This window comes from Phoca vitulina, unplaced genomic scaffold (assembly GCF_004348235.1).
Source record: "Phoca vitulina isolate PV1807 unplaced genomic scaffold, GSC_HSeal_1.0 scaffold31, whole genome shotgun sequence".
Lineage (NCBI taxonomy): Eukaryota > Metazoa > Chordata > Mammalia > Carnivora > Phocidae > Phoca > Phoca vitulina.
In genome coordinates this window covers 181,325-248,935 of record NW_022589734.1, presented here as the reverse complement: position 1 = coordinate 248,935, position 67,611 = coordinate 181,325, and the positions used below count along the sequence as shown (strand labels likewise).

The window sequence follows — 67,611 nt, the reverse complement described above, 5'->3', positions numbered from 1 at the left end:
AGAAAGATATAAATAACCAATTGGCAGCATTGCTGCTGGGGAAGGGAACAGGATGGCCTGGGACTTGGGTTGGAGGGAAGCTTCACTTGTAGGTACTTTCAGATCTTTTAAATTTTGAACTGTAGGAATGTATTAACTATTCAACATTAAGATGATCTAAATATAAAACTTAAAACTTAAGGGGCACCTGGGTTGCTCAGTCAGTGAAGCATCTGACTCTTGATCTCAGCTCAGGTCTTGATCTTGGGGTAGTGAGTTCAAGCCCTGCATTGGGCTCCAAACCCCCACCCCCCAAACTTAATACTAAAAAGGCTCAGCCAAGGGATTGGGAGTGATCTGTTGCAGGGCTCACATCGTACTGTTGGCCGTGACCTCCTTACACACTCCTTCCATTGGCCTCTCGGACACCTTGTTCCCTCGGCTCCTTCCTGTTAGCTCAGTTCCTATGCTGGCAACTCTTCCCCTGCTCATCTTACACATGGATGCTCCTCAGGGCTCAGCCGGGGCGCCTTCTCTTAGTCATTCTACACCAGTGGTTCTCTCTCATTCCTCCCCATGGAAACTCATGGTGCCTCGTTCTCATATGTTTGTGCAAAGCCCCTCTTTTGTTTATTTATTTATTCCATTTTCTTCCACTCCTAATTCTATTTCTCTCTCCCTTGGACAGTCATTCTAATGTGCTCTTCGTCTCTCCTCTTGCTTGAATGTGTTTTTGTAAACTGTATTGCTATTTTGTGTGCATGTACTCTTAAATAAACAGTATTAAAATAATATCATGTTATAAGTTTTTTTAACTTCTTATTTTTTCATTCAATGCTATGTTTTTAAGACCCATCAGTATTTCTATCTTAGAGAACTGAACCCTACTCTTGCATGGTTTATAAGTCGGTTAAGCATCTGCCTTCAGCTCAGGTCATGATCCCAGGGTCCTGGGATGGAGCCCCACTTTATTCAATCAATAAACATTTATCACGCACTTTCTATGTGCCAGGCCCCATACTAGGTGCTGGGGATATAGTAGGTGAGCAGAAGTGGTCAGAGTTGATGGGGCAGAGAGGAAAATAGTGGGGGGATCCCAATAGCAGACTTGACTGCTGGGGCTGGCAGGGACTCTAGATCATGGTGGGGAATTTTAACTTCATCCTAGGAGAACAAAGGGAATCACTGAAGAGTTTTAGTCAGGGGATAACATGATCAGAGGTTCATTTTGATCTTCTGTCTGCAATGTAGGGGATTGATTGTCGTGGCCTAAGGTGAAGGCCAGGGGGGGGCTGGATCATTCTCAGCAAGACATGTGAATTAGGAGGGCTGATGGAGGAGATGGGAAGACACTGTCAGATTTGAGAAATATTTAGTAAGTAAAATCCATAGGACCTGGTGCTGGGTTGAATATGGGTATAAAAGAGAGGAAGAGGCACCAAGGTGGACTCTAAGAAACTGGGCTTGTCCGGGTGGACAGTGACAGGCAACTTTCTGAGAGAAGGAACACCAGAAGAGGTCTAGTTTGGGTGGCAAGGCAAGGAGGGAGGTTTTTGATGTGCAAATTATTTTTTAAAACTTCAGTAATAACAAATTATTATGTGTATATGTGTGTGTGTGAATTGTTTATTGTTGTTTGAAGCTATTAACTTTTGGGGTGGTTTGTTACACAGCGATAGAAGACTAACACAATGGATTTTCACCAAATTTGAAGATTTTGTTTGATAAAGTATGACTTAAAATATATGCTATGTGGCATACACTGTATCTAATTTAACAGACCTGTGGTCACCTCAAAGAAATGGCAGTCACCCACCAGAGCAGATTAAGTTTATGTACAAGGAGAGGCCTGGAAAGACATTCCAAGCTTACTAAGATGCTATGGATGAAGAAAACAAACAGTAATCGCAGGTAAGAACCTTATATAGGAAGCTATAACTGTGAGTGTTCCAAATTGTAGTGACTAATTTGCTATCTAGCTGCTTCTCACACAGGCATCTCCATGGAACCAGGCTTCAGGTGGCGTAGGAATTTATTTAATATCAATTGATAATGGGGACAACACGAGGGTCCAGCTAGTCTCTGATATAGAAGTATCATCAACTGGCCACCATAAGTCATAGGGCTTTGTGAATATCAAAGGAAATAATGCGGAAAAGATGTGGGGAGCACAAAAGAACTATGCAGATGTATCAAGGATTATATATCAGTCAGTTTTGTTATGGTGACAAAAACCCCACACTCTTAAGGGCCCATAGCATCCAAGGTTTACCCTTTGCTCATGCTGTATATTACAGGTTGGCTGTGGCTCTTCCCATGTCACACCAGGACCCAGATGGAGTCATGGAGAAACACACACTGGCTTTCAAAGCTACTTACTGGAAGTAACATATCACTTCTGCTCACATTTCATTGAGTAGAGCAGGTGATGGACAAACTTGGCATTAAGAGTTGAGAAAGTGTAATCCTCCCATATTTTTGCTTGTTCTATTGTCCTTTCTTCCTTCCTAATGTTCCAAGAGTCCTCTTTTATCATCTCCTTTCTACTGTAGTTTAGGGTCAGAATGATGATGACAAATTCTCTTAGTTCTTCTAAGAATGTCTTGATTTCCCCTTCATTCCTGAAGGGTATTTTTCATGGATGTAGGATTCTGAGCTGACAGTTCTTTTCCTTCAGCATTCGAAAAATGTTGTGCCACTTTCTTCTGGTTGCCATGGTTTCTGTCATTTGAATTGTTTTTCTCCTATAGGGAATGTGTCATCTCTTGCCGCTTTCAAAATTTTTTGTCTTTGGTTTTCAGGTGTTTCATTATAATGTGTCTTGATGTAGATTTCTTTCAGTTTATTCTGTTCATGGTTCACTCAGGCTCTTAAACCTGCAAGTTTATGTATTTTGCCAAATATAGGAAATTTTCAGCCATTATCTCTTCAAATTCTTCTTTATTTTTATTTTTTTTGTTTTTTGTTTTAAAAATTTTTATTTATTTGACAGAGAGAGAGAGAACTATGAATTTTTATGCTTCAATACTTGAGCAGTTATAAAGCTGTAGAAAGACAACAAAGTAGAAATAAAAAAACATGAGAGAACTGGAGGGAGAAGCAGCCTCCCCACTGAGCAGGGAGCCCAATGTGGGGCTCCATCCCAGGACCCTGGGATCATGACCTGAGCTGAAGGCAGATGCTTAACCGACTGAGCCACCCAGGTGCCCCTCAAATTCTTTTTTAGTTCCACTCTGATTTTCTACTCCTGCTGAGACCCCAATGACACAAAATTAGATCTTTTGTTATAATCACAGAGGTTCTTTCTGTTCTGCTATTGAGCCCATCCAATGAAATTTTAATTTTGATTATGGTATTTTTCGGTTCTAAAAAAAGAACCCTGTAGTGGGGGCTCTTTACTATTGGGCAGGGATGAAAGTCTGGGATCTTCACTGAGTCTTCTCCAATGCCACTCCAGAAAAGGAGAGGAGGCACTCAGGGTATCAGAGCGCCAGGTCTCAGAGGAAGTCTAGGCTCCTCACTCAGCCTTTGCTGATTGAAGTGGAGAGGGAGCTGCATTTTTCCCCTGGTGTTTGGCTGGGATAGGCCATTATTTTTTTATTTTTTAGTTTCAGAGGTAGAATTTAGTGATTCATCAGTTGCATATAACACCCAGTGCTCATTACATCACCTGCCCTCCTTAATGCCCATCACCCAGTTACCCCATCCTCCCACCCACCTCCCTCTAGCAACCCTCAGTTTGTTTCTTAGAGTTAAGAGTCTCTTATGGTTTGTCTTCCTCTCTATTTTTATCTTATTTTATTTTCCCTTTCCTTGCCCTATGTTCATCTGTTTTGTTTCCTAAATTCTGCATATGAGTGAAGTCATATGGTATTTGTCTTTTTCTGACTGACTTATTTTGCTTAGCATAATACCCTCTAATTCCATCCACGTCGTTGCAAATGGCAAGATTTCGTGGTTTTTTTGATGGCTGCATACTATTCCATTGTATATATATACCATATCTTCTTTATCCATTCATCTGTTGATGGACATCTTGGCTCTTTTCATACTTTGGCTATTGTGGACATTGCTGCTATAAACATTGGGGTGCATGTACCCCTTCGGATCACTACATTTGTATCTTTGGGGTAAATACCTGTAGCCTTGCACTGGATCTTGAAGGTGAGGAAATTTCTGGTCCTTAACAGGAATTTGATCACTACAGGTTGCCTTTGGAGGTTCCGAAAGGCCCAGGTTTAGTTCAGCCCTGCTTTAAAACTTGAGTAATGTATGAACCCTTTTGGAAGAACTACAATTCTCATGGACTTGATTTAAATTATTTTTATAATTTAAATGTGTGCAAACCCAGCTAACCATGAATTTTTATGCTTCAATACTTGAGCAGTTATAAAGCTGTAGAAACAAAACAAAGTAGAAATAAAAACACATAAGAGTAAAAAGGCAATTTAAGCTAACTAACCTGATGTGACAAATAGCTGTTTTTCTGAAATGAAGTTGCTGCTGGCAAGATGAACACATACTGCCTAATACAGGTACTCGTGAAATTGACACAGTATCCCACTGTGTGCCCGGTGATGACTCAGTTCTCCCCATACTTGTGTCTATTCAAATTGCTAAGAAATCGTTGTCAGTACATGTTCCCTGGGCTTTACTTGGTACAAATGCAACCCAGACAATTACAGAAGTGCTAACTTGACCATAAGAAGGAAAACACAAACATGAACAAACACAGGTACTCACATACAGGGCTGGGATCAGTTATTTATGATCCAGAAAATGCTTATGATACTTTTTAAAAATTACCAATGAAACAAAAACATGGAATTTAATCATTTTCATGGGGCATCATGGGTTCTCAGGAGTCCAGGGACCTCGGTTTGAGAAATGCTATCTCAGTACTGACCTTGACTTCTGGTGTGACCTTGAGCAAATCTTTTGCCATTGTTGGATCTCTGTATATTCTTCGTACACAAACAAGAATGATTTGGGCCACCAGTATTCTTGGGAGATGAAGGCAGTTAAGAGTATTTTCAAGGACTAAAAGGAAGGGATAAGGCTTTTTACAGACTCTAGATTTGGGAAAATAATGATGGCTAAGACCCTCCAGTGTAGCTTTGGCTATAGAGTCAAAAGGATTCGGGTTTGAATTCCAGATCTGCCAGTTGTTACGTCTGTGTGTGGGCATTATTTGACTTCTCTTATTCTGTTTCTGCCCCAGTAAAAGTGGGCATATATCAAAATGCCACATCACAGAGCTGTGGCGGGGGCCAAATGAGATGACTCAGGAAAGTGCTGAGGGCAGAGCCTGGCCCTAGCAAGGCTCATTAATCAGCAGCACGATCAGGAAGAGGCCAGGGGCTGCTGACAACAGCAGAGAGAAAGGGAAGATTCTGAGATTCTGTCTATAAATGACAATATTCCTGAAAAATGACTATCAGGATATTTCACCCCAATGACACCTGCTGCGACCCTAAGCTTCCATTCAGCCTTTCTCCTGCCTCCTTCCCTATCTGCCCTCCCAGGCCCAGGCTGGAATCTCTTGCCCTCCAGGCTTTCACTGCTTTCTCTGGTAAGCAGTGTTGGTCACTCGGGAAGCGAGCGCCCCCCTGTGGCAGTTCTGTTCATTACAGGGACCACGAGCCTCGCAAAAGAGTCTGAGGAAAGGGAGTTTCCAGGGGAAGCAGCGCTCAAGACGCTCAGGCGTCTAGTGTAGCCTCACAGACGCTGTTCTGGATCCCCTCCTAGTTCCCTCCCACTTCTGGAAGACAGAGGCAGAGGAATTTAGGAGAGGTCCTGGGTGGGAAGCAGCAACTTGCCTCAGATGAGGCAAGTTACAACCTCTCCAGGCCCAGTTCCCCTTTCATGAAGAGCCCCACGCCACCCACCTCAAACGCTCCAGAGGAGACAACCAAATGATAGGTGAAAATACCAGAAAAATATCTAGCATGTGCACTGCTTTCCTGTAGAATCTCAGCATTTTCTCATGGCATTCCTGGCTGGGGACGGGGGGTGAAACACTGGCTAGGTGTGGACAGGATGCCATGGGATCAACCCGTCCCTCCCCCTCAGCTGTTGCTCTGCCAGATGCTGCCAACACACCGCTTCCAGAAACCACCTTTAAAATCTAATCATGCCATCGCCCAGCTCAATATCCCAAGGCCCTTCCTCCTCACCTTCGGAGTAAGCCAAACTACTAATGTGATTACCTCACCTCACTCTGCCTCTCTGGGTTTACTCACCTGGGCAGACCCTGTCTTCCGGTCACAGCTGCATTCTCACATAACCATGTTCATGCCTCCCTTCTTCGGCCAGGACTGGCCCTGCCTCATCCCTGCAAATCTCTGTCTGACTTAAGGCCCAGTTCAAGCTCCAACTCTTCCATGAAGTCTTCCTTGACCTTGACTCAGGAGGACCTGGGCTGCTCCTCCCCTGGGTTTCCTCAGCCCCTTCCACCTCCAGGTAGAGCACGGGTGATGCTATCTTCTGTGATTATAGACACACACACACACACACACACACACACGCATATACATGTCTGGCTCCCCCTCTAGACTGTAAATGCCTGGAGGGCATGGAGTGGGTTGTGTTCCTCACTGTATGTCTCATAGTGCTTACTTTCAGGGCCCTGCCCCGCACAAACCCTTAGTAACTATGGAATCAGCTGGGACGTGGAACTCAGAGACACAGGTGACACGATGAGGGAGCCACACCGGTAGATCATGTTAGTGGAGTTCGGCTGGTTGCTGCCGTGAAAAGGGCCTGTGCTTTTCAGATGCCATCTCATAATATCACAGCAGACTCCAGGGGCAGGTATTATCATGTCTGTCTTACTGGTGAGAGAACTGGGATGTAGTAGGATGCAGCACGAGAAGCTAGATGGTGAGTGGCAAGGTCAATCCTCGCCTCTGAGAGGCCGAGCCTCGCTTTCTCCCCTCCCCATTTGGTACTCTGCTTCCTCCCAGCGCTGTGAGAGGCCTGGTGACTACCTCCCTCCCTGCCCCACCCCCTCCCAGCCTAATCAGTTACCTTCAGCTTTGAGGATCATATTTTCCAAACTAAGGATTGGCGTACACTGTCTGACAAGGACATCTGATTTCAGAGCTGACAGGTCAGCATATGTTTGAAGTTGGGGCCGTTCTTGAAAACTGAGGGTGTTTTTCAGAAAATCCTGAGAGAAGGAAGTGGATTGTTAGGGACCCAGAAGGAGGCCTCCAAAGGACTGCAGCCAGTCAATGCTAATCTCTCCTCCCTTGCCTGGATTTTCCCCCCTTGGCAGGACCAGACGCCCCCTGCCTAAGTAAGCCCTGGGCCACAGCTAGCCAATGCTGCTTCCCCCCCTGCTGCCTCCCTCATCCCCCTTTGTCTGGGGTCTCTTTGTCTGGGGTCTCCCTTTGGTTCACTTTTGAAGTCCTCTGCCCCCTCCCCTCCTTTCTTTTGGCCCGGCGGCTCCCTCCCTCTCCGCGGGGCCGTGAGGCTCGGGGGAGGGGCGCGGGGCTGGGTTGCCATGGTCACGTCGAAGGCGGCCGCAGCTGGCCGGGGCAGCTGCTCCCAGCTCGGGATAGGCGGACAAAGCCAGGCGCCTTGGCAGCCCCGGACCTGGAACCCCGAAGGCCTGAGACGGGGGGGACTGGGACCCAGGAGAACCCTGAGCTGGAGGTGAGAGCGCAGACTGGGAGGGCAGCAGTGGGGACTGGAGCTGGGCCCACCCCTCTCGGGGAGGGACCAGGTGCTCTGGGCCTGTGGTGCGGGGGGGGGGGGAGAAGGCAGCCTGGCCACAGCAGGAGGCCAAGGATGCCAAGTGGAGTTGGGGGCCATGGTGCCGCAAATGGGCTGAGGGGCTAGGATGTCCCCAAAGGGAGGTATGGGGCCTCCGTGTCCTGTCACCCAGAAACAGGTTCGGCTCAGCCATTAGGCCTGTGTCTCCTCTGGTCCGTCCCTCAGTAGCCCCTTCCTTTCCTAGCCTCTTACACTTGTCATCTCCCTCTGTGTCTTCCTTTCAACCCCTGTGCCTCAGTCTCCCTCCTCTTCCCCCATCTCTTGGTTTCACTCCAACCCCTTCTTTTCTCCTTTGCCCTTGTTTATTGTCCCCTCGGTCTCTCTGCCGCCTTTTAGGCCTCCTCACTTTCCTGCCCTACTTTCTGAGTGCCCCCCTCCCCTGTCTCCACTCCAGTTAGCTTCTCTGTCCAGCTCTCTTCTCCCCAAGTCTCTGTCTCCCTCCTTCCACTGTGTGTGCCCTCATCCCCATCCTGCCCCCATTCCTTTCTGTGACCCCTAGTCCCCCCCCACCCATCCTCTGAGTTCCATCCCCACTGTGCCGTCATTCCCCACCCCCAGGCTGCCCACCGCTGAGCTGTCTCATTTTCCTCCCCATACTATGTCATCTCTCCCTCCTCCTTCCACTTCTGGGCCTCAGTTTCCCATTTGTACTTGGTGGTATCAAGGCCTGACTCCTGGTTGTGGCCTTGCCACCGCCCTCCCCCCCAGTCAGTTCTCATTCTCCCCAGCTGCTGACCCGGCCTGCTTGCTCCAGAGGCAGCTGCATCTCTTGGGAAGGGAACTGCAGCTAGTGTGTGTGGGCCCTTCTGGTCCATCCCCCCTCTCACTGGTCCTGTGGGCTTCCTTGCAGTGACCGGGTGGTCTGCAGGCCTGAAGCTGCTGCTCTCTCCTACGTGCCTCTTCTCACGTTTTTTGAGCTCTTTCCCCTCCTCTCCTTCCTGGGGAGCAGGAGACCATTGGCTTGAAGGGGAGGGGAGAAGCTGGAAGGGCAGGCATGGATGTGGGAGGGGTGGACTGTCCTTTGGGGGCTCAGGAAGACACAGGGGTCCCTGGAGTTGGGAGTGATGCAGCTGATATGGGATGGGCTCTAGGGCCAAGAAAAACTGTGTGGACACTCTCAGCCTTTGGCACTGCTCTAGGGGCCCCTGGATAACTGGGATTTCCCTCTCTGGCCCCTGGGAATCTCGGCTCCGAGCCCCGCATTCCAGGCGGCTCCAGCCTCCTTTCCACTGTCACTTGATTCCGCTGGGCCCCAACCCTGCATCCCTCCCACTCCTCCAGCTTTGGGCTGGGGCGAGGTGGGCATCACCGACTAGGAATTTCTCCTGGGGGAGACCAGGGGACAAGAGTTTCAGGATTCTATGGTTTCCTCTACTCTCCCCACTGGACCCCTCTGTCTGGCCCCGCCATGCCACCTGGCCCGGGAGCGTGGGCCTGGGGTGTGGAATGTCCCAGTGGGATGTGAGGGGCTGCCGCTCCTTCCCCGAGGCTTCTGGAAGCAGCCCAGCCCGGTCTGCCAGCCCAGGGTTCCTCCGAGCACAGTCCCTGGAAGGAGGGGTCGAGAGTCTGCCCAGGTGAGGTTACTGGGGAAACTTTGGCCCCACCCCCGGCCTGGCTCCACCCCCGGCCCAGCCTCTCCAGGGCCCAGATTCCCCAGCGGCTGTCTCCAGAGGGGTACGTGCTCTTGGGAACCCCTGGGGTTTTGTCGGCGGGGACGGTGGGAAGTGGCAATTCTCCGAGTGACCATGGGGCTGTTTATTAATGAGTCCCTTAGCAGTTGGGCGTGCTGGGATTGGTGTGTCCTTGGTGGTTTGGAGCTCTTGCCCACACCGAGGGCCAACTTCTTCCTGGTAGTACTTTTGTGTACTTGTCTGGTTGGGACGTCGTGTTTCTTTCTTGGGACTGTTGTTGGGACTGTACGTAGGGTGTGAGTTGATGTCTGCTGTGAGGTGCAGTGGGCCGGGGATCTGCAGTGGACTCAGAGATCTTTCTGAGCCGGTGACGTTGATAGGTGGCTGACAGGTGTGGATGTGGAGCGATGGTGGCCTGAGCCCGAGTGGGGTGCAACACCTCCCACCACAGCTCCTCTGCCCTGCCCACCTCACCCAGCCTCCTTGCCCATCTTCTCTGGGACTCCTGTTCCTGGTCCTTTTGGGCTGTGTCCAGTTTTCTCTTTGTCTCTATCCCCCACAACCCCCTCACCTTATCCAGGCCTATGCCTGCCAGTGGTCAGAGCCTCGACGTCACCTGGGCCCAAGGGAGGCTTGCCCTGAGGACTCCCGGGCCTTGAGCGGGGAGCCCAAGGGAACCTGGGTCTTGGAGTCTGGGCTGCAGGGTCCTTGAGAGGACTGGGGGATGGAAGGTGGAAGTAGAGAGAGAATGGGGCTAGGAGAGAGTGGGGGGCCATCAGGCTCTGGGGCAATCTGGGTTGGGGTGTAGAGGACAGGAGGCCAGAGGGTGCCAGAGAGAAGCAAAGGTTGGTGGTGTGAAAAGTGTGAGGCTGGGGGGCCTGGTTGGACAGGTGAGCCCTGCTCCCTTCCTCCATCCAAACTTCTGCTGCTGGGCTGGGCACCGGGCCTGTGGGAACCTGCTCCTTCCCTGTGCCCTGGGGCTGCCCCCTTCACCTCCCTCTCCAGGAACTGAGCCCAGAAAGGGGAAGTAGGGAGGGGGCCATCTCCTCACGGGGCCTGGATATGTGGGAGGCCCCAAGCGGGGCCTCAGCTTCGGCTGTTCCCTTTAGTGGGGACCCTGGGGCCTGGGGGTTGGGCCGCGGGTAGGCGGAGGGGGCTGGGCGCGCAGCGTCGAGGGGACCGCGGGGTGGTTTCCTGGGGGAGGCCGGGGCGCGCGGGGGAATGCGGGGTGGGCGTGGCGGGCGGAGGGGAGCGCGCGGCCGGGAGGGCGGCGCCGGGCGTGGGAGCGGCGGGGACGACGCGGGCCGGGAGGGGGAAGGGCGGCGACCCGGGCAGGCGGGCGGAGGGCGGCGGGAGGGGGAGCCGGGCTTGGGGGGAGGCGGCGCCTGGGCCCGAGCCGCCCCAGCCCTGGCTCCTCTCCCCGGAACAGGCCCCCGACAGCTGCTCGCGGGAGCCGCCTCCCGACACCCGAGCCCCGCCGGCGCCTCGCGCTCCCTGCTCCTGGCTCCCTGCGCCTCCCCCGCCCCTCGCCCTGCCGCCGAGGAGGCCCCGCTCCCGGGTCGGACGCCTGGGTCTGCCGGGAAGAGCGATGAGAGGTAGGGGGCGCGGGCGGAGGACCCCTGCGGGGCGGAGGGGCCGAGGCAGAGGCCGGGGGCTCCAGGGGAGGCTCGGCGGCCGGGCGAGGGCCTGGCGGCGGAGGCAGGACGCTCCCGGGCTGTTCTTGGTTGTCCAGCTGCGCCAAGTGTGTCCCTGCCTGAAAATGGGGGTGGGGGGACCTCCCCGACCTCCGAGAAAGTGTGTTCCAGCATTGAGGAAGGACCCTTTACTCAGTGTGAAGGAACTGACACCCAGGAAGACAGGTGCTCTTGTGTGGCCCCGTTGAATCATCCCCTCGGGCCCCTGGAGAAGTGGGCCCGCCCTCCCAGCAGGCCCGTCCCTGCGGGCATCCATCTGCTAAGTGCTAAGCCTCCACCCGGTCAGCTCCCGGTGGGACAGCCTGCCCTCAGCCCAGCAGAGAGAGGCACTGACGCCCTAACCCGCCAGTGACAGCCTCTGGATGGTCAGTTGGTTCTGTCGTGAGACTGGGCCACTGTCCAGTGAGCACCATCCTCAGTGTCCCACCCCCCCCACACACACACACACCGCCGCGGCCTGGCCGGGTCCCCTGCTGGCTGGACTTTCCTTCCCAGCACCCCTAGCCCCAGCCAGTGCTGCAGGCACCTAGGTGCGTCCAGAGTGAGTGCTACAGTGGAGACAGGTGAAGGCTGAGAGTATGGGAAAATGGAGCCGTGCCTCTTTCTCATTGCCGGCCCAGCCACCGCCTTGACTTCCCTCTGGCTTGGTCTTGGTGTGTATTAGGCGGTGGGCCCCAGTTCTCTTGGGATCCTGTGCCTGAGAGCCTGAGTGTGTGTGTCTCACGGTGTCCTCTAATCGCAGGACCATGTGGTATCTGTCATTTCACGTTCATAGATGTCTGAAGATGGCTATTTACTAAGCGATGGCATTGGATTTTAAAGAAGGCCGACGTGTGGATGGCGTTGATGTGTGCGTGAGTGTCTGTGATTGCCCCGGCTGGGGCAAATGTGTGTAACAGATTCAAGTGGGTGTCACATGTGTCTGTCTCTGAAAGTCTGTGGAGAGTGTCTGCAACAGAGGTGTGTGTGTGTGTGTGTGTGCGCGTGTGTGCGCGCGCGCGCCTGCGCACATGTGGGTGTGTATGCTACATCGAGCCCCAGTGTTTACAGTCAGCTCTGTAAGTTTGCACGGCTGACGTTTGTGTGTTGGGGGGTGTGGGTGCACAGAGCTGTGTGGGTGGTGTTTGTGGTGGGGGGTGGGGGTGGAACAGGAGAGGGAAGGACCTGAAGCTGTGACCAGGTCCCTGCTTTGTAACGGGTTGAAACGGAGTGGAGTAGGGTAAGGTGGGGTGGGGTTGGGGTAGGCCTTCTCAGCCTGTCCTCCGTGTGTCTGACCCGGTGAGAGAGAAATAGGGTGATTGGAGTGTTGGAGGGATTGTCCCAGACATCTGTGTTTCTCTGCTTGGCTCTGTGCCGTGTACTTCTGAGCCTGCTCTATTTACCTCTTGCTTTGTGTTTCTCGCCCTGTCCCCCCCTGCCTCCTATCCTCTGCCTGTCTTTGTGTCTTTGCCCGGAGCTCCTCTCGCTCCGTCTGGCTCCGATGACTCATCTGGGATAGGCATGAAGGTTACCCAGGGGAACAAGGGCCCCGCTGTTCCCGGGAGAGGTGGGGGTGGAGAGCGGCACCCAGGAATTCCAGGCCAGCCGCCTGGGACCCTGCAGCCTGCTCCCCTGCACGTGGCTCCTGGACCTCCAAGGGACCAGGTGTGATGCTTCTGGTTCTAGCTCTTCTTTGATGCCTGGGTGCCCCCCGCAACTCAGTCAGCCCCCTCAGCTGCTGCTTCAGAGCTGTGGGGTCTCAGCTGCCTCTTACATTCCTGCCCTAGAGCATGATGGGAGCAGCTGGAGGAGGACAAAGGGATGGGGGAGTATCCCCCCACTCTTCCTACCTCCTGGGGTGACCTGGCCTCCCTGTCTTTAGACCCGCCCTCATCTCCAAGGCAACTCAGGCTTTTCCTCAGCGCTGGGCTTTTCCTTCAGAGGTAGCCACCTTGAGAAAGTGGGAACTGGGGGGACAGGATGTCTGGGTCTTAGGAAGGGAAGGCAGAAGGAGGAGAGCTGGGATAGGATGCTTTGGTAGATGCTGATGGCAGAGGTGGGAGAAGGACATGAGGGGTGGCACTAGGGGTTCCTCCAGATTCCAGGGCCTGGAGAACTCAGTGCAGACCTCCAGGAAGAGGTGAGGTCAGAACAGCTTCTCCTGCTGTTGGGGCTGCAGAGGGTAGATACCCAGATTCACAAGGAGATGCCAGTTGGAATGGTTTTAGGTAGTGCATGCCACTGGGCCCCAGTGAAGAGCAGGGATTCCCAAATTTTCGTGGGCACAGATCACCTGGGGATTGTGTTAAAATGCAGATGCTGATTCTGCAGATCTAGGGGAGGGATGAGGTTCTGCCTGTCTCCCAGGTGCCCGCGTGCTGCCGGGGCTGCTGGTCCAGGGGTCACACTGGGCTTAGTGGGGCTAGAGGACAGTGAGATTGGAAAGCCCTGGGGTCCCCCACTTCTCTTAGCATTCTGGGATTGTAGGTGGGGTGGGTACCAGAGTTTAGCCCAGCATCTGGCCCATGGCGAGCATTCTAAGAATATAGCCGATGCTGTTAAGCGACTATTGCTGTTTTCACTTTACTCCTGTTCTTCCCAAAGCAGCCCATTCTGCCCGTCGGTTGTTGGCTGTGACTCGGGCCCCTGGACTGCCCTTCACTTACCCTACCACTTGTTTGCTCCCCTGCAGAGATGCTGCCCCCGCCCCCTTAGGCCTGAGGAGTCAGGAGCTATGGGGCCAGGGGCCCTCTGTTCCCTACCGCTGCTGCTGCTGCCGCCGCTGCTCTTGGTGGCAACTGGACATGCTGATATGAAGGGACATTTTGACCCTGGTGAGAAGACTGGCTCCTGGGTCCCTGAGGATGGGGCTTGGGAGACAGAGCCAGGGGCCTTGACCCTCCGTATGCCTGTGTTCACCCAGCCAAGTGCCGCTATGCCCTGGGCATGCAGGACAGGACCATTCCAGATGGGGACATCTCTGCCTCCAGCTCTTGGTCAGACTCCACTGCGGCTCGCCACAGCAGGTAACTGGCACACCTGGGGGGCCGCTCTGGAGGGGGCTCCTGTGGGGCTTCTTCCTGCCCTTCCAAGTCCTCTGCCCAAGCCCAGGGGCTTCTGGGAGGGCCAGTGCCAATGCAACCCCACCCCCCATCGTGAGGGGCTGTAAATACTAGAGACAGAGGCAGACCAGATGTTCTTTGTGACCTCTTGCCACCCCCCCCCCCAGGCTGGAGAGCAGCGACGGGGATGGGGCATGGTGCCCTGCAGGGCCGGTCTTTCCAAAGGAGGAGGAGTACCTGCAGGTGGATCTGCGGCGGCTGCACCTGGTGGCTTTGGTGGGCACCCAGGGGCGGCACGCGGGAGGCCTGGGCAAGGAGTTCTCCCCCAGCTACCGGTTGCGTTACTCCAGGGACGGCCACCGCTGGATGGACTGGAGGGACCGCTGGGGTCAGGAGGTGAGGCTGGCGTGGGCAGCCCCCAGGGAAGGTTGACTCTCCTCTTGTCCCCAGCTACACTGTAAATGCCACCTATCCAGCGATGACTTTCCCAATTTATACCCTCTCTAGCCCAAGCCTCTCTCTTGAGCTCCATGTCGTGTTGCAAACATGACCACTTTCTGGGCGTTTACACCTGGATGTCTAAAGGGCGTCTCAAACCTACCATAAACTTCCCAAGCTGAATTTGAATCCCATTCCAACCCCAAACCTGCTCCTCCCCCAGCTCAGACCAGTTGCTCAGGCCACAAGCTAGGATGATATCACCGATTCCTCTGGTCTCTCACTCCCTACTTCCAAAGCACCAGCAAGGGCAGTCTGTTCTACCTCCACATTTCCTGAATCCAGCCCCTTCTCACCACCGCCACCTCTACCACCCGAGGCCACGCCCACACCATCCCCAGCTTAGATGAACATGCTGGCCTCCAGACTGTTCTCCCTGCTCCTGTCTGTTTCCACCTGAAGTATCTCCACCTGGAGGCTACATCCACTGTACCTGAGAAAATGCAAATCAGATGAGGCACACCAGGCCCATAACCCTCCACCGGCTTCCCACTCTGCCGGAACAAGAGCTAAGCTCCTTCCGGGGTGCGGAAGCTTAGCCTGGCCTGGCTCTTGTCCGCCTCCCATACTCCTCTTTCCTATATTCTCGCTCCACTTGGGCCCACTGGCTTTCTTGCTGTCCCTGGAACAAGCAAGGGTTCGTCCCACAGCTTTAGGACATTTTTGCTTGCTGGTCTCTGTGCCTGGAGAGCTTCTCCCCCAGATGTCCCCAGGTTCTCCTTCCACTCAGTTCTCCTCTAGATGTCACCCCCTCAGAGTGCCCGCCTCTCCCTGCTTCAGCCCCACACCCTGCCTCTGGCTCTTCACAGTGGTTTTTCTCGGTGCGGCGTGGGGAAGGGGGAGGGTGGGAGGCTTGCCACTGAGAATGCACGTGGCTGGCACGGGGTGGGCACTCAACCAATGCCGGCTGAGCGAACAGAGAGGATGGGGTGAGGGGAGAGGGGGAAGGCCGCAGCACAGGTGCGGAGCCGTGAGGACTGGGTAGAATCCGCGCACGGCGGGGTGCGTGGCTTAGAGACAAATGGAGACAGGCGGCGCTCGAGGCTGACTGGAGGCTGAGGACAGACCGGCAGGCTGAGAGATGTGTTGGAGGTCTTTGCTGCAGCCCCTCATTTTAGAAATGCCTGGCTGTACCCCATAGCCCTGTATGCTCAGCACCAGCCTTCATGAGTCTCCTTGGGCCACTGTGTGCTGGGCGGGGGGACAGCGGCTGACTGGGGAGTGAGGTCCAACCCGGAGCCTTTCCCACTCACCCACCCTGTTTCCTGGGCCACAGGTGATTTTAGGTAATGAGGACCCTGGGGGAGTGGTGCTGAAGGACCTTGGACCCCCCATGGTGGCTCGGCTGGTTCGCTTTTACCCCCGGGCTGACCGGGTCATGAGTGTCTGTCTGCGGGTGGAGCTCTATGGCTGCCTCTGGAAGGGTGAGTCATTCAGACCCCCGAGAATTCGCTTCCTGGGCTGGGGCCGGGGGAGAAGGGCCTCCAGGATCCTCTTTCTCCTGTTGAGAAGCTCTCACTCTGAGTGAGGGGGTGCCTGGCCAACTTGGTCTCCTCCATGCCCGTGGGCCTGTCTGGGGACACAAGAGGGGACTGATGCAAGGGAGCGGGAGGGAGGCTTCCTGCCTAGAACACCCCTCCTCCTACCCCACCCCAGACGGACTCCTGTCTTACATGGCCCCCGTGGGGCAGACGATGTACTTATCTGAGGCGGTGCACCTCAATGATTCCACCTACGATGGACACACCACACACGCTGTTGGCGGGTAAGAGAGGCCGGCCCTGCAGGGCCTGAGCCTGGGGTGGGAGGAAGAGTGTAGTGGGTGGGGTCAGGGGCCTGGGCAGTGAGATGCAAGAACTGGGGAGAGGGATGGGTTAGGTGGGGCCTTGGAGACATAGGATCAGGATTGAAGGGTAGCAAGGTGACTACTAGCTCATGTGACACTTGGTGCGAATTCGAAAAAGGCACGCCTTTGCTAAGACACATCTGTTGGAAACTGTCACGGTAAATGTACACACCATAGGTTGCATGGTGCTCCCTAGAGGCGGTGCCTTCCTGCAGCCTGCAGCCGCAAAGGACCGAGCTAGTCCTTGGGGGTGGGAAAGAGAGAGCCACTGGGGGTTGGGGCAGGAGGTCTAGGCTGGGGGTGGCAGAGCACATGGAAGGGTGGCGCTCCCTTCTCTCCCACCCTCCGCTTCCTCTGCTCCCCTGCTCTCCAGGCTGCTGTACGGAGGTCTGGGTCAGCTGGCAGATGGTGTGGTGGGGCTGGATGACTTCAGGAAGAGCCAGGAGCTGCGGGTCTGGCCAGGCTATGACTATGTGGGGTGGAGCAACCACAGCTTCCCAGGTGGCTACGTGGAGATGGAGTTTGAGTTTGACCGGCTGAGGGCTTTCCAGGCCATGCAGGTAAGCGCATCGGCTCTTCTGAGACCAGGGTGGTTGCTCCTGGGGTGCTCACCTGGGCTCTCCTGGCCTTGACCCTGTGTTCCATCCTCCCTTCCCCCCCCCCAGGTCCACTGTAACAACATGCACACCCTGGGAGCCCGCCTGCCTGGTGGGGTGGAATGTCGCTTCAAGCGGGGCCCTGCCATGGCCTGGGAGGGGGAGCCTGTGCGCCACGCCCTGGGGGGCAGCCTGGGGGACCCCAGAGCCCGGGCTGTGTCCGTGCCCCTGGGCGGCCGCGTGGGCCGCTTTCTGCAGTGCCGCTTCCTCTTTGCTGGGCCTTGGTTACTCTTCAGCGAAATCTCCTTCATCTCTGGTAAGCCCCTGGTCTATGCCCAATCCTCAGCCTCTGGGATTGCCAACCCGCAGGATGCCAAAGTATCCACTCCTGGCACCAGATCTATCTATCACTCGTGAGACTTCCCAATCAGGGATGCCCTGAATAATCAGAACGCCTCCCTACTCCTTTCCCCATCCCTGTCTTGCTTTATGAGCCCTTCACTCATGACTGATACTGAGCCAGTAGGACAGTGTCGGCTGTAAAAATCCTGAAGTACTCTGTGCTGGTTGAGGAATAGCCTCTTCTCCAGCCTCCTGATACCCCAGATCCCCACCTGGGGCTCTCTCCGTGGGAATCCTGTATCTCCTCACAGTCCAGCAACTAAAAACGTTGACATCCACACCAGCCCGGCCCCTCCCCTTCAGATGGGCTGGTACACACACTGAGTATCACCCCTGCTCCTGGTGGTAGAATTCCATAGGTCTCCTGCAAGTAGCTTCCCTTTGGTCCCTCTTCCCTATCTGACTCCCTCCTTTCTTCTCATCCTTCCCAACAGATGTTGTGAATGACTCCTCTCCAGCCCTGGGAGGCACCTTTCCGCCGGCTCCCTGGTGGCCACCTGGCCCACCTCCCACCAACTTCAGCAGCTTGGGTGAGCAGCCCGGGGCCTCCTCCCAGACCAGTGGGGCCTGTGCTGCCATTCGTCCCTGGGGCCCCCCAGGGTGGGAAGCCTCCTGCGGTTCTGACTCCCCTGTCCCTGCCAGAGCTGGAGCCCCGAGGCCAGCAGCCCGTGGCCAAGGCTGAGGGGAGCCCAACTGCCATCCTCATCGGCTGCCTGGTGGCCATCATCCTGCTGCTCCTGCTCATCATCGCCCTCATGCTGTGGCGGCTGCACTGGCGAAGGCTCCTCAGCAAGGTGCGCGGGGCGGGGTCGGGGTCGGGGTGGGGGGGTGGGGGGTGGGGCCTGGGCGGGAGAGGCGGGGCCTGGGCGGGGGCAGGCGGGGCCTGGGCGGGGCCTGGGCGGGGGCAGGCGGGGGGGCGGGTGTGGGCAGTGAGGCCAGGCCGACGCCAATGTGTGTGGGGGCGCCTGCGTCAGTTTGGGTCCTGCGGGGACCACAGAACACAGTGTAATTAGAATAATCAGAGGCGGGCTTAGGAAAGTGACAGTTGCAATGGAGCGGGCAGCCTTATGGAAATCGCGAAGAGTAGTGCAATTCCCACAGAACTGTTACCAACCGTGGGCCGTGGGCATGCAAGATGAGAGGAGGGAAGTTACCAGAACCTGGAGTGGGTCTGGGGAAAGGCTCCTTGAGAAGAGCAGTGGACTTGGCTTCAGGGGTACAGTTAGCCTGAGTCCACCTCTCAGGGAGGGGCTGGGAGACTAATCACTCTGACCTTACTCCCCGCCTGCCCAACACACTCCTCTCCGGCCAACCCAAACGGAGCCTGTTGATTCAGTCCACACTGGTCAACCTCTTGGGGCAGAAGCCACATGGGAAGCGGGGAGAGTGGAGCTAGAGGAGCAGAGAGGAGCTATAGAGGAAGAAGCCAGGCACACTCCAAGCCCTTGCCTTCCTGGCGAGGGTTGGGTGGTGGTGAGATGCATGAAGGTTGATGATTCTAGAACTATCTGGTCAGATTTGGGTTGGAATCCCATTGTGGGACATCGGGGGACTCACCTACATGCTCTTGAACCTCTGTTTCTTTACCTGTGAAACAGAGTTAACAGTAGATACCACTATGCGACTGTTGTGGGGACTGAAGGGGAGAAGGGGGACTTGGCATTTAATGAGCTGGAATCATGTGCAGTTAACATTCCCATTCCCATGACAAGGCCGAGCGCCGGGTATTAGAAGAGGAGCTGACAGTCCATCTGTCTGTCCCTGGGGACACCATCCTCATCAACAACCGCCCAGGCCCTCTTGAGCCACCCCCTTACCAGGAACCCCGCCCTCGTGGGAATCCGCCCCACTCTGCTCCCAGTGTCCCCAACAGCTCTGGTAAGACCTGCCTTGTTCTAGTCCCACCTCCATTCTCTGCTTATTTTCTTATTGTATCCCTTTTCCTCTCTGTTTCCATTCTCTTCTTTTCCTGTCTTTCCAATTTCAATTCATTTCCTTATTTCTGTGTCCTTAGTCACCACACTTTATATCACTCCCATGTCCCTACCATATAATTTCTCTCAAGAATTTTCCGTGTATTACCCCTAATCCCTGTCTCTGTGTCCCATACACATCTCTCTCTTCTTTGTTGTGCCCTCTCGTTGTGTCTTCCTGGCCCCTCCCCTTTCTCCTAGACTTGCCATGTTCATTCCATTCATCAATCTATCCATCCATCCATCCATCCATCCATCCATTATCCATCCTTCTATCCGTATTAATAACATCCATTCATCCATCTGTCCATCCATTCCTCTATCCACCATCTGACCCTTTATCCATCATCCGTCCATCCATAAATATCCATACATCCATTCATCCTTCTATCATCCATCCATCCAACCACCCATCCATCTTCTATTTATCTGTCCATCCATCCATCCCACCACCATCTGTCCTCTTTCTATCCATCTATCCATCCATTATCCATCCATGTTCATACATCCATTCACCCATTCATCCATCTGTACATCCATCCATCCACCATCCAGTCACTCATCCATCATCCATCTATCCATATATATTCAAACATCCATTTGTTTATCTCTCCATCCATCCATCTATCCATCCATCCACCATCCAACCATTCATCTATCATCCATCCAGCCATCCATATATATTCATCCATGCATTTGTCTATCTGTCCATCCATCTATCCATCCATCCATTCAACCATTCGTTTATCATCCACCCATCTACCCATCCATCTGTCCATCCCTTCATTCATTATTCATCCAGCTATCCAGCACTCTCCAGATCCTTGTTTTATCCTGTCCCTGTCTCTCAGTACATTCATTCCCATCAGCCCTGGTCTTGCCCTGTTCCAGGTCTCCCTGTCTGTCTAGCCTTGAGTCTCATCCCTTCCCCGTGTCTCCCCTCCCTCCTTCTCCCGACAGCGTTGCTGCTCTCCAATCCAGCCTACCGCCTCCTTCTGGCCACTTACGCCCGTCCCCCTCGGGGCCCCGGCCCCCCCACACCCGCCTGGGCCAAACCCACCAACACCCAGGGTAAGCCCCTCTGCCTCTAGGCTCCTCCAGGCTCCCCATACCTCTACTGGGGCAGGGAAAAGTCCTCACACCTTGCACTCCCTCTCTCCCTGCTGTGGCCTCTTTTGCTCTCCTGAGCTCCCAAGGAGGAAGCTCTTATGCCCTTAGCTATCCTCTGCTGTGCTTGTTCCTTCTTAAAGCCTTTCCCTTGAGCAGAGGAGCAGAAAGCTCACTGGTTCTCAGCTCTGTCCTCCTCCTCATCATCCACCCCATCTTTTCTGCTCTCCAGAGCCAGAGAGGAGGTTGCTGTGCTGACCCCAGGTTCTCTTGTAACTCCTCCTTTGTTTCCCCTCTCTCTAGAGCTGCGAGGAGGAGGGCCTCTCACCCTGGGTGCTTGCCCTCTCCCCCCATGCGCTCTCTCTCTGCAGTCCCAGAGGTGAAGGCTCACACCCTGCCCTTCCTGTCTGCTCCTCTTCTCCTTGGTGTTGCCTTCTCTCAGTGTTGCTGCTTCCCCAGGGCTAAGAGGGGACAGCTCTGCTTCCTCTCCTCTGTCTGTAGATTCCTTGTTGTCCTGGCTGTGAGGAACTGTCCCCCTCTCCCCCTTTCTGTGTGCCCATCTCTGCTTGTCTTTGAGCTTGGACTGTTGGGTCAGGGAGGGTTTGGGTAACCACGGCAGGGAGGAACCAAGGCTGATAGTGTGTGTGGTGGGGTGCGGGTAGGTAGAACAGGCAAGTGAGCAGGAGGGGCCGGCGGCGAGTGGGACAAGGGTTTGGAAAGTAGGGGGTGACCAGATGACTGGCACCATCCTTCTTCTGATGGTGGGTAGAGGAATTCCTCTTCCAGTCAAGACTTCTGTCATGGTCTCTTGGGCTGTGCTGGGATCCCTAGAAAACAGACTTTATGATATTCTTTGTTCAACCATTTCCATTGCCTTAAATTCTGGAACAGCTCACTCTCATCTCATACCAGCGTCTTCTCTGGTTTGAGGTTGGAGGGTAGAATACCAAGAAGATGGAGGGTAGACCCAGTCTCTCACCCAACTGGGAGACAGGGGGCTTTGGGAGGCTAGGGTGTGGAGAACCATGGCTCTCGGGGGCTGCTCCTGATGCCTCGTCTTGTCTTCTTTCCCCTCACCCCTCCAGCCTGCAGTGGGGACTATATGGAGCCCGAGAAGCCGGGTACCCCGCTTCTGCCCCCACCTCCCCAGAACAGCGTCCCCCATTATGCCGAGGCTGACATTGTCACCCTGCAGGGCGTCACGGGGGGCAACACGTATGCTGTGCCCGCGCTGCCCCCAGGGGCTGCCGGGGATGGGCCTCCCAGAGTGGATTTCCCTCGGTCTCGGCTCCGCTTCAAGGAGAAGCTTGGCGAGGGCCAATTTGGGGAGGTAAGGAGGATCCCTGCCCAGCTATCAGTAGAGTCTCGACTGTCTGGGGCTCTGACGCCATGCCCATACATCCCCATCGGTCAGAACCTGTCATCCATGACTGTGTTATCCCAGCTGACCTTGTGACCTCAGTGAACCATGTGACTTTCTAACAAATGAGCTTCTTTCCCCAGGTGCACCTGTGTGAGGTAGAGAACCCTCAAGATCTGGTCAGTCTTGATTTCCCCCTTAATGTGTGCAAGGGACACCCTTTGCTGGTAGCTGTCAAGATCCTACGGCCAGATGCCACCAAGAATGCCAGGTGAGGTCCAGGGATGGTGTCTGGGGATAGGGAAGGGAGGCCATGAAGAGTGGGGAACCATCAGGAGAGAAATATGGTAGAGGCCAATAGGGCGGGAGTGGCTGGGGAAGGAAGTTTCCATCTCAGGCTGATCTCAAGCCAGGTGTCAGTGTCACTAGTGAGTCAGCTTGTCTGCTGGGGTTAGGGCACTGGTCTACATGGGCAGGAGAGAAAGTACAGCTAAGCCCCTCAGTAGCCCTGCCACCTCCCTGCTTTCCTAGGAATGATTTCCTGAAGGAGGTGAAGATCATGTCGAGGCTAAAGGACCCAAACATCATCCGGCTCCTGGGCGTGTGTGTGCAGGATGACCCCCTCTGCATGATTACTGATTACATGGAGAATGGTGACCTTAACCAGTTCCTCAGTGCCCACCAGCTAGAGGACAAGGTGGCTGAGGGGGCCCCCGGAGACGGGGAGGCTGCCCAGGGACCCACCATCAGGTACCCACTTGCCCAGGCTGGCCCTTCCCTGAGAGCTCCCTGGGGGGGTTCCTCTCCCCTTGCTGCAACCTGGATCCAACATGGGATGGGGAGGCAGGTAGAGGTTCAGGGGGGTGGGGACTGGGATGAGCAATACATGGCCATGTTCATCTGGGACCTGAGGAGCAAAAGCCAGAAGTTACTACAGTGGGGGTGCTGAAGGGACCTGGCCTCTGTCAGGAATCTCCCTCTGCTCTCTCTCACCCTCACTGCCTGAGTTCAGACAACAAAGCAGCAGCTCCCTGGGTCAGATGAGCCAAACAAATGTTGAGTGGGCACCTACCCCTGGCCTGTACATGGGCATTCCATCTCTGCACCAGGAGTGGATGTGGCCCGGTCCCAGGGAGTGGGCCCCACCTTGTCTCCTAGGAATCTGTGAGGTGGGGATGAGTCTGGGACAGCCCCCAGTGACCCTGTCTTGTTGGCTCCCTCCTCAGCTACCCCATGCTGCTACATGTGGCGGCCCAGATTGCCTCGGGCATGCGCTATCTGGCCACACTCAACTTTGTGCATAGGGACCTGGCCACAAGGAACTGCCTGGTTGGGGAAAATTTCACTATCAAAATCGCTGACTTCGGCATGAGCCGGAACCTCTATGCCGGGGACTATTACCGCGTGCAGGGCCGGGCGGTGCTGCCCATCCGGTGGATGGCCTGGGAGTGCATCCTCATGGTGAGAGGCCCTGAGAGAGGTGGGCGGGGCAGGGCCGTGCAGGGGTGCACTGGCTGCTCCGTGGTCCCGGTCAGTCACTTGCCTTCGGGGCTGCAGTTCCCTCACCCCTGACGTGAGGTCCCTCACCCCTGACGTGAGGTCTGTGAGGTCCCCTCTGGCTCTAGGGAGCAGAGAAAGCAGGGAGGAATGGTATGATGGGAAAGGGCCCAGGAGCCAAGAGTGGGTACAAGGGCTGGAGTCAGGGAGCAAGAGAGGTTAGGGGAGACAGGAGGCTAGAGATAAAAAGGCAGGAGTTGGGAGAGAATCAGGACCAGAAGATGAGGGTCGGGGTGGAGAGGAAGGGGGGTAGAAGAGGGAAGAGGTCAAGGAGAGGACTGGAGCCTGAGAAAGAAGACAGAGCCCGAAGGAGGGAGGAGCAGGCTTGCTGGGAGGGGACCAGCCAGGGGGAGTCGGGCCGGGAAAGTGCTGAGTGGACGTGGAGCTCCCTGTGGGGAGGGGAGGAGGGTCTGTGTTACCTGATGTCTTTCTCCGCCTTTGTTGCTTTATCCACACACCAGGGGAAGTTTACGACTGCAAGTGACGTGTGGGCCTTTGGGGTGACCCTGTGGGAGGTGCTGATGCTCTGCCGGGCCCAGCCGTTTGGGCAGCTCACTGATGAGCAAGTCATCGAGAATGCAGGGGAGTTCTTCCGGGACCAGGGCCGGCAGGTCAGAGCAGAGGAGAGGGAAGTTAGGGTTGTGGGTCTGGGAGGGCCAGAGCCTATCATCTTGGGGACTAAAGAACATTTGTTCCCTGCCTTTTGTCCACGCTGTCTAATGCAGGTGTACCTTTCTCGGCCCCCTGCCTGCCCGCTGGGCCTGTATGAGCTGATGCTTCGGTGCTGGAGCCGGGAGCCTGAGCAGCGACCACCTTTTTCCCAGCTACATCGGTTCCTGGCAGAAGATGCGCTCAACACGGTGTGAATCACACCGAGCTGCCCCTTCCTCAGGGAGGATTCAGGCAAAGCCAGAGGCAATAAACAAGAGGATTTTAATGGCACCCCCACTCCATTCCCTGTCCCGACCCCCCTTCACCTCTGAAGGAGAGGCAGTGTGACCGTATGTGGGCTGGGCCTACCAGGGAGCTGACGCCTTCCCTTCCCGGGACATACTCTCACGCCCCCTTCCTGCTCCTCTCTTCGAAGCCTCTGCCACCCACGCAGCTGGCCCTGTGGATGGGATCCTCTCTGACCTCTTCTGGCCATCCCTGGTGGGGGGGGGGAAGATGGGGGCACATATAGGGCAGACACTGGATAAGGCCTATTGGAGCACCTGGGCCCCACTGGACAACACTGGTTACTAGAGAGAAGGCTGTGGCCTCCCCAGCCTCTCTCTCCTTCCGTCGCACACTGGATCCCACGGGCTGAGAATCTGGGGAATGAGGAGGACAAGAAAGGGAGAAAGATGTTCCCTTGTGCTAACTCCTGGAATTGTCCTTGGCTTTGGTTTCTCCCTCCTCCATCCTCTGAAACACTGGACCTGGGGGTGATCCCTGTCCCCCAGCCCCAGCCATCCCCACTTCCCACCTGCTGTGTTGTAGCTAGAACTTCTCTAAACCTGTATGTTTCTGTGGATTAAATACTGGGATTAGGGGGAAAGAGGGAGCAATGGCCTGTGGCCTTGGGGTTGGACATCTCTGTTGTAGCTGCCATATTGGTTTTTCTATAATCACTTGGGGTTTGTACATTTTTGGGGGGAGAGACACAGATTTTTACACTAATATATGGATCTAGCTCAATGCAATTTTAATATCCTGCACTAGGCAGGTAATAATAAAGGTTGAGTTTTCCACAGCTGTGAGTGGGTTTCTTGGGGTTTTGGTAAAATCTGCTTCCTGTGTCTGCTCCCAATTCATTTCCATTTCCTTTCTTCTCCTTTCTTCTCCCCATTCCATTTCCTACTGTGTATCTTGCCCAGCACAGTGTTCTGTCTATAAGCCAGGCCCTTGCCTGTGGGACCTCAGGTCCTACATGAATGTGTGAACTTTGTCAACTCCAGTGGGAGCTCTGCAGGAAGCTTGGAGGGGGCTGAATTAGGCTAGATGTCTTAACCTTGTTTGACCCATGGATCCCTTTGGCAGACTAGAAAGGTCTACTTATTCCTCCTCAGAATTGTTTTAAAATGCGTTACACACACACACACACACACACACACACGTGTATATCTCATATGATCACAGAAGAGATCAATTGAAAGAGTTTACTAAAATGTTAAAAAAAATCACACAGTAACCTATGTGTTTTTAAAATATATTTAATAACAATATCTAGCAGGAGGTGTAATAACTACTAATATCTCCAAATAGTAATAAGCATAAAAGATACTCAATACTCGGAGATTTCTACAAAGGTAGTGGATACAAACAGAGCTGCGGTGTCTCAGTGACAAGTCCCAGGCCCTGCTAATACTACTGGGGGTTTTGCTCATATTCATACTTGGAGGACATGCTAAATTTCTGTTAGAGGTTAATAAAAATGGAGCTGTAAATTTTTTGGGCCCTAATTCTAAGACCCCCTTCAAGGGTCTGGAAGTCCCAGGCAGAGAATCCTTGGATTTGGCTGATCAGATGTACAGATGACCCAATAGGTGGGAGCTAGTTGGATGGGAGCCAGAATCAAGAGCCTAAATTATTTCAGAGGTTTGGAAGGATGAAACACAACCACCAACGGAGCATTTAACAGAGTTTAAATTGGTTGGGGGAAAAAATCACTTGCAAGTATTGGAAAAGGCAGACCTATCTTGATGGAAGTTCACGTGAAATAAAGACCCTGGGGTCTTGGCTGATGATATTCACAAAATGAGCCAATTGGATAATGAGGATACCAATAAAGGTAATCTGTTGTATTAAAAACCCCTTGGGATCCAGGTCATAGATCTAAAAGTCCTGCTGAATCCTATGTGAGTCCAACCACTGTGACCCATGTTTTTTTTTTTTTAATTTTTTTTAAAATTTTTATTATGTTATGTTAGTCACCGTACAGTACATCATTAGTTTTTGATGTGGTGATCCACCATCCATTGTTTTCATATAACACCCAGTGCTCCATGCAGTACGTGCCCTCCTTAATACCCATCACTGGGCTAACCCATCCCCCCTCCCCCCTCCCCTCTAAAACCCTGTTTGTTTCTCAGGTCCATAGTCGCTCATGGTTCATCTCTCCCTCCGATTTCCCTCCCTTCATTTTTCCCTTCCTTCTAATGTCCTCCATGCTATTCCTTATGTTCCACAAATAAGTGAAACCATATGATAATTGACATTCTCTGCTTGACTTATTTCACTTAGCATAATCTCCTCCAGTCCCATCCATGTTGATGTAAAAGTTGGGTATTCATCCTTTCTGATGGCTGAGTAATATTCCATTGTATATATGGACCACATCTTCTTTATCCATTCATCTGTTGAAGGGCATCTCGGCTCTTTCCACAGTTTGGCTATTGTGGACATTGCTGCTATGAACATTGGGGTGCATATGGCCCTTCTTTTCACTACATCTGTGTCTTTGGAGTAAATACCCAGTGTGACCCATGTTTTAAGACACATGTTGATGGGTCAGGAGTTTAGAGGCCAGAACCCAGAATGGTGAACAACAGACTCAATGGCAGTGAGCTGAGAACTCCCAAAGCTCTAGACCTATGCAACCACCTGGAGTTCATTTGAACTTGTCTCAGAGTATTCAAACCTGCTCCTCCATGGGTTCCTGAGTCAGTGAATGGTGGCATCATCCACTCAGCTTCACATGCCAAAAATTTGGGGGGCATCCCTGACACCCCTTCTCCCCTCTCCTCACCTTCCAAGACCAGCCTATCATGAAGCTCTGCTGATCTTGCTTCCCAGATTTCCCTTAAATTTGTCATTTCTCTTCATCTCCGTCACCATCCTGGCACATGCTACTTCCATCTTGCCCGGACCACTGCAGTAGTCTCCCAGGTTCTATTCCTGCTCTTTTCTGATTTGTTTTCAGCTGCAGCCAGACATAAATCTGACCCCACTACTTTATTTCAAATCCTTTAATGGCTTCCTGTTGACCTTAGAATAAAGAACAAAATCTTCCTGACCACGTTTGCCCCCCTCGTTCCTTCAGCATCCTCCCCCAATCTGTCCTTTATACACTACTGGCCTGCTTTCAGTTCCTGCAACTGGCCACAATCCCTCCTGCCATGGCCTTTGCAGAATCTTGTTCCCCTCCCTGCTGTCTTTGCCTTGCTAAGTCCTGCTTGTCCTTCAGCAATCTTCCCCAACTTGGCCAACCAGATCAAACCCCCTCTTGCTGCTCTCAGGTACAGGACTTTCTTCTTTGTGGTAGTTACTAGAGGCGTGATTTTTTTTTTTAAGAAAATAATGAATAACAACAGTATTTACTGAGCACCTACTACGTTCTAGGACCATACTTATTACATATTATGTCTTATTTAATACAACATATGAAATAAGGGCGCCTGGGTGGCTCAGTCGTTGAGCATCTGCCTTCGGCTCAGGTCATGATCCCGGGGTCCTGGAATCGAGCCCCGCATCAGGCTCCCTGCTCAGCGGGAGGCCTGCTTCTCCCTCTCCCACTCTCCCTGCTTGTGTTCCTGCTCTCGCTGTGTCTCTCTCTGTCAAATAAATAAATAAAATCTTAAAAAAAAAAAAAAAAACATATGAAATAGTTAGTTCTTGCCATTTCACAGAAAAGAAAACTTAATTGGCTTTTTTAAAGGATTTTATTTTTATTTTTGCGAAAGAGAGAGAGCACGAGTGGGAGGGGGAGGGGCAGAGGGAGAAGCAGATCCCGCTGAGCAGAGAGCCCAATGCGAGACTCTGATCCCAGGACTCTGAGATCATGACCTGAGCCGAAGGCAGACGCTTAACCTATGAGCCACCCAGGCGCCTGAAAACTTACGTGTTTTAAGCAACTTGCTCAAGGCCACACAGCCGGGAAACTGCAAAGCTGGTGAGAAGCAGCTGGTAGGCTCCTGGCTCTCTGTTCTTTCTCTCCAGGATGGTGCGTGAGGGGAAGAGGTTATGAACTCTCCATCACAGGTTGGATAATCCTATGTCGGGAAGCTCCTAGGAGCCCAGGCTGATTATCCTGCTCCAGAAACTCAGCCTGTTCCTGACATCAGACAACTTGCCCCCATTCACTGCATCCCTTCAAGCAGGAGAATCTTTGATCATAGAAACGGTCTGTATCTGCATGATCCAATAGGTAGCCACTAGCCACACGTGACTACTGAGTACTTGAAACGAAGCTAATGTGGCTGAGGAACTGAATTTAAAATTTTAGTTAATTTAAATTTAAATAGCCACAGGTGGCTAATGGCTCCTATTCTGGACAGGGTAGCCTTAAAGATTTTTCTCTACACTGCAGGGTCTCCCCAGCTTCCCTTTGCTTGCTCCTGTCAAAATGAAGCATATGACCTATTTCAGTTTTACACACACATAAAAGCTTCTTACAAAGATGGCACTGAACTAGGCATGCCATTTTGTAATCTGCTTTTCTCCCCCTCGTGATAGGTTGTACATAGCTCAGCCACTGTGCAGTGTCCTAAGTGTTGCCAGTATTCTACATTGTTGCAATGACCCACATTTAATCTAACCAACTCCCCATGATGGACATTCCGGCTGTTTCCATTGTTTTCATAATACAATAACAGACACACATAAATATCTTTATAATATCTTATAAATATCTTTGCATGTATATCTCTGTATCCATGTGGGAGAACTTCAGTATGATACATTTCTAAAGGTGGAGTTGGTAGGTCAACCGGCAGTTACATTAAAATAACTGGTACATACTGCCAAAGCCCCCTTAAAAAGGTGTGACTATGTCGACTTTCAAAAAAAGTATATGAGTACTTATGCTCCTATGCGGTGACAACATCCAGGTTGTCAATTGCCCCCCCCCCTTTTTTTTTTTGCTAATCAGATATTTTACTGTTTCTTTAATTTACTTTTCCTTAATTACTGTCGATGAGAGCTTTTTCATTTGCTTATAAACAATTTATATTTTTTTCTGTTTATTGCCTGTTACATCTTTCTACAATCTTTCGATTCTGTTCTTTTTCTTATTGCTTTGTAAAAGCTCTTTGTATTGTCTATTTTGTCAAATATTTCTTCCAGACTAATTTGTCTCTTATTTTACTTAAGGTTAGCCATAAATAAGCTTTGTCAGTTTTGTGTCCTCCTTGAGGATTTTATGCACCGACTGTTAAAGAAACGGAAAAACAAAACAAGCACGGGTGAGCGTAACAGAGTCTTACACAGTTCTTGCCATTTTGGTCCGCGGTCCCTCACGTGTACTTCAAATCCCAGCTTCGGGATTTTCTAGATGAACTATTGGGGGCAAATTTCTTAATCTCACTAGGCTTTGGTCTTCTAGTCTGCAAAGTGGGAATAATAAAACTTACTTTATAGGAATTTGGGGATATTTGTAGCTCTGGCTTTGGCTTAAGACGTTCCCTTCCTTTTTCCTGCAGTAGCCTCATAAATCAAATCAGACCCAACAACTGGTTTCTTAAAAAAATTGTATTTATTAGGATCTTCGAAAAAAACGGGGTGGTGGGAGCACGGTGGACGTAGCAATTAAGACTGAGTACTTACGTGCCGAGTAAGGCGCAATGAGTAGTGCTAACTCCTACCTCTCAAGAACGCTCTAGAGAGTGCTTTACTCCCATTTTACAAGGAGTAAAAAGCTCAAGGAGCTCAGTTTGTGTGTCTCTAAACTAAGCGTCTCACCTAGGAGCCATGTCCGCGCCTCCGCCAGGAAGCCCTCGGGGCACTTCTCCTCCCGGGGTCCCGCCTCCCGCCCAGGTCGGTTAGACTCGCCGTCAGCTGCGTGAGCTGAAGGCGACGCGGAACAAAGCGGCGCGGCCTCGGGTGTCTCCGGCTCTCTCAGTTAAAGGCCGGCCTCCCTCCTAGCGGCTTCCTCGCGGTGCCTTTTGGGAGTTGTAGTCAGACGCGCTTCAGCCTATTCCGGGGCGAGCCTAGGCAAGACTCGAATTCCCAGAATGCCCCACGGCGGGCGAGTGTGTGCAGCGCCTATTCTTATCTTCCCTACTTTTCCACTCCTTCCCCTCCTTTTCTTCTCTTCTGAATCCTCCACTCTGGACTCCTGTCTAGTTCTTTGTCCCTCTCCCCATCTTTTTCTAGCTGCATGCTCAGCTAGATGCAGATTTCTCAACAACTAGCTATTCATTTTCCATCGTCCATTCTCCAATTCCCGGGAGCCAAGGCGAGACCTTAGCTACGATTAAGCGACGACTTGAGACTCAAGGTGCACGAAGGGGGAGCGACACGGAGTGGTAGGGGGGCGCCGAGAGAGAGGGGATGGGGGAGGTATGAGAGTTGCGTGAGAAGCGAGGAGTAGGAGGAAAGTAGGAGAGAAGTTAGGAGATCGGCATGTCGATCAGGGTGAATGGGGTGAAGTCTTGCGGGGCAAAGAGGAGAGGTGGACAGATTTGGGAGACAAGGAGGAGAAAAGTAGTTCATTGTTGTGCCCGGCAGGACCTTTGGGGCCAACAAACAGATGGGAAGGACTGACAAATTTGGAGCTCGTGGGCTAATCTGACCAGGAGAGGGGAAGGGAGAGGGGATTGGGCTTAAACAAGTTTCCTTGACACTGCTTAGGTAAAGACGAGACGAGACATTGAAATAAAAAAATGATTTTGCCAATATGGGACAATGAACAATTCTCTAATTTGGAAATTGAGAGATGACTGGAGTTGAGGCTAGAAGTGGGGGGAGGAGGCAAGAGAGGAGAGGAGGTTGGTCAGGTCTGGGAGAAAGGAGAGGAGATGAGTAACAGAAGAGGAAATCATAGAAAGGATGGGTTGTTGTGGGGGCCAGTGGATCTGGAATAGGAATGAGGTGAGGGATGACATTGGCATGGACTGTGGGGGTGACTTTCTAACTTTGCATCTCTCAGGTGATGGAGAGCACCCCCTCAAGGGGTGGACTGAACCGAGTACACCTACAATGCAGGAATCTGCAGGAATTCCTAGGCGGCCTGAGCCCTGGCGTATTAGACCGATTGTATGGGCATCCTGCCACCTGTCTGGCTGTCTTCAGGTATCGCCCCCCTTCATGGCAGGGACCATGTTGAGGAAATGTAATGAGGCCTTCAGACTGGAATAAGTTATCATGAGTTGAAGCTTAGCCCTCGGGGGCTTGAAGACTGAAGTGTGTCAGGCCAAAACAGATGGAGCTAGTGGGGACAGCAAGACTGGTAAAAGTGTGGGGGGTGGGATGAGATGTTTGCGAGCTTGTTGAGGGCAGAGATGCAGATAAGGCAGTTTCTGATATTAACATTTGACCTGTACCCCCTTCCAGGGAGCTCCCATCTTTGGCTAAGAACTGGGTGATGCGGATGCTCTTTCTGGAGCAGCCTTTGCCACAAGCCGCCGTGGCCCTGTGGGTGAAAAAGGAGTTCAGCAAGTGAGTCTCTGCTGCATGCTCAGCTAGATGCAGATTTCTCAACAACTAGCTATTCCAAGTGTCCCTTGGAATACTTCTAGGAAATATTAATGGATACACCACAAAGCTTGTACGTAAAAAATAAGTTTGGGAAACTCTGCGTGTATTTTCCCTCTTGGAAAATTGTGATGTCTACAACAAGATTCTGGTAGGCATTGCTGTAAAGAAATTTGCCTTAAGAAGACACTCTTTTTGCTGTATGAAATGGTGTTCCAAGGGATAACCAGTTCGGAAAAGGCAGAAGTGGAGGCTTTTATGGGCCCCCTTCTTCTTGTTCTCCAGACACCCTCTTACTTTCCTGCTTCTGTTTCAGAGCTCAAGAGGAAAGTACAGGGCTGCTGAGTGGCCTCCGTATCTGGCACACCCAGCTGCTCCCTGGTGGTCTCCAGGGCCTCATCCTCAACCCCATCTTCCGCCAGAACCTCCGCATTGCCCTTCTGGGTGGGTATGTCACTTCCATCTTCCTAAGCTAGGCCAGCGGAACTAGTATTTAAACTGCTGGGGGCGGGGGGTGGAGGGGAGAGCCCCTGAGGGGCCCCTCTGGAACCTTGTGGTCTCCACCTTTGGGAGCTCCTTTAGGAATAAGTTGGACAAGATGTAGCTGCATGATGTAGGAAAGAAATGTCTCGCGCTCATAGCCCATGGAGATGAAGGGGGAAAGAGGACAGAGAAGCAGGCAGGGAACACAGGCAGGGTTCCTTACTCTTGGCCCATCCTGGCGTAGGGGCAAGGCCTGGTCTGATGACACAAGTCAACTGGGTCCAGACAAGCACGCCCGGGATGTTCCCTCACTTGACAAGTACGCCGAGGAGCGATGGGAGGTGAGGACTTGGGACTCTGTGTCTCTGCTTGTGCTCCTACGTCTCATGGCCCTTAGAGACATCGTTCTCTCTATCCACTTCTGTTCCTCAGGTGGTACTGCACTTCATGGTGGGCTCCCCCAGTGCAGCCGTCAGCCAGGACTTGGCTCAACTCCTCAGCCAGGCTGGGCTCATGAAGAGGTGAGGAAACCAGAGATACATCAGATCCCTGCTAAACTGAGTGTCTGGGGTGGGTTAGGATTGCAGGCAGTTAACTGAGAAAGGAGAGCTGAGTGGAGTACAGCCAGAGAGAAACCAAGACAAAATATGAGAGGACAAGTGGGGATGGTGGCCTCTCTCTGCAAACCACCACCATTGTCCCTCTCTATGTCTCTAGCACTGAACCTGGAGAACCACCCTGCATTACTTCGGCCGGCTTCCAGTTCCTGTTGCTGGACACCCCTGCCCAGCTGTGGTACTTTATGTTGCAGTATCTGCAGACAGCCCAGGTGAGGAGGCTGCTTGCCGGCATGCTCTGATCTTCTCAGGACCCACTGAGAGATTACCCTTGCAGACTGTCCCCTGATGTTCTATCCCCTCATTTTCTCCCTTCTATCCCTGCCCCTTTGTCTCTGCCCATTCCTCCCTAGAGTCGGGGCATGGACCTAGTGGAGATTCTCTCCTTCCTCTTCCAGCTCAGTTTCTCTACTCTGGGCAAGGTAAGCAGGGGGATGGAGTTGGGGGCTTGGGTGGGCAAGCTGGTGGGTAGAGAGATGGGAAGGGGAAATCAGGTTATGGGCAAAAGCATGAAAGATAAGAATGAACAAAGCATAGATGGGAAAAGAGGGAATGAGTGTATGAGGTTTGAGGGGGAGAATGGGATATTTTGGACCCAACTGGCCACCTCTCTTTCCCAGGATTATTCTGTGGAAGGTATGAGTGATTCTTTGTTGAATTTCCTGCAACATCTGCGTGAGTTTGGGCTTGTTTTCCAGAGGAAGGTATGCACACCCAGATACATGGCTTCTAGGAAAGAGGCAGGGTGGTCTCTTACCTTGGCCTTTAAAAAGGAGTGGGGTCTCAGATGGTACCTTCATTTGTAGTGAGTATAGCATAAGTGTAGAGTTGTTGAATCACTATGTTGTGCACCTGAAACTAATGTTACATTATGTGTCAACTATACTCAAAAAAGAGTTGGGGTCTCGGGAGGCAGTAGCAGAGGGGAGTCGCCAGGACCGAGTACTTGGGTCCCTTGGAGTTGATAAGTTGGGAGTTGGGGCTCTTGCCCTCGGAGGGGTCTGGTGTCTCAGGCAGGAAGATGGTTAGTGACAGCTGAGAGAGAGCCAGCCCTCTGCCTTTCCCTTCTGTATTTTCCAGAGGAAATCTCGGCGTTACTACCCCACACGCCTGGCCATCAATCTCTCATCAGGAGTTTCTGGAGCTGGGGGTACCAGCCATCAGCCAGGCTTCATCGTCGTGGAAACAAATTACCGACTGTACGCCTACACTGGTGAGGCCAGACAGAGGGCCCCGAACAGCAGAGCGGGGAGGGGAGTGGGGAGAGGGAAGGAACCAGGAGGGAGTGCCAGTTTATGTTCATGTTTACCTGGCAGTTTACAGAGTTCTCGGACATTCCTCGTCACACTTGAAGGTCTTGAGGGAGTCTGGGTGTGGGGATAGCCTTCTCATCTTCTCTTCCTGTCCCTGGGCCAGAGTCGGAGCTGCAGATCGCCCTCATTGCCCTGTTCTCAGAGATGCTCTATCGATTCCCCAACATGGTGGTGGCGCAGGTGACCCGGGAGAGCGTGCAGCAGGCCATCGCCAGTGGTATCACAGCCCAGCAGGTATCCCCACTTGGGGAAGGTGGGGGCGGGAAGATAGGCTGCACTTGGGCTAGGGGGTACAGGGTGCTCATCTTACAGAAGGCTAATAGCGGCTTTGTTTCAGTGGATGGTGGTGAGTTGTTTGTGTTTGAGTGTAGACCATGCACATGAAGGGAAGTCAAGGCTCTACGCGTGGGGAATAAATACAGGGGGGTGGGGGAGGTATAGATTTGTGTCTCCACCACCAACCCCTTCCTAGCTGTGTCTCCACCACTAACCCCTTCCTAGCTGCCTGGTTGCTTGACTTCTCTGAGCCTCGCTTTCCTCATCTGAAAAATGGAAATAATAACATTTCTCCCCTCATGGGGCTTGGGGAGGATTCAATGAGAGAATAGCAGTAAAGCCTTTGGCTCAGAGCCTGTCATGCAGTAAGTGTTACTGCTATTTTAAAAAAGAAAAACAAAACAAGACTATAGAAAGGGCAAATGTGCTAGAGAAGAAATAGCAGACATGACCAGTGGGAACAGCAACTTGGGATGACAGCTGAACAGGAATGGGTTAATGACAGGCACGTGGCTATGGATTTTTAACAGTAAGCTGATATTCCAGTGACATTAGGTAACAGCTTAGGTACCTTTCCTGCCCTCTTACCTGAGCCCCTGATCCCATTCTTGTCTGTTTTCCTAGATCATCCATTTCCTAAGGACAAGGGCCCACCCAGTGATGCTCAAACAGGTACCAAGCTGCTGGAGGCTGACAGCCCCTGGCACCTGACGATGAAGTGATGGAAAAGAGAAAGGGACAGCCTGATCTGGGGAATGAGTAGACGGCTGGGGCTGTCTGGGGCACTATTCCTGCATCTTCACAGCCATTGCTTGCCCCTACAGACGCCTGTGCTGCCGCCCACCATCACAGACCAGATTCGGTTGTGGGAGCTAGAAAGGGACAGACTCCGGTTCACTGAGGGTGAGTGGCTTCTAGTCGCTGGTTCTTGGTCACGGGCCAGGGGAAGGACAATTTAGTTTTCATGAACTGAGAAAGCTCTCCATGCATTTTATTTTTTTGTTTATTGCATGGGTTGGGAGAGAAAAGCTGGCAAGACACTATTTTGGGGGTGAGTGTAGTAGTAAATTGTCTCAAATCAGTGCAGTGTGGATTTAGCTAGAAGTGGGAAATTGGGAGCGATAACTGACAGTAATTTCTCTGGTTTGGTGAGCATTAGTGGGTTTTCTTACGTGTTCTATTGCCTTACTGAACATGGCTGGATCACACCACTGTTACTGGAACAGACAAGCATCAAGAACTCGTTTTTAAAAACAGTGGTGGCTGGCAAGCCCAGACCACTGCCCTGAGGCTGCCGCCCAGGGGCCTCACGTTTTTGCCTTGTCTCCCGGCTGCCCCTGCCCTGTGGACTGCAGGTGTCCTGTATAACCAGTTCCTGTCGCAAGTGGACTTTGAGCTGCTGCTGGCCCACGCTCGGGAGCTGGGCGTGCTGGTGTTCGAGAACTCGGCCAAGCGGCTGATGGTAGTGACCCCGGCCGGGCACAGCGACGTCAAGCGCTTCTGGAAGCGGCAGAAGCACAGCTCCTGAGAGTGCGGGCTCGGACCCGGGCGGGGTGGGGCAGGGTGGCCGCGTGGAGGCGGGCGCGGCCTCAGAACTCAGGTGTTTTTTATTTACACGTCGGACTCTTAATTGTTTAATAAAGTTGTGGAAATGAGCCACGCGGCCCCGGGCGCCTCCCCGCGAGGCTTCCTCTCTCCTCGAAGGACCCGCTTGTCGCGGCGCCGGCAGCCATTGGGCCGGAGGGCGGCGAATGGGGCCGAGCCGGCTACCGCGCATGCCCCGAGCGGGACCCCGCCTCCCTGCCCCGCGCGGCTCGCGGGTCACGTTCCGGGGTTGGATTCGCTGGTTCCCTCCCCGTTTGCTGTTGCCGCGGCCGCGGGGCGCCCTGGGATAGCGGCGGGCTGGCCCGGTGAGCGCGCGCCGGAGCGGCCTCCGCGGGGAGGGGGGGGAGGTGCCGCGCTGCCGGGACCCACGCGGTGCGACGGGCGGGAAGGCCGGGCCGAGCAGGGCCGGGGGGCAGCGCGGGCGGTGTTTGGGCAGGACTCCTTGCTGGCTCTCGGGCGCCCTGATGTCGACCTTCTCCCAGAATCCCTGAGTCCTTTCCCCGCCTGGGTGTCAGCGGTCATCCCCCGACGCGGATGCACAGTTTGAGGGCGACTCCCGACACCATGCACTCTAGTCCTCACTAGAAAGCGTCGTGTGGGAGGGAGTAGACAGAAAACAGACCAGTCCTAGTAGAAGGCAGGGAATAAGGAAGAGGGTGTGACCCACCCACCCACAGCTCCTACTGTGCTTTATCTGGAACAGATCTTGGCCCTTTCCAAGCACTCCTGATGCCTCATTTGCCTTTGGCCTCTTTTCGATCACCATTCTGGGGGCTGAGGCCCTCACAGGGCCTCCCCAGGCTCCATCCCCTCTCTACCCACTCAAAGCCCCATGGATCCTCCATCTCCCGGAGGAACCATGAAGCCAAACAGAAGCGCCAGCGAGAGAAGCAGGCGGCGCTGGAGGCTGGGATAGCCCGAAAGAGCAAGGTTAGGGGTCAGACAGCTTGTCCTTGGTTCTTTTGAGAAAGCTTTGGAGGGGGCTGGAGGAGAGACTGGTTGGATTCCAGATGCCCGGGGTATCCTGGAAATTGTACCCCCCCACCCCCGCTTTTTGGTCATTCTCTCCAGTCAGCTGCAGAATCCAGTAAGGCCTGGACTCCTAAGGAGGTGGTGGTGTATGAAATCCCCACGGAACCTGGTGAAAAGAAAGGTAATTGGGGAACTTGAAGGCCTTTTCACTCACATTTTTGTTGCCCATTTGGGCTGCTAAAAACGCAGCCTGGGAACAAAGTTCAGGACTTAGTGGAGCTCTCCTCTGCTGCTGCAGATGTCTCCGGGCCCCTGCCTCCTGCATACAGCCCTCGGTATGTTGAGGCTGCCTGGTACTCTTGGTGGGTGCGAGAGGGCTTCTTCAAACCAGAGTATCAGGTTAGTACCTGGAACGGAGTGGTACTAAATGGTCCCCAGAACAGAATGGCCTTTGAGCTTGGTGGGCAGAAAGGAGCCTCAGAGTCTGGAGCTTACAGCTGGCCTGCCCAATAAAACGGGAGAGCTTGTCTTCTGCCCCTGGTGTCCGCAGGGTTTTCTTGGCAGGGTTTTCCCTTTCCTGTTACTTGCCGGACTATTTTTCCTGCAGTTCTTTACGCCTTGGAGACACCAGAGGGTGCAATTCCCCCAGGTAACATCCAATCATCTTTTGCCCTTTGACTTTTCAACTTTCTAGACTAAGCTGCCCCAGGCAACCGGGGAGACCTTTTCCATGTGTATCCCACCTCCCAATGTCACCGGCTCCCTGCATATCGGGCATGCACTGACGGTGGCCATACAGGATGCCCTGGTGCGCTGGTGAGAGAGGAATGGGGATGCTTGCCTTCTTGGAGGGGAGGGAGAGAGTGTGATAGGCTGGAAGGAGTGAGAGTAAACACAGTAAGCTCAGGGGTTTGTGTGAGGGTGTTTGTTTTGCAGGCACCGGATGTGTGGGGATCAGGTGCTGTGGGTCCCTGGCTCCGATCACGCAGGAATTGCTACACAGGTATGCATTTTGCCACTTTGCCCTTTTCTTGGGTGAAGGAGAGTTGTTCTGCCAAAGTGACCTGATTCTCTGTTCACTTGCCTCCTAATCTTACTGTAGGCTGTGGTGGAGAAGCAACTGTGGAAGGAGCGAGGAGTGAGGAGACATGAGCTGAGCCGGGAGGAATTCCTTAGGGAGGTGTGGAAGTGGAAGGAGGAGTGAGTATGATGGGTGGAGGTGGAGGGGCCGAGGTGGCAGGCTTCGCCCTGCTTCCGGCCGATCTCCCTAACTTGACGGGCTCTTCCCATCCAGCCCTAACTTCCCTCAGCGAGGGGATCTCTGGATTCCTTTAGCTTTCAGCGGGGTCTCCAAGCTCTGTGTGTGGTATGTGTGTGTGTACGTGTGTATTATATATGTACTTTAAAATGCACACATTTGTGGGTATGGGCATGTATGTATATTTTTTCTTCACTTATCCCATGTTTCCTGACCTAGATTTCACTATCTCTTCTACTTACTTATTCCTACCTTCCATTTGCTTGAAATTACCCTCATTCTTACAGGTCTGTTACCATGTGCCATTTTCTCTGTAAAGCTTCTTTTGGTTTTTCCCAAATTAGCTGCCGCCTCCTCTGTTACCATAGAACATTGTTTTTTTGTTTGTTTCTTTAAGTAAACTCTACACCCAATGTGGGGCTTGAGCTCACGACCTCCAGCCACAGTGCGTGCTCCACCGCCTGAGCCAGCCAGGCAGCCCAGAACTTTATACTTATTTTAATGCCATAGAAGGTCCCTACTGAGTTTGTGTGTCTGTCTCCCTGGGCTTCTCGAGGCTAGATCAATGCCACACTCCAATACTCGGCATTGCTGGTAGTATCACTGGGCCTGGTACATAGTTGGTGCTCAGGACAAGCTTGCTGACAGAAGTCTCTCTGGGCACAGGAAAGGTGGAGAGATCAGTGAGCAGCTCCAAGCTCTGGGGGCCTCCCTAGACTGGGACCGAGAGTGCTTCACTATGGATGCTGTGAGTGCTCCATGCCTTGCTCCCTGTGGGTGTCGAGGCAGTGTCTAGAGACAGGTGTGGGCAGGCAGGATGTTGTGTGTGTTGGAGGTAACGGGGGGTGGGGAGAATGCCTGGGTCCCTGAGTGTGGTGATGGGCTGAGAAGGGGCTGTTAGATGTGGACGCTGAGGTCATTCCCTAGGGCTCCTCGGTGGCTGTGACCGAAGCTTTTGTGCGACTCTACGAGGCGGGGTTGTTGTACCGGAGCCAGCAGCTTGTCAACTGGTCCTGCGCTTTAAGATCAGCCATCTCGGATATTGAGGTGAGGCAGAGGAGGAGGAGCGGGCCTTTGAGAACTCCTAGGTGGGCGAAAGCTCAGACTCTGCAGCCAGACTGCCAGGAGTCACTGGGTCCTGCCGCCTACCAGCCGTGTGACTTCTGGCAGGCCTTAGCCTCTGTAAGCCTCAGTTTTCCCAGTCTGTAAATTGGGGGTGATGGAAATGCCTGTGTCAAGGGGGTGTTGTGAGAATCAAATGAGAATTCATGGAAGGTGTTCACGATACCGGTACACAGTGTAAGTGCTCGGTGAATATTTCTCTAACTGTGACTGAATTGGGGGGGGTGGCTCCTGAATTCTGAGTGTCTTTAGATGGGCTGCAGGGAGCCCAAGGCAGGTGGGTGAGTGGAGGTGGGAAGCCTGCAGAAGGGCTGCTCTCCAACCCTGCTGCTTGGATTCCTCCAGGTGGAGAGCCGGCCCCTGCCTGGCCGCACGGAGCTTCGACTGCCTGGCTGCCCCACCCCTGTGTCTTTTGGCCTCCTTGTTTCTGTGGCCTTCCCTGTGGATGGAGAGCCTGGTGAGGGTAATCCTCGGAAAGGTTGCCTGCTTATCTCTGCTTTCTTGAGCATGTGTTGGGTTGATGGGAGGGAACCCACCAACCCGTTTCCCACATGGCCTGGTGGGAGGCACATAAGGAACCTTGGTAGTGTTTGTGTTCTCGGGGGCATTTATTCTGGGTATTCTGTGTCACGTGAGAAAAGTGCACATGGTAGCTGCCCTTCAGGAGCTTAGCATCATTCTGCAGGAGGCTGCTACCCTGAAAGAGACAAAAGATTAATTCTGAAGTATGGTTTGAACAGTAAGTGTCTGGAAGAGTTCAGAGAAAGCGAAGAAAGATTAGCCGGAATACACAGAGGAAGTTTGTCAAGGAGGGGCTGGTGCTTGCCCCAGAGAGTGCACAGCATTTGTGATTAGGGCCCCGAGAACTCTCAATGTTCTCTGGGCACCAAGTAAGGATTCTAGTTGCTTTTGTTAACGATCTATCTGTTTCTCCCATGCAAGTTTTTGAGAAATTCCTTAGCACCAGACAGCCTCCCAGGCTTCTGGTCATCAGCTTACATGGAAACCCCAGGCTCCTAATATTCTCTAGTTGCTCCTGGGGGCCTGCTCAACCTTGATGGCTTCTCGCCTCCTCCCTTCTCTGGTTCTCCTGGCTTCAGTTACGGGAGTGAGGGGCCAGGTAGATGACCAGCATCGAGTGCTTGACTTCTGTCTTCAGACGCAGAGGTTGTGGTGGGAACCACAAGGCCAGAGACATTACCTGGAGACGTGGCTGTGGCTGTTCATCCTGACGACTCCCGACACGCGGTAATACACAGCGCGCCCTCTGCCCCCGGAGTTTTCTCTTCCTACCCTTTTTGATGGGAGCGCCTTCTTTCCTTCGATTTCCTCTTCCTCAGACTTCTCTCATCTCTGCTCTCCAGTGTCTCTGACTATATGCCTTTCTTTTCTTGATGTTCTACCTTTTCTCTAGCTCAGTGGTTGACAAATTATGGCCCGTGGGCCAAACCCATCCCATTGCCTGTTTTCGTATGATCCACACTTGCACGTTTAGGTATAATCCGCACCTGGGTGTCATTACGTAACTGCCGCAGCGTCAGAGCAGAGTCATTGTGCAGAGGCTGAATTCGCCTCTTGGCCTGCAAAGGCTAAACCACACTCCGGCCCCTAAGAAAAAGTTACTGGCCACTGCTCCGGCTCTTTACCTTCTGGTGTTGAGCCTCTTTTTCCCGGGGTTCTCACACTCTACACGTGTGCCTGTCCTCGATCTCGCACCTTTCCTTTCAGCATCTGCATGGGCGACAGCTTCGTCACCCCTTGACCGGGCAGCTTCTCCCCCTCATCACAGACTGTGCTGTTCAGCCACACGTGGGCACAGGTGGGTGGAGGTCACGGGAAGGAGAGCAGGCCGGGGATTCTGGAGGAGTGGGGAAGCACCAGGAAGAGGAAGAAAGGAGGGGAGGGATAGCCTCTTCAAGGGTAGTCTCAGCGGATAGCGAGACGAAAAGGGGGCATAGACCAAGAAGAGAGGGGAGGGGTGGGGGCGTGGGTGATGACAAAACCGCTGGCAAAGGTTGAGGGTCCGTGCTCACGGTGGGTCTGCTCTCCCAGGGGCAGTGAAGGTGACTCCAGCGCATAGCCCTGCAGATGCTGAGCTGGGGGCGCGGCACGGCTTGAGCCCCCTGAGTGTCATCGCAGAGGATGGGACCATGACCTCCCTGTGTGGGGACTGGCTACAGGTGTACTGGCCTCAGTGTCACCCTATCCTTTGGGGGCACCCTCTGCCTTTCCTCACCTCCTCCCCTCTCTCGCTTTCTTGTTTTTTAGCGACCTTTACCCTTTACTGTTGCTATTTTCTCCCCAGGGTCTTCACCGATTTGTGGCCCGAGAAAAGATTATGTCTGTGCTGACAGAGCGGGGCCTGTTCCGGGGCCTCCAGAACCACCCCATGGTGCTTCCTATTTGCAGGTAACCCCATTTTAACCCTTTTACGTAGGACTTCCCCGGGAAGGGCGTGGACAAAGCTCAAGAGTACAAGAGGGTAGGCTCTGTACCCCTTGCAAGGGAATGGAAGCTCTGTGTCAGTTTTGTTTTTTGCTGTGTTCTCTGTTCCGAGGGCCTGGCGTGTAGTAGGGTCCCATATCCCCTGTGGGGAAAAGCACAGAACCCAAGGAGCAGCATACTCACCCCGTCTCTTTCTCAGCCGTTCTGGGGACGTGGTTGAATACCTGCTGAAGAGCCAGTGGTTTGTCCGCTGTCAGGAGCTGGGGGCCCGAGCTGCCCAGGTGAGGCTGCAGGGCGAGGAAGGGCCAGCGCCTTGGGCAGCGAGAACTCCCCTGCAGCTTGGAACGAAGAAACGGGGAGGCTGAGACCCTCCTGCCCCACGAACCTCTGGCCCCGGCATTTGAGAGGAGAGCTGTGGGGATGGAGGCAGGGTGGCCTAGACAGGGCTGGCTCATCTCCCTCTCAAACCCAGAATCTCCTCGGGAGCCTTGGGAGGTCCTTTCTGCGTAACGGCACCACCTCAGGCCGCTTGTCCCGTCTCGGGAGGGTGCAGGTACGGGTGCAGGAAGGGAAGCACCGCCTAAGGGCCTTTTGCTCCAGGCTGTGGAGTCAGGGGCTCTGGAGCTCAGTCCATCCTTCCACCAGAAGAACTGGCAGCACTGGTTTTCCCACATCGGGTAAGGGTGAGGGGAGCTCTGGGGAGGTGGGGCGGGCTGAGGCACTGCTTGTGCTGAGAAATCCCCGCCGTCCTCTCTGCAGGGACTGGTGTGTCTCCCGGCAGCTGTGGTGGGGCCATCGGATTCCCGCCTACCTGGTGGTAGAGGAGCACACGAAGGTTGGTAGGAGGAGGAGGACGGGAGGGCTGGACGTGGTGGAAAGACAAATGGCCATAGCGCAGGAGTCAGAGGATGTCCAGTGCCGGTCCCAGCTCCCTGCCTTTCCTGGGCTTCATGCCTTAGTCATGTAACCCACCATGGGGTCAGAGCTCCTGAGCTGGCCCTTCTTCCTCTCATTGCCAGAGGGAGCTGGCCGTTCCCAGGTCACATGCGAGGACGTGGGATGCAGTGATGTTTCACACCTGGCGGGTGTGACTCTTCCTCACTCTCCTCCAGCCCTTACTTTTTCTGTAGGGTGATGAGGAGGACTGTTGGGTGGTCGGGCGGACAGAGGCTGAGGCCAGAAAAATAGCTGCAGAACTGACAGGGAAACCAGGAGCAGAGCTGACCCTGCAGAGGGGTGAGTGTCTGGGTTGTGGAGGGCAGGGGAGGGCAGGGGAGGGCGGCTGGGCCGTTGGGGGAACAGATCCTGAGGTGGAAGAGGTGGGGTCAGGAAAGTTGAGAATGGGGCGGAAGGCCTGACAGTGGTCTCGGGGGGAGGGGGGTGTTGGGCTGGAAAGATGCACAGCCGTGGGGTTCCATCTGTCCCCATTCCCTGTTCTGTTGCTCAGATCCTGATGTCCTGGACACATGGTTCTCTTCAGCTCTTTTCCCCTTTGCTGCCTTGGGCTGGCCCCAAGAGGTGAGGGGGGTTGAGAGGAAGAGACTGAAGGTGGGGATATGATGAAGTAGACACCTGACATCCCCCCCCCGCCCCCCGCCACGAGAGCCTCGAGGAGAGCTGCAGGCACAGGGCTTGGCTTCTCATTGCTTCTCTTTTTTCCTCCTAGACCCCAGACCTTGCTCGTTTCTACCCCCTGTCACTTTTGGAAACGGGCAGTGACCTTCTATTGTTCTGGGTGGGCCGCATGGTCATGTTGGGGACCCAGCTCACAGGGCAGCTCCCCTTCAGCAAGGTAATGGCCCTTCAGTGCCCAGCCCCTCTCTTTGACTCCCCAGTTTTCCCTAAATCTTGTCCTCTCTTCTAATCCCTAACATGCTGTTGTTTGTGGTCTCAGTTCCTTTTGCCTGATTCACTTCCTATCCTAACCCCTGATGCACGGGGGCCAGAGATGCCCTGGGTACCTCCAGGGAAAGGCTCCCCTGGCCCCTCCGCTGACTCCCTCCGTGCCCCCAGGTGCTTCTTCATTCCATGGTTCGGGACAGGCAGGGCCGGAAGATGAGCAAGTCCCTGGGGAATGTGTTGGACCCACGAGACATCATCAGTGGGGTGGAGCTGCAGGTCAGGATGAAGAGTCTGGCGAAGGACGGCATTTGCGGGAGAGAAGAAGGGAGCCTGAGGACAGGAGCCGGCTGGGAGGGAGTGTGGCTGGGACCCTTGTCGGGGCAGGGTCCCAGGCCAGGGCCACTGAAGCACTTACCCATCCCAGGTGCTGCAGGCGAAGCTGAGGGGTGGGAACTTGGACGCCACGGAGCTGGCGATCGCGGCCGCGGCGCAGGTGAGTCACCAGCGTCTGCCCCTCTCAGCCTCATGCTCGCGGCCGCCGGTGTCCTGTGCAGCCCAGGCTTCTGGCCCTGCAGCCGCACAGGCATCTGCCACCCTCTTCTCCCTCTGGTTGCAGAGAAAGGACTTCCCTCATGGGATCCCTGAGTGTGGGACAGATGCCCTGCGGTTTGCCCTGTGCTCCCACGGGGCCTTGGGTAAGTCTGGGCAAGGGAGGGGCTGGGCACCCCCGCAGACGGGGGTGGGCCAGGGTCAAGGACTCCCCGTGCTGCTGCCACCCACGTGCACACTCCCCCCTCCCTCTCCCTCCCAGGGGGCGATTTGCACCTGTCTGTCTCTGAGGTCCTGAGTTCCCGGCATTTCTGCAACAAAATCTGGAATGCCCTGCGCTTTATCCTCAATGCCTTAGGGGAGAAATTCGTGCCCCAGCCTGCAGAGGAGGTAAGAGAATAAGAAGAGAGGCTTGAGGGGCAGAATCATCAGGTCTCTGAGGGTTGAAGATGGCATTTGGAGGGAAAGGAGACGGGGAGTCAGTCATCCCCTCCTGAAGCCCCCTTCTTCCCGCAGCTGTCCCCCTCGTCCCCGATGGACGCCTGGATCCTGAGCCGCCTTGCCCATACTGCCCGGGAGTGTGAGCGAGGCTTCCTGGCTCAAGAGCTCTCACTCATCACGCACGCCCTGCGCCACTTCTGGCTGCACAGCCTCTGCGATGTCTACTTGGTGGGTCAGACCGGGGCCGTGGCGTTTCCTTGTGCCCCCGCATACCTGCTTCCTGCTCCCTGCTCCCCTGGAGATCCGACGCCCTGGCAGAGAACTCGGTCTCTCTTTTTTTAAAATGTTAAATATCATTTACAGAATCATTATTTTTTTAAAAGATTTATTTATTTGAGCGAGCGAGCGAGAGAGCATGAGCAAGGGGAGGGGCAGAGGGAGAAGGACAAGCTGACTCTCTGTGGAGCAGGGAGCCCGACGTGGGGCTCGATCCCAGGACCCCAGGATCATGACCCGAGCCGAAGGCAGACGCTTAACGACTGAGCCACCCAGGCGCCCTCTGTCGCTGTGCGATAGGCGAAAAAACTTAGTGCTTCGCTTTCTAAACTGTGCAAACCACACGGACGGTTTTACCCCCCTCCCCACCCCTGAGAACCCCTGCCGTAGTTTTCCACTTTCCGTGTGCTCCAGAGTGTGTTCTGGGACGGCCAGTGGTGCCCAGGATGCTGTGTGCTCCTGCCTCGTTTACCCACAGCCTTTCCCACGGGCAGGGCAGTGCGTGTGTGGGAAAGGGACATGGGCGTGGCCCAGCCTGTCCCCTGACCCCATGGCTTCTTCCCTAGGAGGCTGTGAAGCCAGTGCTCTCGCGCTCGCCCCATCCCCCGGGCCCCCCTCAGGTCCTGTTCTCCTGTGCCGACGCCGGGCTCCGCCTCCTCGCCCCACTGATGCCCTTCCTGGCTGAGGAGCTGTGGCAGAGGCTGCCGCGCAGGCCTGGCGGCAGTTCTGCCCCCAGCATCTCCGTTGCCCCCTACCCCACTGCCCACAGCCTGGTGAGTCACGTGCCCCCCGTGTCTGGGGGTGGGAGCACTGGTGAGGGGCTGGGGAGCAGTCTTCTCCAGGGGTTTGGTGCTGTGGGGTCACGGAGAGTCTTGGTTTGTACTTCAGTGTAGGGTCTTTAGGAGGATGAGTTGTTCTTGCAGGGCTGTGTTGGGGGCAGTCTTAGCCCAGTGGGCAAGAGCAGGACTGCACTGCTATGTGACCGTGCCTCAGTTCCCCATCTTTAACCAGGGGTAGTAATAGTTTGTGTCATGGCTGTGGTGAGAATTAGATGTTAGGTGTAGGAGGGCCCCCAAATACCTGCAGTTTTAAGCTTTAATAATTTCAGAAGGATAAATGCTATAAACTCACCCCCAAAATCATTTTACAGTTTAACTATTTAAATTTTTTTCTGCTTACTTGGTCTTGTGAGTACTTTTGGTTGCTCGCCATCTTTGATCAGAGCAGTTAACAGACATCAATCACAGACATCGACTGAGACCTGCTTAGATGGTGCCCCAGGTTTTGCTTGAGGTGGTGAATTTTGTGTGTGGTGCAGAGGCCGGATTCTGTCGCCCTAAGCAGGTTGGGGTGGCGGGTGTGGGACGGAGCCAGGAGAGCTGATGCCGAGCCCCGGGAGCCTGCCTGTCAGCTCTGGGTCTTCCTCTCCAGGGGCACTGGCACCAGCCCGAGCTGGAGCAGCGCTTCTCCCGGGTCCAGGAGGCTGTGCAGGCGCTGAGGGCTCTCCGAGCCACATACCAGCTCACCAGGGCCCGGCCCCGAGGTGAGATGGGCCCTGGGTTCCTGAGTCCCTGCAGGAAGGAGGGGCTGCTGGAGGAGCGGGGTGAGCCCAGAGGGCAGAGTCCAGAGTTAGGAGGTGCAGGGTGGGAGGGGAAGCAGGATCTCATGCTCTGACCCTGACAGTTTCCCTTTCCGCCTCAGTGCTGCTGCAGAGCTCAGAGCCTGGAGAGCAGGGCCTCTTCAAGGCCTTCCTGGAGCCCCTGGGCACCCTGGGCCACTGTGGGGCCGTGGGCCTCTTACCCCCAGGTGTGGCGGCGCCCTCCGGCTGGGCCCAGGCCCCACTCAGTGACACCACTCAGATGTACATGGAGCTGCAGGTGCCCAGAGGAGATTGGAGGGGGAAGGGAGGGATCGAAAGGATGTTGGGAGGAGGGCAAGGTGCGGGTTCTGTAAAAGTGAGGCGGGCCCCTGAGAATGGGGCAGAGAGAGGCATTGGACAGGCTGCCCATGAAGCAGAGCTGCACGGGGTGCAGAGAAGGCTGAGCCCTTACTGTTCTTCCCGCAGGGCCTGGTGGACCCCCAGACCCATCTGTCTCTGCTGGCTGCTCGAAGACACAAGTTGCAAAAGCAGCTTGATGGCCTCATGGCCTGGACCCCATCAGAGGGAGAGGCAGAGACTAAGAGGCAGCAGAGGGTGAGGCTGGAGGCCTGGCTCCCTGCAGGAACGTGGGCTGGAGGGCATGGGCCTTCTATCGGGATCCTCACCTCCTTCTCTTCTCGTCTAGCTTTCTTCCCTCCAGTTGGAATTGTCGAAGCTGAACAAGGCGGCCTCTCACCTCCGGCAGCTGATGGATGCATGTCCCAGCCCCGGGGAGCTCTGAGCACCAGCTCACTATCCCTGGCGGTTTTTTCCTCCCCCAGACCTGCCTTCGAGGACAGACAGATCTGGCAGCTGTCGGGGCATGGTGGGGCCTCTGAGACCATGTGGCTCACCTCCCTCATTTCATAAATGAGGAAACAGACTGGCTTGGTCGGTGTCACTGGGCGTCCTCAAGATGCTTACGTTCCTGCCCAGCCTCCCTCCTATGCGGTCCCACCTGGAAGTTTAGGAATGAGATAAACCTTTAAAATCCCAAACATTACTGCCTGTGGTCCTTTTATCCCTCTTTCCCCTAGTGGTGGACTTTCTTGCCTCTCAGAGGTTCCCTGAGACTTTGGTCTAGGAAAGGAGGGCGGCTGCCTCTTGGCCTTGGACTCTGGGCTGCAGTGGAGTGTGCATGCTGGTGGTACCGGCCTCGTTGGGAGAGAGAGGAGCTTCCTAGGACGGTCTGGGTACAGTGAGTTGGGTTCCACCTACTTCTTAGAATTACTGCCAGTGCCTTGGCTTCTGCGGGCCCTTCCCCCTCTCCAAATGGAAGCTCCCCTGTTCCTTGGCCTTATCTTGGGGGTGCTGGAGAGGAGCAGGTACTTCCTGTGGGCCCGAGGGGCTCCAGAGTGCACTGGGGCTGGAGTGCTGCTCCCATGCCGTGTCCCTGACACCAGTTGCCAGGGACATGTTGCCCAGCCTCTGACACGTGTACGTCCCCACTGATGCAGACGGCCACCCACCCACCCTGAACGTCTCGTGTCCTCCCCGTGGAATTCAGGGGCCTGCCTCTTACACGCCCAAGTTATAGTCTGTCCAGCATCTCTGAGTAGCTACTGTTTATGGTGGGCCTCTCAGGGTCTGGGTCTTCCGTGATGCCATTGAGAACCTCATGGTGGATGTTTGCTCCATTTTGGAAATCAAGAAATGTGCTCTGAGAATAAAAGCAACTTGTCCCAAGTATCAACTGGGATTCAACCCAGTAAACAGGTGCAGTTCATTTTGGCCGCTATAAGCAAGCTTCAAATAGAATGGTGGCTTAGGCAAGGTGGACGTTTCTGCTGCTGGGCAGAGGTAGGGCAGGGCTCTGCAGAAATGGAGGCCCACACCCCACTGGATCTTATTTCCTGCCGTTCTGATGCACTCCTTCCAACTCGGGGTCTAAGATCTGTCCCAGCTCCCCACCCCCGTTCAACAAGTACTTCTTGAGTACTTACTACTGTGTGCTGGGCCCTATTCTGGACCCTTAGATTCATCAGTGAATGAAACAAAGATCTTTGCCCTTGTGCTACTTTCACTCTAGTAAAGAGTCAGAAAGAACCCATGTAAATAAACTGTGCAGTGTGTCTGAGAGTCATAAATGCTATGGGGAAAAAAGGGTAGAACAAGCTAACATGGGAGGGGGGCAGATTGTAGTATTAAATAGGAGGTCAGGGTAGAACTCGTAAAAGTGAGATGTAAGCAGGGACTTGCAGGAGCTGCAGGAATTAGCCAGGTGGATGCCTGGGAGGGAAGAGCCAGAGCAAAACTAAGACAGGAGCATACCTTGAGTACTCAAAGAGTAGCAAGGGGGCCAGTGTTGGGGCAAGAATAGGGGGTAAATTCCATTGTGGGGTAGGGCGTCGGGAAGGCTCAAGGCAGACCATCCAGTGCTCTGCTGTCCTAAATGGTTACCCCTTGACTAATTAAAATTAAATACAACTAAACATTCAGCTCCTCAGTCACACTAGCCACATTTCAAGTGTTCAGTAGCCACATGTGGCTAGTGACTACCATACTGGTCAGTGCAGGTCAGTCTTGGAAGAGAGATTTTTTGGGAAAAGAATTGGGAAATCACAGCCTGGTGATCCCAGGCCCTGAGATCTAGGAATCAGGTTGAGGAGCAGTTAGTGGTTTGCTCCTCTAGTCTTTTGGAAATCCAGACATCCAGTCCCCCAACTTGGTTAGGGCCTACACACCTGACCCAGGGGTGTCACCGGCCCACTGGTGCAGGCTAGGAGCAAGTCATGAAACACTGGGACCCTTTGCAGCTCCCAGCTACTTCTCTTCTAGCCTGCTGGTCCCAGGACAATTGTAAAAAACTAGAGGAGTTTTGTTTCACAGGTTTTTCTTTTCACTCCGCCATTTTCTATTCTCCCCTCATCTTCAGGGATAGTCTCTACAGAGCCATGCCTTCACCTCCCTCCAAAGGAGTCAGCATCTAATTTCACATGGTGTGTAGGTGGGAAGTATGATAGGCAGGGGTGAGGGCTGTGGAGAATAGGAAACGATCACATTAATACACCCAAATGGTCAAGTTTGGGCTGCATGCTTGCATTTTGAGAGAGGTGGTAAGAAGTCAAGGTAATCTTGGGTGAGGAGTCAGATGAGTGCCTGCCTCACGAATATCTGGAGGAGGACCCTGGACCCCTGAGGGGACTAGGACTTACATGTTGGGACCGGGGTTCCACCTTAACCACCCCTACTGCCCATTCCCACTTATCTGGCATGTGCCCTCGGTAGCTGGTCCACGTAATCCTCACGGGGGTCCAAGCGGCAGGTACTAGCAATCATCCCCACGTTGCAGGTGAAGAAGATAAGAAATGTACGTAGGACTCAAGCGTGGGCCTGTGGGCCTGAATGTCCTCATAGCCAGCCCGTACAAGCTCTGCTCCCCCGCTCCTCCCCACCACTCACACCGGGCTGGCCATCCCTTCACAGGTGGAACCTCTCATCTCCCGCCGGGGCTGCCTCCCCCCACGCCTACCTCCTACCCTAACTGACCTATGTGGGGCCTGTTCTGTCCACACTTCTCCCTGGGCTCCTGAGCTCCCAGCCCCAAGCTGAAGCGAAGAGAGATGAAATGAAAATCCTGCTCAAGCCGAGGCAGTTGTCTGGTGTCGGACCTGTCTCTGTTACCGAGTGACTCACCCTCGGTAAGCCTCAGTCTTCATCCGTAAAATTGGATAATGACACCTATTATGCCACATTCAAGATCGCTGCAGGCATCAAAATGGGAAAGCATCGAGCCTGGAACAAAGTAAGAATTCAGTACAGGCTTGTTTGCTTTATTCCTGGGTGTTATGAAGATCTCAGCTTGAAGTGTATGTTCACGCACATGCGTATGTGAGTGTGGTGCGTGTGTCCCCAAACAGTTAATTCCCCAGATTCTTTCTAGGCCTTTCACACTGGTGTTGAGGGAGAGGGTGTCTGTCCCGGAACCCCTCTGCTTAATAAGGGGGAGAGTCAGAGACTTTGGTGTCCAGTTCTCTTTTCCTGCTGGCCCTTTGCTCATGAACCCACAAAGGCAAGTCACTGAATTCAGCACATTTACTCAGCAAGGTTAGGGCATCCCTTTTGTACCTCGGTGGCCAAATGCCTGGGCCAAGGGGGGGACACAGGGTTTGACCATTCTCAGACTTTGCAGATGACATGGCGTGGGGATCCTGCATGATGGAGGGTGACGTTGGTCCCTGACGGGAGGTAAAGGAGGAGGCAGAGCTGGGGGAGAGAAAGGGTTAGAGGGAAAGGTGTAAGATGGTTCTCACTCATCCCTTGGAGATGGCCAGGCCCCAGCAGAGAGGCCCACACCGAGTCAGAAACACACTTCAAGGTCACACAGCCTTGTCTTTCCCCTCCCAAAGAACTACCTTCTCGAGCAATTCCAGGAAGCTGGACTCATAGGAGAAATTTGTTAGAAAGGAGTCCTTCAGCTTCAGCTGCAAAGTCATTCCTGGCCCTAGAGATCCAAAAACAGAGCTTAGGGCCCAGTAATTAGGGCCATATTCCCTCAGAGACACGAGTACCCCATCCCCTGCTCCCCTCCCCCATTCCTCTTCCCTGACAATGCCCTTCCAGACCCTATCGATGCAGGGGTTCAGCCCCAGGCTGAGAGCTCAGGACTGGGTGCTCTGTCCCTCTCACTCCCCTCTTTGGCCTCTCCCTGCCATGAGCACCCAGGCATCAAGCCCTCCGGCCCTCACCTGTTCCCTGTGAGCTGCCCAGGAGAGTCAGGAAGAGGAAGAAGGGCATCCTGGCCCCCATTGTGGCCACCTTGCTTCTTGCTTCCCCGATGGACAGAAGAGATGTCTGAAGCTCTGGCTGGCTCTCCTTACCAGGCCTGCCTTTCTGCACTCCACTCAATCCTTAAGCCCAGGCGTTTGGAGGGAAATGGGAGAGGGAAGCTGGGTAACTGGATTTTCCAGTTTTCCCAATAAGGCTTTGAGGACCCAGGAGAGGGCCATTCACTGGGCTGTTGGGGAAAATAGAAGGTGGTTCCCTTTCCTCAATCCTGTGCGCCCCCCCATATCTGGAGACTTGAGGGGGAGGGTGCCCAGTCCTACAGAGAGGGAAGTTAAGGAGGTGTCCCTCCTATAGGTGTCTGGGCCCCACCCAAACCCGGGCCTCTCCTTGCTCTTTAGGGATTAATTATTAACTGCAATTAATTTCCATCTTTCACACCACCAAAGGGTTCAGGAATGTGGGCCCAAAAGAGAGGGGTAGATTACACCAAGTTTCTTCCCAAACCCAGGTGTCCTGCTCCCCCAGGCACAGTGGTTTTCTAGGTGAGAGATCTGGGTAAGGGGGAACTTTCAACTTTGAATGTTGTGTTTTAGTTGTTCTAAAGCAACCTATCTATTCAGGTGGAGACACAAGTTTCATCAAATATCCTCCCACCCCCTGCCTTATTCACAGTCATCCTCCCAATCAACAGCTGTATACACAGGCACCTCGAATGACGAAACCAAGGACAGATATGGAGAGAGAGTTTGGAGCCCATCTAGTTTACCCTCTTACAAATTAGGAAACCAAAGCCCAGAGAGGCCATATGACTCACTAAGGTCACACAGCAGGTCAGTAGCAGAGAGATTAGAACCCATCCCTCACTATGCCAGACACAGGGACAAGCGCAACAGATTGACACACTCATCACATAAACTCCCCAGAACACACAGAACACATGCCCTTTGTCCTCCTACTTGCATGACTGTGTATTATCGCCCTCCTCCCTCGAAAACCAGTGGGCCCAAGCACAGAGGGATGGAAGCAGTGAGACCACTGGGCGGACTCAAGGAGAGAAGCCAAAAGCAAAAGCAAGGAAATAGATGGAGGGAGACACTGCCTACACCATAAAAATAAATCAAGTGAGGCATTCAAGGACTCGCAGACTTGCACAAGAGAGCAGGCAGACAAGAATGGAAAGAATAAATGGACAGAAAGATCAGCAGGCAGGGGAGGTATGAGCCGGGGGTAGAAAGCAGGAGCACAGACAGATGCTTTGGGGCATCTGAGTCTTCTTAAGAGGCGAGTGGGGGCACCCTTATGTCTTTCCCAGCTGGTGCCCCCAACTCTTTCTATATAGTCATGGCTGACGCTGCTGTTTGCTAGGAACATTAGAACCCTTATTTCCTTTGATGCTTGTAACGACCCTTTGAAGTAAGTACTAGATCACCCCATTTTAGGGGTGAAGAAACGAAGACTTCGGGCACATGATTTGCCTGAGATTGCAGAGGTTGGGAGTAGTGGATTCAGCGCAGTCTGGCTTCAGAGCTAGGTTTTGAACGTCTGCATTGCACTGTTCCGGAACATGATTCATGTCTTCCCTGGTGCCCCTCTTCTCCCCTTGCCCCTTCTCTGCCAAAGGAATGGAAAGCTTTGTGGGCCACAGCCAGCTAGGTGAGAGATGGCTCAGGTGTTTGCCCTGCCCTGAGGTCTCCCAAAGGTCAGATGCAGGCCCCAGGCTTTGACATTCTCCACCTCCACCCAGCTCCCAAAATCTGCTTCCTCAAGGGACCCGTGTATCCCCACCCCCCCAGTGGTTGTACTTCTAGGAGCAAGAGCACTCTGGGAGAGGACACCCTTCCTTTGAGGAAGGTCTGGGCTGGAGATTGACTTGGGCATGGGAGATTGGTCCCAAGTCTGGGAAGAGCCTGAGGGCCAGGTAAGGGAGTCCTCAGCCTCTCTCACTCACTCTCCCCCTCACCCAGTGTTTCCTGGGATCAGGCTGGGATAGGTTAATCCCCCGGGGACAACTTGGTGATCTCTCCCTGGGGATGGAGATCCTGGGGTTGATGGAGGCCCGGACACACCTGGCTCTCCTGAGACTTGTAATCAGCCTGAGAGCCTTTAAAGAGCCAGGGAGATGGATCTGGAAAGGCACCATGGATGCTACACTGGTGCTGTTTCTGGGCCTGCAGGAACACCAACCTTCGAAAAGGGGTGTTGGGGTGAAGATGTGGGCTCTGGACCCAGGGACATGGCCAACTCTTCTAACCCCATCACTTCATTTTTCTTCTTCTTCCAACAGCTCAGCTGAGCTTATCGGGAAACACAGTATCCGGATGCATCCTGACTACCTCTGAGAGTCCCTCAGGCTCTCAAGATACCTCTGCCAATCTCCTAACTATTTCTGAGGAGATCTCTGCTGGTCTCCTCACTGTCTCTGCTGGTCTCCCCACCATCTCTGGGAAGATCTCTGCCAGTCTCCCCACTGTCTCTGCCGGTCTCCCTGTCATCTCTGCTGGTCTCCCCACCATCTCTGAGGAGATCTCTGCCAGTCTCCCCACTTTGTCTACCAGTCTCCCCACCATCTCTGCCGGTCTCCCCACTGTCTCTGCCAGTCTCCCCAGCATGTCCGGGGAGATCTCCGCCAGTCTCCCCACTTTGTCTACCAGTCTCCCCACCATCTCTGCCGGTCCCCCCACTGTCTCTGCTGGTCTCCCCAGCATGTCTGGGGAGATCTCCGCCAGTCTCCCCACTTTTGTCTACCAGTCTCCCCACCATCTCTGCTGGTCTCCCCACTGTCTCCGCCGGTCTCCCCAGCATGTCTGGGGAGATCTCCGCCAGTCTCCCCACCATCTCTGCCGGTCTCCCCACCATCTCTGCTGGTCTCCACACTGTCTCTGCCGGTCTCCCCAGCATGTCTGGGGAGATCTCCGCCAGTCTCCCCACTGTGTCTACCAGTCTCCGCACCATTTCTGCCGGTCTCCCCACCATCTCTGCCGGTCTCCCCACTGTCTCTGCTGGTCTCCCACCATCTCTGGAGAGATCTCTGACAGTCTCTGCACCGTCTTTGTGAGTTTCTCAACAGGTGCTTCAACTTCTGGGGGTTTTCCCAGTAGTCCTCAGACTTCAGCTACCACCATTTCTGGGAGCACTGCAGTAACAGTCTCGGTGTCACCAGGTGATATTTCTGTTGCTCAATCCATCTCTGAAGGGCTCTTTAGCTTGGCCTGTGGCTCAGGGCGGGGGCTTCCGGTGCTTGGCCACGGGTAAGTCGACAGTTCCCCAGAAGCTCACCGAAGCAGTGCCCTGGCCTTGGTGGCTATACAAAGGCCCCCCTTCTGCTTCTCAATTCACAAAGTGTTTCTCTTGTAGTTAGTGCCTTTTGTATCCTGCCTAAGACTTTTTTTTGCCTACGTCAAAGTAAAAAAAATATTCTCCTATATATTCTTCTGGAAGCTTTATTATTTAGGCTCTGAAATTTAAGCCTATGATCTATCTTCGATTAATTTCTGTGTATGGGGTGAGGTAGAGGTCAGTTCATTTTCTCCCCTTATGGGTAACCAGTTGTCCCAGAACCATTTATTTCAAAGACCCTCCCTCTCTGCCCACCATTGAATTGTGTGAGTACCTTTATCCAAAGTCAAGTGAGCATATATGTGGGGGTCTATTTCTGGACTCTATTCTGTTCTTGTGTGTCTATTCTTATGTCAGTGCCGCAGTACTTAATGACCGCAGTTTTGTACCAAAGTTTCAAGATCTGGTAGGATAAGTCTTCTACTTCCGTTTTGCTTTAAGATTTCTTGGCCATTCGCAGTCTTCATTTTCATAGAGTCAGTTCATTAACTTATACCAACAACTTGCTGGGATTTTGACTGAGGGTGCACTGGATGTAATTTCTGCTTCTGCTCTCACTTTGATCTCTTCTGGCCATTTTCTCTCTCTGCCCTTCTAGGATCTGTCTCCCTCACAGCAGCCCCAGGAACTGTTCCCACTGTGCCTGGCCTTCCACACGCAGCATGGCTGTCTCAGGAGTTTCCACTCCCATAATGGCTAGAGCGGCCGCCACATGCCATGAGCTCAGCCTCCACACCAGTAAGGTGCTCTTATTTGCACTGAGCCATTTAACAGTAAAGGTGTTGGTTGGACCCATTCTCTCTTATTCTTCTGCAGCCAGCCCTCACTCTTGGAGGGAGTGTAGGAACAGGCATTTAGTGCCTGCCTTCAGCTGTGTTTTGAGTATGTCTGAGGACGTCCACAATTCTTAAAGGGGTTTTGGTGCTTCTGGTCACACCAACAGCCAGATGTCTCTTACCTGACTGCTTCCTTAAAAAGTTTCCAACTTCCTTCCTCATGGCCTGATCTGTCTTTCTGGTGCAAGAAGCATCCCCTCCAAGGATCCTATTCCCCCTCCTCCCTCTGTTTCCTCCTCTTCTGCCCTCCATTCCCAGCAGGGGAGTCATGGGCAGCCTCCCCCCAGGTAGCTGAGGACAGAAAATGAGGGGAGGGAAGACAGAACAACAGGCTCTAGCTCCCCTTGATAACTAGCATCAGGCCAGGGGGGTGAGAAGGACTGGGGTTCAGAAGAAGGAGAGAGGCATGCCTGGGCATCCTCATAGCAGACACATCGCAGATTGAGAGAGACATAGACAACAGAGCCGGAGATACTGGAAGAAGGTTCAGAAAGACGGAAAGATGTGGATGTCAGTGAAGAGTTTAGAGACCGACAGACATACGTCCACAGGTGTCGGGGAAGAGGTGGCTGTGGCTTCAATGGAAGCCCTTAAAAAAACCCCTCCACTGAGATTCTGTTCTCAAGATGCGGAGAGAACTCCACAGAGAGGTGTGGTCTTTGAGCTGCATAGACATCAGAGTCACAGAAGGAAAGATGGAAAGCATGGAGGACAGTGGGGAGCTGGGGGTTGAGGTCCCTCCTACCTTGATCACTGTTCCTCTCTGCTCCTCAGGCCCGAAGCCTCAGGAGAAGAGTTCCGTCCGGGACTGGGCCACCGTGCCAATCCCTCTCACTGTGGTGGCCGCAGTGGCCAGCCTACTGTATGGTATCAAGAAGGTGAGTGAAGCTGTGGCCCAAATGTGTGGGTCCCCAAGGCCAGTGGGGCTGGGACCTGGCATTCCAGGACTCTGAGAGGAACAGGGGCTTCAGGGAGGAGGATGACAGCCTGCCACACTTAGGGAGAGGTGAGGGGGAAAGGAAACCTTGTCTGGGTGGCTGAAACACTGACCAGGCAGGGATGGGGACTTGGGGCCACTGAAAGAGAGGCTGGGGAGGGCTGGAGGCTGACCAGCCCAGGGAGACACTAAATTTAGCAGTAGGCAGTGAAGAGCTGTCTGCTCTGTGGATCACGTTAACCTGGGTGTTGAATCCTAGCTCTACTATTATAGCTATATGACCTTGTGCAAGTTACTTAACCTCTCTGTGCTCCAGATTTCTCATTAATAATAATAACTAATACTTAAATAGCATGTATTATATGCCAGGGGCTATATGTACATACATACCCATGTACCTGTGATGTAGGTGATTTTATTACACCTCATTTCATAAATGAATGCTGGATAAAATGAGAATGATAGCATCCATTTCCAAGGGCTGTTGGAGAATGAAATGAGCTATACATGTAAAGCCCTTAGGTGCTTGGCATTAGTAAGTGCTCAGTAAATTAGTCTTATTGATCATTATTATTGGTTTGCTTGGAAAGGAATGCTGAGAACCTGAGTTGTCAAAAAGAGGCAACAGTGCCTGGGGAGAGCGGAGGGCTAGACAGCAGGCTCCTGGGGCCCTCAGTTAACCCAACCTATCCATCCCTCGTCTCCCAGGCCTGTCGGTTCCAGAAGGAAATGAGTGTGGAGTGTGGCTGTGGCTCTGTGAGCTCTTAGAGCTGCCCCCAAGAGGACACCAGCCAGAGCTACCCTGTCAGATGAAAGGGCAGGACCAGGATGGTTGAGTATCCTTCCCCCTTTCTCTCTAAAATAGACTCATCCCCAGTCTCAGCTTCCCATTCAGCTAGCTGGGGCCATTCCCTACAGTAGATTCCTGGGGCTACTGGCCCAGCCAGGTCTCCTCCACCAACATTGTAAGGGGAAGTCCATGGTCAGTCACCAAGTAGGAGGCTGAGATTCCAGTCCCAGTCGTGCCACCAGCCTGCCATCTGGCACCTAACTTCTCTGATGCAGTTTTCTCATCTGCAGAAGGAAGGACCGGAGCTACATTGTCTCCAGGGGTCTTCCAGCCTTCATGGAATCTAGGTCTGGATGGCTGGAACCTTTGCCCCTCACCCTTTCTTCCCATCCCACCCTCTTCCTCAGAGAAGCTCATTAGCTTTGGGCCTCCCATGTTCAGGATGGGCAATTCTCCCTTCACAGCTCCTTTCATATGGAGCCCCTTTGGGCTGGCTCCTCGCCCTCCCAAGACCCCCAATTCTCTCACTTTCTCACCAATTTCTCCTCACAGCCTCCCTCAGGCGGTTCTGTGATACCCCCTTAGACCACTCTGAGTGGATGAAGGACACAATTCTTGCTAAATAAAACACTAGCCCCTCCACTCATCTCCTAGCCACTGTATATTTGTCAAAGCACGTGGGCTTTGCCATTGGGCAGGCACTGGCTGAGTCTGGTCTCCTGTTTACCAGGTGTGTGACCTTGAGCAAGTCACTTTCCTGACCTGAGGTTGTTTATTCTCATCAGTAAAAATGAGGCTGACATTGCTAACCTCATAGGTCGTAACAAGGTAAGGTGCTTAGCGCATTCTTTGGTACACAAGAAATGCTCAAACACTAGAAGCCAGTAGGGTTGTTTTGTGACCGGCCCCTCAGCCTCTGGCTCGGACACAACACACTGTACTAAGAAATCAGCTTGAGCCCCTACTGACCCCCCAACTCCTCTAACTCAGACGTGTGGGTGCTCTGGGGCAAGTTGTGGCTAAAAGAGAAGGGAGGATGTTTATTTACCCAACCCGAACAGAGACTGCCAATCTCAGCACTGCTGACATATTGGGCTGGAGGGTTCCTTGTTGGGGGGACCATCCTGTGCATTATGTATTATGTTGAGCAGCATCTCTGGCCTCTAGCCACTAGATGCTAGTAGCATCCTCCGAGTTGTGACAAGTTGTGACAAGAATATCTCCAGACTTTGCCAGATGTTCGTTGGGGGAGTAAATCTGTCCTTCTCTGTTGAGAAGCACTTTCCTAGAAGCCTGGGTGAGGCTGGGGACTACCGGAAAAAGGGTTGTCAGTCACTCTGATTCCAGATGGAGTTGCAGCGGATGACGTGTTGCGGCTTTAGGTGCCCCGTCTTGCAGGGTGCATTGCTTGGGAGGCAGGCCGCCTAGTTCTGACGTCAGCCTTTGGCCTGACTCCATGCAGCCTCATCAACCTCCCATTAGTCACATTAATGAGCAGTTGGCCTATTCTCCTCTTCTCACTCATTCCAGCCCTGCCTCGGGCTTAGGGACAAGTCACACCAAGTGATGAGAGAAATTCACATGTCCAGTCTGCTGGTCCTCCCATGAGCCCCACTGCCCTGAGGCCCTGGCTTCTTGCCCTTTAGATCTTGACCTTCTCCTCTGCCTCTGCCTACTCTGCTGCCTGCAGAAAGGCATTTGGTGGCCCAGGTACCCCCTCCAGACAGCCGAACAGTAAGTGCTTACTGACTGTCTACTGTGTCCCAGGCGCTGCCTCAGGTGATGGGGAAGCAGCAGAGGTCAAGGCAAAGACCTCGCCTGCAGGGTGCTTACTTTCCATGAGAGGAGCCCCATCGTGAGCAGATCAACTGTCATAGCGGAGTGGTGACTCGGACACCTGGACTCATGACTTTCTCTCTCCTTGACCTCGGTAGTTTGTCCCCCACTGCAACTCCAGCCCCAGACACTGTCATTTTGGGAGTCCAGGGAATTAATTTTGACAGTCTTCTGAACTAATGCTTGCTCTAGACAAGGAATCAGGAGAAAGGAAAGATGGAGACTCCAGGAGATCCTAGAAATGAGATGTCTGCATTTCTGTATAGGGGTGGATGGGGACTTGAGGCAAAGAGATGGCCACTGGGCTGATAGGGGAGAGGAGGGGAGGGTGGGCTGAAGGCCGAGCCCTTGTATACCGGGCACCTCCACCAAAGATAAATCTCAGCCTCTGTGTCCCGTCTGAATCCCTGGTGAGGTGTGCGCTGTCAGGTCCCGGGCTTCTGTATCTGTCTTGTTGCTTGTCCCTGTCACTGCCCTCACTGTCTCCACGTCTTCTTGTGTCATCTCTGAACATCTGGAAGCACCTGTCTCTGCAGTAGTGAGCCATGTGAGGGCTTTCCTCTTCTTTGCTCTTTCACCTGATACTCATGGATGACTCCACCCAGGACAGAAAGACTGACCATGTGTGAGTAAGGGGTGTGGAAAGCAGGGCTGACGTGAGAGAGGCAGGAAGGCAAATGTGAAGCTGGAGAAGAACCAGAATTTGAATCTCTTCCCATAATCTGAGCACCCAATCATCCCCCTCTCCGCTCCACCCATCAGAGCTCAGTCCTTCTAGAGTCCAGCCATTTGCTCCCTACCCCCCCAGAGCCCTGGAGGCCACCCCCACCCAGCCCCCACTCCCTCTGCTGGGGCTGGGTCAGGAGTCTGCCCCCTCTATGTTCCTTTTCTCAGATCCCACCCATTCGGCAGACACCCAGGGGCCTGGCTCCATGACGCAGCAGCTGTGGTCTCCCGTTATCAGGGCACCGCTGTGGGGTGGGGCGGTTCCATTTGCTTAAGGTTTAGGCCTGAGGGGCCCCAGCCCCCATGACGTCAAATATGGACCCATTTAAGCTGAGGGGACCACAGCCCATGGCCCCAAGCAGCTGTCCAACTCCGACATGGCCCAGCCAGCCCACTGCGTTCGCTCCACCTTTGGCCTCCAGTGCTGCCTCCTCATCCTTCGAGCTTCTTGGGAGGCAGGTAAGATGCCCTCAGAGGCAAAGGGGTCACCATAACACAGGGAGACAGAAGGCTGAGAGGGGTTGTTTCTTAGCACTTATGGGGTTGAATGACCAATGAAAGAAATGAACAGCAGGTGACCGTGCAGTGGGAAGGGGTGTGGGTAAATTGCCTAGGCTAGTCACTGCTCGTTTGCTGGCTAACGGGCAGGTAGGAGACGAAATCCGGCCTGTGCTTTGCTTCTCAAGACATGGCCGGCAAGGCTGCGTCCGCCCGGAGCGGGGCTCCCTCCGGTTTTCAGAGAGACACCGTACAGGCTGCTAGAGCAGGGGCCTGACGTTCGCTAAGTCTGCTGTGTGCAAGGAGCTCACAGGGGCTCACAGTACTTCGTCTCATTTTAGCTCCTCAAATCCCCTAAGGTGGTTAACAATATCCCACTTCATAGTTAGGAGAGTGTGACCCAGAGAGGTAAAGGGACTTGGCCTACTCTCCTCGTGCAGCTAGAGGGTAGCAAACAGGGATTCTGACACTCCACATTGCCTGCTTCCCTCCAGAGGCGTGGGGTGCATTTCTCTCCCAAAAACCCTGTTCTAGTAGATCTTGGTTCTACTCTGGAGTGTGGCCCATTTAATTAGTCTGGACTTCCCCACACCTGGCCAATACCAGCAGATGATGCTTACTGAGCACTTGCTGTGTGCTAGGCATTGTTCTAGGCACTTCATCCACGTTTACTTATTTAACCCTTAGAGCAACTCGATAAGGTATGTGTGGTTTTGTCCCCCTATGTTACGGTTGGGAAACATGCCAGGGCTTCGGTGAGAAAATATATATGGAAAAGTTTAATGAGCAAAACAGAACCTACAAGTTGAAGTGAAATCACCAAATTAGTTCACTTAGTTAAGAAAGAGTTCTGTGACTGACCCCAGGGAGTAGAGGCCAAACACAGGGGCAGCTGGGAGGGGACCTGGGTGATTTGAAGGAGGGTCTTCATAAGGCAGACATACACAAATAGATTCAGAAAGACTCTCTAGGTACTGAATAGGGTTATTCATGGCAACGATGTTGATGATTGCAAACCAGGGCCCAGAAAGTTGTGAGTCTGGATGCTCCAGACAGTATTTGGGGCAGGGAGGGTAGAAGCTTCTCTCTCTAATAGTGCTTGACTGAGGGTGATATTGGAGGAAGTTTCTCCTTCCCTGAGCTCAGGTCATGTTGGGGCCAGAAGGGATGGGGGCAAGGGGACCAAGTGTATGGTGGATGGTAGGGGCAGGGGCTGAGGAATCTTCAAGCTGCCTCTGCTAGGTCTCAGCAGTGCATTCTGTTTGTGCCCTGACTTGATGTCCTTCCACCTACCTCGAGGGTCTGGGGACAGAGGTACCAGAGCCATCCTCAGCCTCCCGACCTCCAGTCACTTCTCTCTGCCTTCCTGTCAGGCCGCTACCCCACCTGCTGCTCTCCACCGCCTTCTGTTGTGCTGTTGCCCAGGAAGAGGAATCTGTAGGTACAGAGCAGAAGGGCATGAGTCAGGAATCAACATACACATTCACTTTTGAGGGAGATTTGCTCTAGGACACAGACAGGTGCAGGGCAGACTTGAGATCCAAATTCTAGAACAGGACACTCTGGGCTCTGTGTGTATTGTCTGGGGAGACGGCCACTAGAACTTGCCTGGGTGGGATGGAGGGGAGGGCTGAGGGAAGGGCCAGGGCAGTGGACACTCAGATCCTGTAGAGAAGAGCAAGTGGATGATAGGTGGGGAGGGCTTGAGACTGGGATAAGGTTGGGATGGGGTCAGGTTGGAGCTGGACTGTGGGGCCGGCTGGGCACATGACTATGTCCAGCAGGGAGTGAGGCCAGGGTAGAGAGGGAAGAGTGATGACTGGGATGGATGAAGACCTTAGCCCACGGTTCCGGCCCTTCTCCCCCATCATTTATCCACAGGACTAGTCAATACCCAGACTCAGATAACTGGATCTTAGAAACCCAGAGTCTGTGTCATGCAGCCACAGAATCAAGAGGTGCAGAAACTAGATTAAATCATCTATGAGGGGAGCACAAGTGGGGCTGAGGTCCTGGAGAGAATCTAAAAAGGATGTTTTCCTATAATAAATGTTATTTAATTTATATGACAGAAATAATATATGCTCATTATAGAAACTGGAAAATTGAAAAAATGAGACAGAAAAATAAAATATCTCCTAATACTCCCCAGTTACCCACCGAGGCAACCATTTGAGTATATTTCTCTTTAGTCTTTTTATTCTGAGTTTTAGGTCACATATTGAGCTTATGTTCTATAGACATTTCAAGCATTTACCCATATTATTACAAATGGAGTAAGCCATTTTCTAGGGGCAGGACACCAAGAAACACCAGATATGCTCCTTTGGGTGAGGCTGCCCTGACAGAGACCCTACATCATGAGTCACCTAGCAGGATGCCCACCTTCTTTTCAAATAAGAGAATGAAACAGATTGAACAGACCTTTGGAACTGCACATAGTTTTGATGTTGTGGATTTGTTTTCATTCTTTAATGCAGGCTGAGCATCCACCTCCAGTGTCTTGTGCTAAATCCAGATTTTCCTCTCTGCCTATCAGTGACCAAAAAAGTTACTTTCAGGCCATTATTATAGTCAGTGAAATGAGTATCTCATGGTGAAAACTTCCTAGGGAACTAAAACTGCTATCAATGGTAGATTTACTGGGGAGAAGAGATGGTCATCTCATAGCAGGGGGGGGGGGGGACGGTGTTAGGCATTGATTTGCTTCATGGCTGAACTCAGAACCAAGGAATTCTTTGAGTTTGACTCCAGATTTTATAATCGATGGTTCCACAATTATGTGATGTAGATCTGGAATTCTAAGATCTAGTTATCTGAGCCTAGTTATTAATTATGTGGCCCCTGGGGTTAAATGACAGCCAGTATCCCAGAACTGGTGTGCTGCAGGACTTCTTTTAACATCTCAGGGGCTTGGGGCACCTGGGTGGCTCAGTTGGTTAAGCATCTGCCTTTGGCTTCGGTCATGATCTCAGGGTCCTGGGATTGAGCCCCACGTCGGGCTCCCTGCTCAGTGGGGAGCCTGCTTCTCCCTCTCCCTCTGCTGCTCCCTCTGTTTGTGCTCTCTCTCACTCTCTCTCAATCTCTTAAATAAATTAATAAAATTTAAACTTAATAAAATAAAACTTAAATTAAAAAAATAAAAAAAGAACATCTCAGGGGCTCAATTATTTCACAGGGCAGAAATTACCCTTTGGTTTTCCAACCTTTGGAGGTCACAGTTATGTTTGCTTTTTTACTTAATGTGCGTAAGGAAAGGTTGTTGGTCCTGTTTCTGAAGAGTTTTCATCAGTCTTAAAATATTCTCTCAATCACCCATTCAACAAATATGTATAAAGTGCTTCCTCTAGGCTGGGGACCTAGCAATGAATAAAACAAATAAAAATCCCTGCCATTGTGGGAAATATTCATTATATACTAGAGAATGATGAGTGTCATATTGATAAAACACAGCAGGGGAAGTGGCCCAGGAATGCAGGCTGCCCTTTGGAAGAGGTGGTCAAGGCCTCAGAGGTATATGGAGTAGGTGGGTCAGGAGAGATAGCAGGGGCTGCAGAAGGCCATGGGCTCAGGCTCCGCTTACTACCAGGAGAACAGGGCAAAGTATGAGACTCTTTCAAAGACTACAATGTGGATTTAATAAACTCTTTAAAGAATCTTCTATGCTCAAGCTGGTGCCGTCGACATCATTGTTATTTACAGTCGAGGATGTGGAGCTTTTGAACATTTAAGTGACCTAAGCAAGGATGCAAAGCTAGTGAGGGACAAAGTCTGAACCCTAATCCTGTCCTCTGATTCTTTAAGGCCAGTGGAATTTGCCACTGTACCGCTGCTGCTCATTTATTTACTCTATGTGTATTTATTCATCCCTTATCACATTTTAAAGCATCTGGGATAGGGATTTCCTGGGTGGCTCAGTCAGTTAAGCGTCCGACTCTTGATTTCAGCTCAGGTCATGATCGCAGGGTCGTGAGATTGAGCCCTGTGTCAGGCTCCGTGCTGAGTGTGAAGCCTGCTTCAGATTCTCTCTCTCCCTCTGCCCTCCCAACTCTCTCTCTAAAAAAAATTAAAAAGTAAAAAAAGTAAAAGCATCTGGGGTGTAGTGAGAAGCCTGACTTTGCCAATTATTTAATCTCTTTGAACTTCCTTTCCTTACCTATAAAATAGTAAGATCATATATTTGTCTCACAGGTTTGTGGTGAAGATTAAATAAACAAATGTAGAGACAGCATTCTTTAGGGGTTCCACAAATGCCAGTATTCTTCCTTTCCCAACAGCTGGGCTGACCTATAGTTTGTGTAATGTAGTCTTAACCAGTAGGAGCCTGGGCCTGGGAACCCAGAATGTGTGTTCAAACTCTGGCTCAACTTCTTACTTGGGGAGTGTCCTTGGGGAGGTTACTTAACCTCTCTGAACCTTGTTTGCTCATCTATAAAAAGGGGAGAATAGTGAATAGTTCTCAACTTCAAAGGGCTGTTGTGAGAAGTAAATGAGTTAATACATGTCCTCATTCATAAGACCTGCCTGTCTCACAGTAAGTGTGCAAGAAAGCTTGGCCACGGCTATTGCTGTGGGATTGTGTGCAAGTCACCATTCCTCCAGGGTGAAACTTGAAACTCAAGTTTCTTGGCTGTAAGATAGGGAGGCTGACAGCTTCTAAGGCACCTTTTGGGGGAGCTGTGAGATCAGTCACCCTAGAAGAAAATCCAGGAAGAGAATGTCTATGAGGCAACCACCTGAGCTCTTGGCCCAGAGAATGTGGCCAGTGAACAGCGGCTATCATTGGGAATGCTGCTGAGGGAATCAAAGAATGGAACTAACATAGTGGAGTGAGGGCCTGAAAATTCAGCCCTCCTTTCTCTCCCTAATCTCGAATCCCTTCAGAGACTTGGGCTTCTCTAGTACCCTCACCCTCTTCTTTTCCCACCCATATTTCTTTCAAGGAGTTCCCCAGCCCCTTACTCTCGTTGGCAGCAGGGAGGTGGGTGGATTGTGGTTTTCTATGATTGGGAATGGGTCCAGGTTCTGGTTGCCGCCTTGAGCTAACAGACTGGAAATCTCAGTTATGTAACAACGCTATCTCTCTCACTCTTTGGCGATCTCCTGGCTAGGTATCAGAGACATCTCCTCTGTCCCCATTGGTTGTTTTTCCATGTAATTAAGGTCCATATCTGTTCACTGATAGAGGTTTTTTTCTCTCACACCCTGTTCTTAAACATGGTCAGTCCCTTCCAGAATTCAGCTGCCTCGTTCACTCCTTTCAGGACCCCCAACCAGATATCTTTTTCTTTCAGGAGGGTGACCTTCATCTATCCCAGATGGCTTTAGGTGTGTGAAGGGGTGGGGGAGTCATTGGGGAACCATAAGGATTGAGTCATCTCATCTATTTCTCTGCATCCAGACCAAACTTTAACACCAAAATGGAAGTTTCCCATCTCCCTTTTCTATCCACCCTCCTTTCCTCTTCTTACCTTTCTCTCATTCATCATCTATGTCTACTTATTAATCCCTATGGGAAGTTCTGCCAGAAATCTTACCTCAGTCTCTCACACAGTTACATTTGGGATGGAGCTGGAATGTTATGGGAAGATGGAGATTCTGATATTTGTTCCCTTTCCTCTCAGCTCTGTCATGGGAAGGGAACTTCATCCCATAAGTATACAAACTCTAAAGGAGCATTTGTGGGGCAAAATGCCAGTCAATATCTGATCTCAAAATCTTATGATTTGATAGGCATGGCAGGAGGTAGAGGTTGACAGGCACACAAATAACTGTAATGTCAAGTTGAAGGGTATTAACAAATAATTTTTTGAGCACTGAGATGAAGCTAGATCTTATCTGCTTGGAAGGATCTGGAAAGATGCCATAAATCCAGAAAGGTCTGAAACTGAGAACTGAAGAGTAGAGGTGGAAAAGAGGTGAGGTGGCTACTTGCTGAAGGCACAGCCTGAAGAAAGGTCCAGAGACTAGAGGAGAAAGTGGGGATTATATATCATAGTATTCTGAGGATACTGGCTGGGGAGATATATCTAGGGTAATAAAGGGATCCCTAGAAACAGAAGTGGACAGAGAAGCAAGGAAGAACATAATGGAAATTTTTATTTGCTTTTCTTCCTTCACAGGTGCTATCACATTTCAAGTACTTCAGAAAACTGGTGATTCCCCAGCATCTGATCATTTGTTCCCACCTACTTCAGGCCTTGTTTATAGTACACCCTCTGATCATATTGCTCTCCATTCAGGCCACAGCCCTCTAGACCTCAGTAAATCTACAGAAACCCATAAGCTAAAACACCATTGCAATACTACACACCGTTTCAAGCCAACTTACAATCCTATAGATAATTCCCAAAACTCTACAAGTCATCAGGAAGTTCCTCCTACTTCTGAGAAAAACCCCAGCAATCAAGGAAAAGACCCAAATGTCCAGAATGAACACTCTGTTGATCCTACTGACTCTACTAACACACATAAAGGATGGTCTGGTACAAAACATCCAATCACAGCACCCAAGACCAAAACAGCTTGCACTAAGACCAACAAAAACAAAACAGGTCCAGGAAACCAACATAAAACTGTAACACCTTCAGGAAACATCAACACACGTGCTCACTTCGGCAGCACATATACTAAAATAGGAAACATCAACACTACTTTAGACAGTAAAAGCATTACTTCACACAAGACCATAAGTCCTGTCCACAATGCGGTCAGTCTAGAGAGCAATAAAATACTTACACCCTCCTCAGGCAAAAGCATAACAGCCACAGATGTATCATATGAGGCTACAAGAACCCCAGAAATGTCAAAAAGAGCTGAAGATCATAAAACAGTTGCTAGTTCCAGAAATACAGTTGCCTCAGGCAAGACTGTGATGAAGACTACAGAACACATAAACAGGACCACATCAGCCATTGAAAAGACCACACAAATGCCAGCCACACTTACAATAAACAGACATAAGACCACATCAGCTCATAAAAATATCACAAGATCACTAGGAAACCCAGTGGAAAATGGAAAAGTGGCCACATTGCCTTATAAGAAGAACCCAGGAGTTCCAGCAGAGCCTACAAAACATGGAGAAGAGACTAAATCAACCGATGAGAAGACCACAACAACCAAAGAAAAGTCCAAGAAACATGGACAGAACAGCACTCCCTCCAGCAGGAAGACCACGAGAGCCTCAGAAGAGTCCAAGGACCATGGGGGGAAGACCACCAGAGCCC

At 52.8% G+C, this 67,611-nt stretch overlaps 4 protein-coding genes across 15 annotated transcripts; 3 read left to right on the top strand and 1 right to left on the bottom strand.

Moving 5' to 3' along the window:
* The first annotated feature begins 7,526 nt into the window (after positions 1-7,526).
* Positions 7,527-25,198, top strand: DDR1 (discoidin domain receptor tyrosine kinase 1). 7 transcript variants are annotated; one of them, XM_032424910.1, is made up of 19 exons: positions 7,527-7,638; positions 10,819-10,984; positions 13,755-13,896; positions 13,986-14,088; positions 14,292-14,520; positions 15,899-16,046; positions 16,279-16,387; positions 16,842-17,028; positions 17,134-17,380; positions 17,901-17,996; positions 18,109-18,260; positions 19,179-19,344; positions 20,400-20,510; positions 21,632-21,876; positions 22,050-22,177; positions 22,438-22,656; positions 23,133-23,367; positions 23,925-24,074; positions 24,189-25,198. In XM_032424910.1, the coding sequence occupies exons 3-19, from the start codon at positions 13,797-13,799 to the stop codon at positions 24,327-24,329; spliced, it is 2,766 nt and encodes a 921-aa protein (XP_032280801.1). In that variant the 5' UTR covers positions 7,527-7,638; positions 10,819-10,984; positions 13,755-13,796; the 3' UTR covers positions 24,330-25,198. The 7 variants fall into 7 exon arrangements, with proteins under 7 accessions (XP_032280801.1, XP_032280802.1, XP_032280806.1 ...); XM_032424911.1 differs by lacking the exon at positions 10,819-10,984; XM_032424915.1 differs by lacking the exon at positions 13,755-13,896.
* Positions 25,199-30,413: 5,215 nt separating this feature from the next.
* GTF2H4 (general transcription factor IIH subunit 4) lies at positions 30,414-36,255 on the top strand. The gene is made up of 14 exons (XM_032424905.1): positions 30,414-30,661; positions 31,313-31,455; positions 31,717-31,821; positions 32,174-32,305; positions 32,585-32,681; positions 32,773-32,861; positions 33,058-33,169; positions 33,311-33,379; positions 33,578-33,661; positions 34,038-34,170; positions 34,374-34,504; positions 35,171-35,218; positions 35,371-35,449; positions 35,902-36,255. The coding sequence occupies exons 2-14, from the start codon at positions 31,316-31,318 to the stop codon at positions 36,072-36,074; spliced, it is 1,392 nt and encodes a 463-aa protein (XP_032280796.1). The 5' UTR covers positions 30,414-30,661; positions 31,313-31,315; the 3' UTR covers positions 36,075-36,255.
* Positions 36,256-36,329: 74 nt separating this feature from the next.
* VARS2 (valyl-tRNA synthetase 2, mitochondrial) lies at positions 36,330-48,681 on the top strand. 6 transcript variants are annotated; one of them, XM_032424902.1, is made up of 30 exons: positions 36,330-36,456; positions 36,829-37,081; positions 37,223-37,304; positions 37,422-37,522; positions 37,818-37,939; positions 38,060-38,126; positions 38,226-38,323; positions 39,048-39,129; positions 39,309-39,428; positions 39,849-39,966; positions 40,663-40,751; positions 41,232-41,322; positions 41,556-41,683; positions 41,809-41,912; positions 42,061-42,229; positions 42,549-42,625; positions 42,708-42,783; positions 43,079-43,184; positions 43,396-43,466; positions 43,615-43,740; positions 43,962-44,066; positions 44,215-44,283; positions 44,407-44,485; positions 44,602-44,729; positions 44,856-45,008; positions 45,623-45,829; positions 46,488-46,599; positions 46,758-46,933; positions 47,122-47,250; positions 47,342-48,681. In XM_032424902.1, the coding sequence occupies exons 2-30, from the start codon at positions 36,881-36,883 to the stop codon at positions 47,435-47,437; spliced, it is 3,282 nt and encodes a 1,093-aa protein (XP_032280793.1). In that variant the 5' UTR covers positions 36,330-36,456; positions 36,829-36,880; the 3' UTR covers positions 47,438-48,681. The 6 variants fall into 6 exon arrangements, with proteins under 6 accessions (XP_032280793.1, XP_032280795.1, XP_032280789.1 ...); XM_032424904.1 differs by having other exon boundaries at positions 39,849-39,960; positions 42,148-42,229; positions 47,342-48,680; XM_032424898.1 differs by having other exon boundaries at positions 36,378-36,456; positions 36,855-37,081.
* A 2,035-nt stretch (positions 48,682-50,716) lies between these two features.
* SFTA2 (surfactant associated 2) lies at positions 50,717-51,688 on the bottom strand. Its single transcript, XM_032424780.1, has 3 exons — positions 51,384-51,688; positions 51,051-51,139; positions 50,717-50,901 (listed from the first exon to the last, which is right to left on the bottom strand). The coding sequence occupies exons 1-3, from the start codon at positions 51,442-51,444 to the stop codon at positions 50,815-50,817; spliced, it is 237 nt and encodes a 78-aa protein (XP_032280671.1). The 5' UTR covers positions 51,445-51,688; the 3' UTR covers positions 50,717-50,814.
* Between the last annotated feature and the right edge of the window lie 15,923 nt (positions 51,689-67,611).

Bases quoted from the DNA above. Each gene is read 5' to 3' on its own strand.
- DDR1 (XM_032424909.1), top strand. From the start codon at position 12,094: ATGTGGGTGTGTATGCTACATCGAGCCCCAGTGTTTACAGTCAGCTCT. The intron at 13,897-13,985 runs GTGAGAAGACTG...GTGTTCACCCAG, and splicing joins GAAGGGACATTTTGACCCTG to CCAAGTGCCGCTATGCCCTG. The intron at 18,261-19,178 runs GTGCGCGGGGCG...TCCCATGACAAG, and splicing joins GGCGAAGGCTCCTCAGCAAG to GCCGAGCGCCGGGTATTAGA.
- GTF2H4 (XM_032424905.1), top strand. From the start codon at position 31,316: ATGGAGAGCACCCCCTCAAGGGGTGGACTGAACCGAGTACACCTACAA. The intron at 31,456-31,716 runs GTATCGCCCCCC...ACCCCCTTCCAG, and splicing joins ACCTGTCTGGCTGTCTTCAG to GGAGCTCCCATCTTTGGCTA. The intron at 33,662-34,037 runs GTATGCACACCC...TGTATTTTCCAG, and splicing joins GGCTTGTTTTCCAGAGGAAG to AGGAAATCTCGGCGTTACTA.
- VARS2 (XM_032424902.1), top strand. From the start codon at position 36,881: ATGCCTCATTTGCCTTTGGCCTCTTTTCGATCACCATTCTGGGGGCTG. The intron at 38,127-38,225 runs GTATGCATTTTG...ATCTTACTGTAG, and splicing joins ACGCAGGAATTGCTACACAG to GCTGTGGTGGAGAAGCAACT. The intron at 38,324-39,047 runs GTGAGTATGATG...CTCTGGGCACAG, and splicing joins GTGTGGAAGTGGAAGGAGGA to GAAAGGTGGAGAGATCAGTG.
- SFTA2 (XM_032424780.1), bottom strand. From the start codon at position 51,444: ATGGGGGCCAGGATGCCCTTCTTCCTCTTCCTGACTCTCCTGGGCAGC. The intron at 51,140-51,383 runs GTGAGGGCCGGA...TTGGATCTCTAG, and splicing joins GGGCAGCTCACAGGGAACAG to GGCCAGGAATGACTTTGCAG. The intron at 50,902-51,050 runs GTAGTTCTTTGG...TCTCTCCCCCAG, and splicing joins TCCTGGAATTGCTCGAGAAG to CTCTGCCTCCTCCTTTACCT.